Below are 72,089 nucleotides of genomic sequence, written 5' to 3'. Positions count from 1 at the left end.
GGGGGGCCTGAGTCAGTCCCATGCTGGCTTCCCAGTTATCAGTCTAGTGGCCGTTAACTCCTCCTTGTTCAGGTAAGCTGTCTGTATGTGTTTCTGCCGCATGGTCTTATCCTCTCCATCTGCATCTGGGTTCCAGTTCGACTCAGTGTTTATGTATGGGTGTTTGCTCCTGTTTCCAACAGGCATTAGTTGAGAGCTCCATGGATAAGTTAGTTGTTGATCTCACTCTCTGGAAAGGGCATTTATGGTAGAGAACTACAAGACTGCTCCCAACTAACAATCTGAGCTTCAGTGGAGGAGCTGACTGAACTGTGATAGACGATCTAACTATCTGATTATTTCATTATTCAAATATGTCTTTTTCTAATCCAGGTATAGTGGATTCTGGATCCACCTTGTTGGTGTTAAATTGACTCTTATGATTTTGTTCTTTCTTCCTTCCTTCATTACTTTCTTTCTCATTTTCTTTCTTTAAATCAAAGTTGATATCAATTTGTAATCTCTCTAGGGGTGAATTATCAGAAATTATCTCTTTATTCATTCATTTTTTTGTTCATCTCTATGATTAAGAACTCAATGACCCATCAGTATGGAGCAATCATTTAGGCTTCACAGATAAAACACCACCCAATGTTTAATGTTTATTCATTTAATTATGAATATCTGTCATTATGTATTCAGTGATCCCTGGAGTTTGGGCCTCCTTACACTTCCTTAGCTGTTAAACTAGGAAATTGAATGATAACTCATCATTTAATTAACGAATTTAAAATACAGGTGATGTTATGAACCATAAGTCCCTTTGGGAGTCAGATTTTGGGAGTTGATGTAACATCATTTCATTACTTCATCATTTAGCTATGTAAATAGATCTTTACATCAGTGATAGGTTTAGGAATTTGGTGCCACTTCGTCAGTGTTAAAATAAAATGCATACTAAGTAATTGTCAATTTAATTTTTTAAACACATCATTATTCCAGGAAGAGATCAGTCTGACTACTCCATGTGGGATTTACGTATGCCCCACCATGTCATTATTCAAAAATTATTCATTGTACATTAATTATTTAAATCAATGAAGAAGTTGTTATTCTTGACAGGGGTCTGGCCATTCTTCCACAGAGTTAATCGTGTAGCATTATTTAATTATCTAAGTACTGCTTCCTTGACAATCACTGGAGTTTGGTTCCATCTTATGAACATTAATTAAGCAGGACTATCAAGTTATTATCTTATTGTGTTTGCATAAGTATTGATGGTGTCATCCGTCATTTGGCTGATGTGGGACTGACACAGCAGGAGATCGGTCCCAGAAGCAGTGCCCAGAGAATGGGGGACACTGCCTTATACAGTGATTACTGATTACATACTAGTAGATTTGTAACAATCAAATGATTACACGATTTAAAAAAAAAAAAACTGTACGGTTTCGCATCATCAGTTTCTGAGAGTTTGCAACAGAACTGACCCATGAAGGACACAGTGAACACCGATTTCAAAAATGGAATAACTGTATAATCTCCTGATCAGGGAATCTCATCTAATGAACTCTGTCGGGCTGATAACATGACACACCAACAACAATAAATAACTCTAAACAACCATCGTAGAAAGCAGGGTAAAGGACTTAATAGAGAACAGGCAATTGAGGAATCCAAAATGACTGAAAGAACCAGAAGACACTGCTCAAAATCCTTAATCATCAGCCTAATGCAAATCTACACAACTCTGAGAAACCATGGGATCAAGCTCCTCTAATGGTACTCTTACCATTAGAGTTTATTTTATTTTCAATAAAGAGAAAAGGATTATGATAGAGGCGATTAACTGTATTGTTTCCATTCTAGAAATTAGCAAATTGAAGCATAGAAAACAGGTTAAAAATACTAATCATTGTACTTGAATGGCACAATGATGCTTTCGTTTTCATGTTTATGTCACTATAGGCATGTTGTAGCTTGAGAGACGGGTAAATATGTAGAACTCAAAAGAAAGAGCCCTGATTTTTTTTTTGTGAGAAAATCAGTGAGGCTGTAGGGTTAGTTCATCGGTGGGTATACTCCTTTAAGCCTGTGCGAGGGGCACTAGAATGTGACAGAATATTGGTTCATAAATGTTGCCTGGCAACTCTCCTTGCATTCTGTATCCTGGTATCATGGGCCAAGGACGAGAGAGCAGCTTCGAGATAGTGTTATCATGGGACAATACAGTCTGCCAAGATAACTATCTCCTAAAACTTTTCATGACAGCATTTGATTTGCCTAACCAAGTCATAGCCACACCTCTGGAAGTGTGCCTACAGCATTTACTGGTTCCCAAATGCAAGACTACCTAATGATCAGAGGACATAGGCTGTGGAGAAATAGTTTAGAGTCTTCTGTTTATGAATACTCTCTCTCCTCAGAAGTAAAACTATGGAGCAAAAGATAATAAGACATATGATTATTCATCAAAAAGGTGAGTTTGACATTGTTGATTTCCTTCAGGAAGGTGACCATCCGTTTGTTAGAGTAGACCTAGCGATTATTAGATTTCAGTCCATCTCTTTTGAGGCAGCCGCCCAACATTAAATGTGTGTGTGATATCTTCTAAAAACCCTGCATACACAATGAGAGTTCAGCATTTAAACATGTTACTACTCTGCTCTTCGATTAAATAAGGGATGAACCTGTGAATTTCCCACAATCATGTGGGAGTCAACTGAGACTTAATTGTGTGGAGAATGGCAAACCTTTTCATCCTCTGATTATATTGTTATTTGATTATTAAATTAGGACATTAGATAATCCATGATCAGTGGATTGTGGTTACACGATGTGGGAGGCAAGTATCATAGACCATCTTAATAACAATTATATAGTTAAAATATTTAAATTAATCACGACAGCATCGTTCATGAGCCTGGTTTGGAGCCACCTTAGGGAAGTGGATGGTGTTACATGAACTCATTATTTGATTATTTAGTTATATAAAACAATGATTATATCGTCCATGACACATGGTATCTTGTGCCACAGATCACCTAATTACATAATTAATGTATTTAAATTGACAATCTGTGTTAATCCCCAAGATAATGTAAATATGTGTGTAATTATGTAAACCAAAAATTGTCCATTCCATGAAGAGACCCGTAAAGCTCCTTCTTGTGGCATTAATGTGCAATATCATTACAGTTTATGATTCATGGTTTCAGTGGATGATGATGACATTCTTCATGACTGGAGTCTGGCCATACCTCCCTGCCATTTAAATGCTACATCACCTCTTTATTGGGACAGTTAGCTATCACTGACATATTTAGTTCTTTAAATTACTTAAACGACAGAAAATGCCAACACCGATTATTTTTACGTTGCAAATATCTAGCAGTGACAAATTAGGAAACATGTAGACATGGGCAGAGCATGGTGTGAATGTCTATGCATCTTCCAGACCACTAGGAATGCTGGACAATAGAGTCCAGAAGATTGCATGGTGCCCTCCGAGAAGTAAAAGAACTTTACCAAGGTCTGCATGGTGGTCTGGGTGTTGACTACTTGCTCTTCCTCCACATCTTCACATCGGTTGTGGTCTAAGTCTAGAAGATGTAGTGGCACTAGGAGTTCGGCACCATCACAGAGACCTGGCAAAAGGATGACGACTCAGAACACGGAAGAACATCTCTCTCTCAGCTATGCTGTTGATGCCCCTGCTGCAGCCACCTTTTCAGATGATATCAATATTTTGGCTACTACTGGTATGCCAGGAATGGGCCAATTACCTCAGGTCCTGCTGCAACACAACAGAGATTCAGGCACCGGTTAGGTTGTCAGGCCAACAGAATTCACCAGGCAAGAAAGTATGATTGTCTCACGATTAACTGATGGAATATTAAAAATCCGTGATGACAGCATCCGTTTTCATATCTTGCAAGTCTGGCCAGGAATTGATGATACGAAAAAGTTCAACGACTTAGCTATGTAAAGATGAAATTATTAAATTGTTTCATTATATAATCTGTGAACCCTGAAGTGTGGTGCCACCTTGTGTGACTCAAGTGTGACAGACGATCTAACAATCTGATGCTTCCATTATTTAAATCTGTCTTTTTCTACTCCAGGAAGAGTGGAGTCTGGAGCCCCCTTGTTGGTGTTAAAATGTCTCTTGTGGTTTCATTATTTATTTATTTAAATCAATGTTGATATCATTTTGTTATCTCTCTAGGGGTGAATTATGAGAAACTATCTCTCCATTCATTCATTTTATTGTTCAAATCTATGATTAAGATCTCAATGACTCCTCAGTATTGGTCAATCTTTAGGTTTCATGCATATAACACCATCCACTAGTTTAATATTTATTCACTGAATTATGAAAATCGGTCATTATGTATTCAGTGACCACTAAAGTTATTAGCCTCCTTAGGGGAGTCCATCGTGCCAGAACATCGCATCATCTAATAGTACACTTACTTATTTACCGGTTAAACTAGGAAATTAAATAATAATTCATCACTTAATTAACATGTTTGAAATACAGGTAATGTTATGGACCCTAAGTCCCTTTTGGAGTCAGATTTTGTGAGTAGACGATGTAACATCATCTCATTACTTCATCATTTAGCTCTGTAAATAGGTCATCACATCAGCGATAGTTTAAGACTTTGGTGCCATCTCGTCAGTGTTAGTATAAAACGCCAGCTAATTAGTTATCAATTTAATTTTATAAATAAATCATTATTCCAGGTAGAGACCAGTCTGACTACTCCATGTGGGATTTAAGTATGCACCACCATGACATTACTCAATCATTTTTCATTATATATTCATTATTTGAGTCGATGAAGATGTTGTTCTTCTTGACTGGACTAGGGCCAATCCTCCATGGGAGTTAATGACTTGGCAGTATTTAATCATCTAAGTACTCCTTCCTTGACAATCACTGGAGTTTGGTTCCATCTTATGAAAGTTAAGTATGGAGGACCATCCGATTATTAACTTACTTGATTGCGTAAGTAATGATGGTGTCATCTGTCATGTGGCTGCTGTGGCACTGACACAGCAGCAGATCGGTACCAGAAGCAGTGCCCAGAGAATGGGGGACACTGCCTCATACAGTGATTACTGATTACGTAGTAGTACATTTTTAACAATCGAATGATTACACGATTTTAAATAAAAATTGTACTGTTTCGCATCATCAGTTACTGCGAGGTTGCAACGGAACTGACCCATGAAGGAAACAGTGACAACCGATTTTAAAAACGGAATAACTGTATAATCTCCTGATCAGGGAATCTCTTCTAATGAACTCTGTAGGGCTGATAACATGACACACCACCAACAATAAATAACTCTAAATAACCATCTTAGAAAGAGGGGTACAGGACTTTATATAGAACAGTGAATTGAGGAATCCAAGATGACTGAAAGAAACATAAGACACTGCTAAAATCCTTAATCATCAGCCTAATGCAAATCTACACAACTCTGAGAAACCATGGGATCAAGCTCTTCTTGAGGAGGTAAGAGGATGAAGAGGAGTTTATTTTATTTTCAATAAAGAGAAAAGGATTATGGTAGAGGCGATTAACTGTATTATTTCCATTCTAGAAATTAGCAAATTGAAGCATAGATAACAGGTTTAAAATATTCATCATTGTACTTGAATGGCACAATGATGCTTTCGTTTTCATGCTTATGTCACTATAGGCATGTTGTAGCTTGAGAGACTGGTAAATATGTACAACTCAAAAGAAAGTGCCCTGCTTTGTTATTGTGAGAAACTCAGTGAGGCTGTAAGGTTATTTCATTGGTGGGTATTCTCCTATAAGCCTGTGGGAGGGGCACTAGAATGTGACAGAATGTTGGTTCATAAATGTAGCCTGGCAACCCTGCTTGCATTCTGTATCCTGGTAGCATGGGCCAAGGACGAGAGAGCAGCTTCGAGAAAGATTTATCATGGGACATTACAGTCTCCCAAGATAACTATCTCCTAAAACTTTTCATGACAGCATTTGATTCGCCTAAAAAAGTCATATCCACACTTCTGGAAGTGTGCCTACAGATTTACTGGTCACCAAATCCAAGAATACCTAATCATCAGAGAACGTAGTCTGTGGAGAAACAGTTCAAAGTCTTCTGTTTATGAATACTCTCTCTCCTAAGAAGTGAATCTATGGAACAAAAGACTCACAATTATTCATCAGAAGGTGAGTTTGCCATTGTTGACTTCCTTCAGGAAGGTGATAATCCATTTGTTAGAGTAGACTTAGGGATTGTTGGATTTCAGTCCATCTCTTTTGAGGCAGCCGTCCAACATTAAATATGTGTTATCTTTAAAAATGCTGCATATACAATGACAGTCCAGCATTTAAATATGTTACTACCCAACTCTGCGATTAAATAAGGAATGAACCTGGGAGTTTCCCACAATCATGTGGGAGTCAATTGAGAGTCAATTGTGTGGGGTATGGCAGACCATTTCATCCTCTGATTATATTGTTATTTGATTATTAAAATAGGACATTGGATAATCCATGATCAGTGGATTGTGGTGATGTGATGTGGGAGGCAATTATTATAGACCATCTTATTGTCAATTATGTAGTTAAAATATTTAAATTAATCACGACAGCATCGTTCATGAGCCTGGTTTGGAGCCACCTTAGGGAAGTGGATGGTATTACATGAACTCATTATTTGAATATTTAATTATATAAAACAATGATTATATTGTCCATGCCACCTGGAATTTGGTGCCACAGATCATCTAATTACATAAATAACGTATTTAATTGACAATCTGTGTTAATCACCAAGATAATGTAAATATTTTTATAGTAATGTAAACAACAATCCACCATTCCATGAAGAGACCTGTAAAGCTCCCTCTTGTGGAGTTAATGTGCAATATCATCACATCTTAAGATTCATTTTTTCAATTAATGATGATGACGTCCTTCATGCCTGGATTCTGACCATGCTTCCCTGCCAGTAAAATGCTACATCACCTATTTATTGTGACAGTTAGCTATTACTGACTTATTAAAATCTTTAAATTATGTAAACGACCGACAATGACATCACAGTTTATGGTTAGCGTGCAAATATCTGTCACGGACAAGGTTAGGAATGATGTAGACATGGACAGAGCATTTTCTGAATGATCTATGCATCTCCCAGAGTACGAGGGATGCTGGATGATTGAGTCCAGAAGGTTGCACGGTGCCAACCGAGAAGTACAAGGACTTCACCAAGGCCGGCAAGGTAGTCTGGGTGTTGTCTACCTGTTCTTCCTCCACATCTTCACATCGGTTGTGATCTACCATGAGAAGAAGGAGTGGCACTAGGAGGTCGGCACCATTAAGGAGACCTGGCAAAAGGATGACGACTCAGAACACGGAAGAACATCTCTCTCTCAGCTATGCTGGTGATGCCCCTGCTGCAGCCATCTTTTCAGCTGATATTAACACTGGGGCTACTACTGCTACACCAGGATTGGGCCCATTATCTCACTTCCTGCCACACCACAACAGAGATTCAGGTGCTTGTGATGATGTCAGGACAACAGAATTCATCAGGCAAGACAGTATGATTATCTGGCAATTAACTGATGGCATTTTAAAAATGCGTGATGACAGCATGCAATTTCATACCTGGCAAGTCTGCCCGGGAATAGATGTTACCTTGGGAGACTGTAATGTCCCATGATAACACTTTCTCGAAACTGCTCTCTGGTCCTTGGCCCATGATAACAGAATACAGAATGCAAGCAGGGTTACGAGGCAACATTTATGAACCAATATTCTGTCATATTCTAGTGCCCCTCCCAAATGCTAAAAGGAGCATACATAAAGATGAAGTAACCTTACAGCCTCACTGAGTTTCTCACAAAAACAAAGCATGGGTCTTTCTTTTGGGTTCTACATATTTATCCGTCTCTCAAGCTACAACATGTCTATAGTGCCATAAGCATGAAAACGAAAGCATCATAATGCCATTCAAGTACAATGATGAGTATTTTAAACAGTTTTTCTATGCGTCAATTTTCTAATTCCTAGAATGGATACAATACAATTAATCACCTCTACCATAAACCTTTTCTCTTTTTTGAAAATAAAATAATCACTCTTCATTCTCTCCCCTTTAGAGGAGCTTGATCCCATGGTTTCTCGGCATTGTTTAGATTTTCATTCGTAAAGAACAGCCAGGACCAGGGCCCAGGGCCAGGGCCAGGGCCCAGGGCCAGGGCCAGGGCCCAGGGCCAGGGCCAGGGCCAGGGCCAGGGCCAGAGCCCAGGGCTAGAGCCAGGGCCAGGGCCAGGGCCAAGGAAAAAATAATGACAACAAGAATTTCTGCCAATAGATAAATCCCTGACTACAGAGTACAGAACCCACATCATGTTCTCAGGAGAAGAATTAAAAAGAAAGAAAACACCAACCTGTCAGGTGTGCTCATCAATCTTGCCTAAACAAATGATAGATAATATTAACTTAGTTCCATGTTGACCTTGTAAATTAATTTGTACTCTATCAACTGCCTGTATCTTGGAAACCTTGTGAACTGAGAGTAGTGGTCTCAAATTTCCCTTTCTCTTTACCATGTTATAAAACCCTCACAATTTTAAGGCACTACCTTACTTTTCTGACAGAGTGAGGTCCCAGCTGGATTGATTTTTCCAGTAAAAACCATTTGCTTTTGCAGCCAGGAGTCACTTCCTTAGAAGTTGATTAAACCAGTAGGCATAATAGTAACAAGCTGCTCAAGGAGGCTTTATAGGCTATAGAACTCCAGGTGACAGCTATTTGAAAATCAAAACACTGTTGTGCCAGCGACATGCCAGTACTACTTCCTACTTACTTTTGCAGTGTTTTCTTAGCTGCAAGTAGGCTAAAATGCTAGACAAATCCAACAAAAGGAAGTGGGATTCAGGAAATTGACCATTTATCAGAGGCATCAGTTTGTAGACACTGTTGAAGAATCACTTTGGCTGGGCTGGTTCACAGTAAGTAGGGAGAGCACTATAGAGGAGCAGGCTGTAGTCAGCAACTGATACTCATCTGCCAGAAGCACAAATCGTCTGAGACATGTTTAAACTGGGAACAAAGGTTAAAATGTATATATTTAATTGGAACTCTTTCTTCCTTACCTTTGGTGATCAAGAAAGACAGAAAAACCAGGGAGAAATTTCCATCCTCAGGATAGCTGTATTAATCTGCAGTCCTTTTGACCTGTAAGAAGTGGATAAAAGCTTTATGACATTTGACCCTCTGAAGCCTATATGAACTATGTTATATAAAAGGACATAAAAGTTTTAGATATATCATCATCACCAATCTGTGCTGAAATCCAAATTGTACAAAAAGCAGGTTTTGGGTATCTATAAAACAGCAGGAATGTACTTATGCCTTTGAGTCCTAGCAAAATTTACAGATTTGGGGTAGAATCTTTTTCTTCTGTCAAGAGCGATCCATGTATAGATTAGTCAGTAGTGCCTTAGGCCTATTGAAACATCCTTCATATTTACACTTCGATAACACCCAATAAAAATCATAAAACTTTGAGTTTGTGACTAAACAGCTGGGAGTCCCTGCTCTATTAGCTTATCAGAACTTGATTAAAAGTTAAGCTCTGAATTTTTATATTGTAAATTAATTTTTATATTTTAAGAAGTATATGTCTTGGGCTAGAGAGATGTGGCAGAGGTTTAGATTACTGGCTGCTCTTCTAGAAGTCCTGAGTTCAATCTCCAGCAACTACATTGTGGCTCACAAACATTTATAATGTGATATGGTACCCTGTTTGGATATGCAGACATGTGTGCAGGCAGAACACTGTATGCATAATTAATAAATAAATGTTCAAAAAAGACATATATCTTTATATTTTTAAATTCTTATTTAGGAGCCATATCAAGGCTGCCTTTATTGCCAAGCTCACAAAGATTTGGTTAGCCAAGCCATCAATAGAATTAGAGATCTGAGAAGGATAAACTATGTGTTACTTTTGAATCTATTAAAAAAAATCACAGGGACCATTTTTATATTCTTAGCCATATCCAATTTTCTATGGCATTGACGGGAGAAATTTTTCACCAAGTATATAATGTGAGAGGTGTTTTTTTTCCCCTATGGAACCTGGAATTGGAAAAGTCTGAACTTATTTTGTCTAGGCAAATGTGCAGACAATTTTCCAGTACCCTGCAGCCTCTACACAGTCCGAGCTGGGTCCTATCATGCTGTAGGCATTGTGTTTCAGCATCTTGCTCCCTGGTCAGTGTCATCACAATCCATGCTGCCCCACAATGTTCTTTAGAGACCTTTCTTTGGTCATTGTTAGGTTCTGTGATTCTTTGTCTTACATTATTACACTTTTTTAGTTAATATTTAAATGTCTTATTATACAGATCTCTGTAGTATTAGAAGTCTTTCTAGGTAGATCTTAATAGACAACTTGGTTTTCAGTTACTCGATTTAAGCTTAAACTTTTAGAATATGTATAGGAGACAGAGTGAGGTTTATTCCTGTTATTAATCATTAATATTAGTTTGACTATAACCAAAAGTTAATCTATAAGGATGGTTGGTAACTTCTGTTTATTAACATTTTATAATAGTTACCAGATTTTATAAAACTAGAACTATGCATTGTCAGTTTAGCTTTAAAAATACTGATTTTAATTTGAAACTTCTTTTTTGGAAAACATAAAACAGCTATGTGATTCAGTTTATCTAAATAACTTATGCTTACCAAATTTAGCAAAAACAAGGATGGATTGCCATCTGTATAATTAAAAAATGAGCTTCTCAACTTTTGGTTAGTATATACAGTTTATGGCTATGATCTTAAATTTTAGCCCTTTAATTTAAGTACAAATATTAATAATATAATAAAGCACAAATATAATGTAACCTTCTGAATTTAAACATATAAAAAAACTGTTTGATAAAACAATTACACATCCTGTACTGACTTCTTATAATATCAAATAATTTTAGCATCCTTTATGTCTTTAAACCCATTGTCACCTTGGTGCCTGTTAAGTTTATGTTAATTTCCAGTGTTAATAATTGTAACTTTTTTACTAGTTTCAATTTTTAACAGCTTTCGACATAAATCAGAATTAATGTCATCTACATTAAAAGGCCATCTGATTTTCTGATAATCTGAATTTAATGACCAGTGCTCAGAGGTAAATTTTGAGCTGGGGGCTGTTATCATTAGACAGCAAAAATGTTTAAACCATTTTTGTTTTAGCTCTATTCTTGCAACAAACCAGTTTCTAACAAGAAACACTGATAGAACTTTTTAGCAAGTACATATATTTTTCTTGAGAGAAATAAACAGAACTTTTAAACCATTAACCTGGTATAATCAAAAATTTTAACTCATACTACTAATCTTAAATTTATATTTGTAGATATGAGAGCCCACAGTAAACAGTTTACATCTTTCTCGACATTTGACGACTTTTCTTTGAACCTCCATAACTTTTTACATTACCTTTAGTCTCTCTCGATTTTCTCAGACATTCCTAGCGTAGAAATGTCTCTTCTTTTCTCTTTTTCTTTTTTCTTATCAGTGACTCTTACCCAGATATGCATGCCTGAAGTGAAATCTTATTTATTTATTTAATTCCTGACTCTACCTTCTTACATTGGTGCTTTCCCCTTAGCCTCTCTGCACCCTCTGCTCTCTTAACTGTTGGCCCCTTTTATGGATTTTGTGGGTTACACCAGATCTTCTTTTATGTTATCTTTCAGTATTATAATTTTATTTTTATCTCTTTTCCACTCTTCTGGATCTTGCCAATCCTTTTTCCTGTTCTACTTTTATTGCCCAGAGAAATTGAATCATACTCATAACACCTGAAGTTCCTTCTGATGTTTTCTGTTCTGCTTTGATGAGTTGCGTTGACCTATAAATCTGCAGGCCACTTGACTTGTCTACTAGACCACTGTTATCTTATTCTGTCTTCTTTGCTTCAGACTGATTGTAACAAGTCTGCACATAGCCATCACTTCTAATTACCATATATTTTGTTATTTTTATTTTTTTTAGTTGACACAAAAATCTTTATCAAAGTTTTCTCCCCAACACCCCTAATCCTCCTCCTCCCCACTCTCACCCTCACCCCTTTCCCTGTGGTCACAGTCACTGCCACCTGAGGAGAGGAGGTCTGGGCGAGTGGCTGGTTCTGTCATTAGCCCCCAGGGATTCAGAACCCCTCTCCTCTCTGACTACCCACCAGGTGGCCCAATGCACCTAGGCCTTCAGAAACCCAGAATGGATCCTGGATGAGCATGGCTTAGGACTTCTGTACCAGGAGGAGCCTTGTGCTGTTTACACTGGTGTTCTGTATTACCAGCAGCTTGTAAGATTCTGGCCTGGGAGTATTTATTTTATTTTATTTTTTAATTTACTTATTTATTTTTTATTTCACATGTCGATCCCATTTCCCTCTCCCTCCCTCCCACCCACCCATTTACACGCTATTCCCCCTCACATGCGCAGTTACCACCCTCTGCTCCCAACTCCCAGCCCAATTCCACATGTATGAAAATGCCATCCAGGTGTAGTCATGTAGATCTGTCAAGTCATTTGAAGTAGGGAGTAGGGCTTCTCTCCTGTTTCTAGGTTAAGTGAGTACCCTCCATGGGGGATGTGTGTGCAATGACCTTTTGTGCATGAGGAACACATCCTGGTTCCACTGTCTGCAGTCCCTAAGACTGCTCAGTCATTTTGGCTGAGACCCATATTTAGAGAAGACTGAGTCAGTACCATGCTGGATTCCAAGCTATCAGTCTGGTTGCCTGTTATTTGCTCCTTGTTCAGGTCAGCTGTCTCTGTGTGTTTCTACAACCTGGTCTTGTTCTGTCCATCTGCATCTGGATTCTCGTTAAACTCAGTGTTTAGGTTTGGGTGTTTGCTTCTGTTTCCAACAGCACTATAAATGGGCTCTATGATGGTAAATAAGTTAGTTGTTGATCTCACTATCCAGGAAGGGTATTTATGGTAGCCTTTTTACAGTTGCTCAAATTGTTAGTTGGCAACAGTCTTGTAGGTCTCTAGACCTTTCTGTAGATTCACTTTTCTCCTAAAACCTATACTGGCTCCCTCTTTTATTCTCTCTCTCTCTCTCTCTCTCTCTCTCTCTCTCTCTCTCTCTTGCTCTCTCTCTCTCTTTCTGTCTCCCTCTCTCTCTTTCACTCACTCTCAATCTCTCTCTCTCTCTTCTGTCTTATATTCCAACCCTGACTCAATCTTCCTAGTCGCAATTATTTTCCTCTCCTTCCCTTCTCTTTCTCCTAGTTCTCTCTACATTCATTGACCCCCCCACCTCCCATGTGCTCTGGGGGACTTGTCCAGTCAACCTTCTTTGAACGACTTTATATGAATCTCTTAGAATACACCTTGTATCCTAATTCCTCTAGTGGTGTGAATTATAGGCTGGTGATCCTTTGCTCTAGGTCTAAAACCCATATATGAGCGAGTACATCCTATGTTCATGTTTTTGTGACTGGCCTACCTCATTCAGGATGCTTGTTTCAAGAGCCATTCACTTGCCTGCGAATTTCAAGTTTCCATTATTTATTTTTTTTCTGCAGAGTAGCATTCCATTGTGTAGATGTGCCATATCAATTGAGGATCATCTAGGTTGTTTCCAGTTTCTTTCTATTACAAATAATGCTGCTATCAACATAGTTGTGCAGATGTGTTTGTTGCCGGGATATGGATCATTTGGGTATATGTCTAAGGGGGGATTGCTGGGTCGCGTGATAAACTAATTTCCATTATCCTGAGGAAACAACATACTTATCTCCAAAATGGGTGTACGAGTTTGCACTCCCACCAGCAGTGGAGGAATGTTCCCTTTCTCCACATCTTCTTTGTTATAAATTGTCATTTGGTGGTTTTAATTTTAGCCATCCTGGCAGGAGTAAGATAGTATCTCAAAGTTGTTTTGATTTGCATTTCCCTGATAGCTAAAGAAGTTGAACATTTTCTTAAGTGTTTTTCAGCTTATTTTGTTTCCTCTATTGAGAATTATTTCTTCTGTTCTGTACCCCATTTTTATTTTTGATTTTATAAAGTTTTGTTTTCAATGAACGCTTCTATTCTTTTTTTTTCATTTTGTATAACCAAGTCCATTTAAATAATAACAAGCATTTATAGACAATATTTGGGGATTTGGGTGTCGTTCTTTCCAAACTACTTCCTGCTGGTAAGAGGCGCTGTCATAGGGGATTCTATGAAGGTGCAGAAATCCTGCCTGTAGTCTGTGAGGCTGCTTTGTTCTCCTGTTTTGAATGTAGGATCACCTGGTATTCTCTATCAGGTGGTCTGGCTTGATCAAATCACATTAGTCTGGAAGGAATCCACATCTTTTCATTTTCTGTGGAAACAATAATAGAAATCTTTTTCTCCAGTAACATGTCCTTGAACTTCGTTTTGGAGTCAAAGCATTTTTTTAAATTTAATTTATTATTTTACATGTTGATCCCAGTTCCCTCTTCCTCCCTCCCTCCATCCCTTCCTTTCCCCTCCCCCTTCCCTACCTTTTACTCACTCTGCCCTCTCACATGCACTCTAACCACCCTCCCCTCCCATCCCCCCACCCCAATTCCATGTGTAGGGGAATGCCATCCAGTTGGGGTCCTGTAGATCTGACAGGTCATGTGAAGCAGGGACTAGGGCGTCTCTCCTGTCTCTAGATTAAGGCAGTTATTCCTCCATGGGGAATGTGTTCGCAAAGTCCTTTTGTGTACCAGGGATATATCCTGGCTCCACTGTCTGAGGTTCCTTAGACTGCTCAGTCCTTCTGGCTGAGACCCATATTCAGGGGGGCCGGATTCAGTCCCATGCTGGCTTCCCAGCTATCAGTCTGGTGGTCTGTTAGCTACTCCTTGTTCAAGTAAGCTGTCTCTATGTGTTTCTGTCACCTGGTCTTGTCCTCTCAACATGCATCTGTGTTCTACTTTGACTTAGTGTTTATGTATAGGTATTTGCTCCTGTTTCCAACAGGCATTAATTGAGGTCTCCATGGATAAGTTAGTGGTTGATCTCACTCTCCGGGAAGGGCATTTATGGTAGAATTTCCACGGAAGCTCAAATTGTTAGTTGGGAGAAGTCTTGTAGTTCTCTAGACCTTTCTTTGTGTTCAATTTTATCTTCAAACCAATATTGGCTCCCTCTTTTATGTTCTCTCTCTCTCTTTGTGTCTCTCTTTCCTGTCTTCTATTCCTAATCAGTCTCAATCTTCCTGGTTGCACATGTTTTCCTTTCCTCCCCCTCGTTTTCTCCTACTACTCTCTCCATTCGCTTCCCCCCCCAAACTTCCCCTGAGCTCTGGGGGGCTTGTCCCTTCCTGGTTCTGTGAGGGAGTTTATATGAATCTCTTATTATACACCTTGTATCCTAGTTCCTCTGCTGGTCTGTACCCCATTTTTTATTGGGGTTGTTTGGTGTTTTGTTGATTAGTTTTTTGAGTTGTTTGAATATTTTGGAGATCAGCCTATTATCTTATGTAGTATTGGTGAAAATTGATGTGAGTTGCCCTTCTGTAAATGTTGGGCAATAGGAAAGGAAGATAGGAGGGACTAAGAGACAAGGAGGAAAGAGGAAGTTGGAAGGAGGAGTGAGCATGGAGAGTCTGGAGAAAGCAGAATACCGGTATGCTCCTCAGTAAGAAGACCACATGAACATACATAGATCAGCAGAAATGGGTTAATACTTAAGACAGAACTAGCAGATAAGAAACTAGTACCAGGCCAATAGCATTATGTCAAATATAGAGTCTCTGTGTTAATTGGGGCTGGCGTGATGGCAGGACCAGACCTGTGGCAGGCGGAAAAACCTTATTCCTTACATAAAATCTTTTCCCAGTCTGTGGGCTGCCATTTTGTCTTTCCACTGTGTCCTTTGCCTTACAGAACCTTCTAAGTTTGAAGAGGTCCCATTTATTGTTTCTCTCAGTTTCTGTGCCCCTGGAGTTACGTTCAGGAAGTGGTCTCCTATACCAATTTGTTCAAGGGCACCTCCTAAGTTCTCCTCTAAGATGTTCAGTGTGGTTGGATTGATGTTGAGGTCTTTGATCCATTTGGACCATAATTTTGTGTATGGCTACAGACTTGGGTCTATCTGCACTCTTCTAAACACCATCATCCAAATGGGCCAGCACCATTTGTTGAAGATGATTTCCTCATCCCATTGTATTGTTTTATATGTTTTGTAGAAAATCAGGTGTTCATACCTATGTGGGTTTGTATCAGGTTTTTGAAATCCATTCCATGTTCTACCTGTTTTATTTTTTTGTTGTTGTTGTTTTGTTTTGTTTTTTTGTTTTGTTTTGTTTTTGTTGCAATTTCAGGCTGTTTTCAGGAGTATAGCTCTGTAGTAGATCTTAAAGTCACAGATGGTGATGCCTTTCAAGTTCTTTTATTTTACAGGGTTGTTTTGGCTATGCTGGGTCTTTTGTTTTTCCATAAAAAGTTGATTATTATCCTTTCAATGTCAGTGATGAATTGTGGTGGGTTTTTAATGGAGATTGCATTGCATCTCTAGATTGCTTTTTGGCAAGATTGCCATTTTTACTATATTTATCCTACCTATTCAAGAACATGAGAGATCTTTCCATATTCTGGTATCTTCTTTAATTTCTTTCTTTAGAGCCACAGATTTTTATTATATAGGACTTTCATTTGTTTGGGAAGTGTTCCTCCAAGATACTTTATGTTCTTTCTGGCTATTGTAAATTGTTATGTTTCTCTGATTTCTTTCTCAATCTCATTGTTGTCTGAAAAAAGTAGGGCTACAGATTATTTTGAGTTTATCTTGTACCCTGCTAGTTTGCTGAAGGTGTTTATCAGCTATTGGAGTTCCTTGGTAGAGTTTATTGGGATGCCTATTAAGCTATCATATCATCTTCAAATAGTGATAGTTTGACTTCTTCCTTTCAAATATGGATCCCTTTTATCTTCTTTTCTCGTCTTATAGCTTTAGCTAGAACTTCATGTACACTATTGAAGAGATATTGAGAGAGAGGGCAGCCTTGTCTTGTTCGTGATTTTAGAAGAATCACCTTAAGGTTCTCTCCTTTCAGTCTGATGTTGGCAGTTGGTTTACTCTGGGTTCCTTTGTATTGCGGGCATAAATTTTCAGAATTGAGACTTTGTGTTGAAGGAATTCTCCTGCAATGAATACTGAATGAGCATCTTCATCTCTTTCGATTAATTTTGGTTTGAAGTCTAACTTGTTAGATATTAGGATAGCCATGCCTGCTTGCTTCTTGTGGACATTGGATTGGAAGATATTCCCCAACCTTTTACCCTGAAGTAATGTCTACCTTTGAAACTTAGATGTGTTTCTTGTATGTAGCAGAAGAATGCATTCTTTCTTCGTATCCGTTCTGTTAGCCTGTGTCTTTTTATAGGTTAGTTAAGACCATTAATATTGGGGGTGAGTAAAGGCCATTGATTTTTGATGCTTGTTTGTTTTAGATTTGTGGTTGGCAGTGGTATTGTGAATATATTTGACCTCCATTACCCTTGGTTTCTTGTATAGGGAGATTATCTGTTGCCTACATTTTGTATGCATAGTTAACTTCCGAGGGTGGGAATTTTCCTTCCAAATCTTTCTGGAGTGCTGGATTTGTAGGTAAGTATTAGGAAAAAAAATCTGTCTTTGTCATTAAATATCTTGTTTTCTCCATCTATAATGTTTGAGTGTTTTGCTGGGTATAGTAGCCTGGGCTAGCATCTGTGGACTCTTAGTATTTGTAGAACATCTATCCAGGACCTTTTGGCCTTGAGGGATTCCTTGGAAATGTCAGTTGTAATTTTGATCGGTTTGCCTTTATATGTTACCTGTCCTTTCTCCTTTGTTGCACTTAGTATATTTATTCTGTGTTTTTGTGTTTTAGATGTTTTCCTTATTATATTTCTAGTTTTTTTTTTTTTTTTTTTTTTTTTTTTTTTTTAATTTGGTCCAGCATAATTGGTGTTCAGTATACTTCTTCTACTTTCATGTGCATGTCCTTCTTCAGATTGGGAAAGTTGTCCTCGATGATTTTGTTTAGTATGTTTTTGACACCTTTGAGCTGGTCTTCCTCACTTTCCTTGCTGCCTATTATTCCTATGTTTGGCCTTTTCATGGTGTCCCAGATTTCTTGGATGTTTTGTGTTAAGGATTTGAAGGATTTATGATTTTCTTTAGTAAATGAATCTATATCCTCTAGTTTATCTTCCATGCCTGAGATTCTCTCTTCCATCTCTTTTTTTTCTGTTGGTCATTTTGTGTCTGTAGTTCACAATTTTTGCGCAGTTTTTCTATTTCCATCATTCCTCTGGTTTTTGTTTTCTTTATTTTCTCTATTTCAATCTTTCAGTGTTAAAGGTCCTGGGTGGTTGGAGGAAAACTGGGATGAGCCCACAAACTTTGTACCTCCGGGGTTTCCTCAAGTCCAATGAAATTATTCCCAAACGTGAATGCAAAAGGTTTTAATTGGGAAGAACAAAACAGTCTGGGAGTTCACTCTATTGGAAGGCTAAGTTACCTAGCAACAAAAGTGAAATGGAGGCTTGACACCCCTAGTCTCAGCTCATAGGGTTTTCAAGGTTACAGCATTTCATATAGTACAAAGTTTGATTACAAGGGCATCAAGATTGATTAGCACATCTTCAAGGTTTTCTTTTTCTTTTTTCTTTTTTCCTGTATCTTATGAAAATAACATGTCGGGGCTGTACTCTGAAATCAGGAAGTTATCCACTACAAGAGATTCTTGTTCTTTGTAGTTTTTGCTTCTTAACCATTAACCCTAATTTTTAATTTTTCCATCACATCACATAAAGTAAAATATAAATTGTTAAATGTCTCCAAGAACTGTAGTCTTTCCAAGGATGCACAAAAAGCTCATTGAAGTTGACTAAAAAGATGTTTTTACACAGGGCTCACTGCTCCCAATACTCTGAAGAGATTCAACCCACAAAGTTTTACTCAGAGTCATATAATTGATTCCAGCGAGATTCACGTATCTCATGAAAACCCACAGGAAGGAAAATCTGTCTTCATGTTCCCACTCAGATGTTGGGAGGACCCAACACATGATTCATATTCTACACAATGTACTCCTCCATCCTGGGGACAGTGGCCCCTCACTCACCATGTGATTACTGAGCTCTCCCAAGCTCTCCATTGAACTTACTGCAGCAATAATCGAAGAAGAGCACACACAAAAAAAGTGCCAGCTCTCCTTTAGAGAAAAGCCTGAATCTGGCATTAAGAAGGTCCCTGTACCTTTTATTATTAACAGATCTTGAGGAGGGTCTGGTTGGCAAGTGATGACTGAGTAACAAGATCACCTTCTTAAAGACACAGCGCAATGATTCCTGACCTGGCCTTCCAACTCAGACAAAAACCTTTTCTAGGTCAGCAGAGATAAACATTTCTACTGCACTGGCTTTGACTCCAATAGTAAATACTGCTGTCTTCCTGCACCCACTCCTTTCTCCAGAAAACAAGGTGGCTCTCTAGCTTTCACAGGCCACTACACAATCATATGATGTGATTATTCCCTGTCCTAACTACTATGAGAGATTTTGGCACAGAAAACGAGATGTTCTGTAGTTTCCCACTGATGTCAGATGAACTGAAACCACTTATTTCATGGTTGTCACTGGGACTTCAGAAAAGCAGGGGGGAAAAAAAGTAAAGAAAACAGGAACCAGATCTCAAACAAGAAAATAAGTCTTTCTGCAATCTCAAGGCTGGATGATGGATCCACTGATTTAGAAACCTGACAATCGTCCTGTTCAAGAAGAGAACATTGAATAATGCAGCTATTTTCTCACTGTACCCTGAGGAAGCTCTGCTCGGTCATCACAGTGCTTGTAGAAGCAAGCTTCCCAGCCCAATTCTCTCAGAGTATTCAAATTAACCTGAAGACAACAGTTTTTATTATTATACATTTTTCAAGAATTTCAGGAATAAAATTCCCAATGCATTGGAGCTATCACCAAAGCATCTGACAGGAGAAAGATATATCATGTTCTTTCTGATATTGCTCCTTCCCTTCTCTCATGGTTTCTAAATTGTCTGTGACCACTAGATGAAATATACACCCAGTTCCCCTGACCTCAGCAAAATACACAGAACAAACATCTTCTTTTTTTGCCATATGAACTAAAATCTCTCTTAAGTTTTTAATATTCTAGGCGCCCTTCCCTGTGTTGAATAAAAAATTCATTCCAATCTGCATTTTGTAATTTTATGTGCAACATCTGCACATCGATTCGAGGAAGGAGGGGATGACCTTTCGCACAGCTGGAAGAGAGTGGGTTGTCTATTTTAGACAGGGTAAGTGACATTGAGATTTGTGTCTCTACAGTTGTCTATAAGGTCTGGGTCTTGAGTAGAAGCCAGACCCAAGGTACCCTGTGGTGTGTCTTTAAGCACACTTTAACCCTTAAGGAAGTGCTCTTGTTGATCAAGCCTTACTAGCCAATCAGCAACACCAGCGAGTCACAGGCATTGCAGAACACTTTCTGTAGCCATACTGTTTGCTTTTGTTCTTGATGCAGGTTTGGTTTTAGGCAGAACAAGCGCCAGTGAATTGATTGATAATCTGGGAGTGATACTGTAGTAAATTGTGAGTGGAGCATGGTTGAGTACAGAAGCCACAACATGGTGAGTGATGGGATAATATCATAATATGTTTCATAATTACATTGAGCATTCTGAGTATTTCCAAAAATAATTGTTAATGTGCCTTTGTAATCAGCATGTTGTTATAAATTGTTCATTTTCATAGGATTGCATTCATTTCATGTTGCAAACTTATCATGTGTATGATTGTAATTCTGATGCTTCATGCTTCAAAAGACCATTATTTAGTTCTTTATTTTGGTTATATTGGTAATCTGTGGAAGTGTATGGCTCATCATACATGTTGTGTATCTTGGCATGAGACTCAGTACATCTTCTTTTGGGAGATGACCAGAGGTCAGATAATGATGCACAACTTCACATAATTATCTACATCCCATAACATGTATACTCATACAAACCATTTTCTCTCATGTTCAATCATACAGTAGATAGTAATAGACTTGTAAAATTGATAAATATTTATTCCATCAATTCTATTACCATGAATTCTAGTCTTGTACACCACAATTTAGATTTGACACACTACACTGGAAATTGTAAGGCTAATTCTACTTGGTCTTAATAGTTAAAACCTGGATTCAGATATGTGGAAAAATCAGAGAAGCAGAGCAGCCCACCCCTAGGTCTTACTTCTACTGAATCCTCAGACGAAAGTGGTGGGAAATTCTTATCCTATGGTCTTCCATTACAATGCAATAAACTTTTGTCTTCTTCCACTTTATATTTCTCTCTCCTCCCAGCCATATCTACCTCCCAAGTACAGGGATAAAGGAATGGACCACTACCTGTCTCTGTTTCTCTTTTAGAATGGGTCAATAGGGTGTAGTCTGGGGTGACCACGAAATTACAGAGATCCACCTCATTATGTCTCCCAAATGCTTAGATTAAAGGTGTGCTCCACCATGACCTGTCCTATATGCCTAACTACTGCCTAGCTCCACACTCTCTTCTTAAAGCAAGTTTGTTGTTGTTGTTGTTTGTTTAATTGTTTAGATTTGTGTATTGTTTGTTTGGTGTTGTTTTCAGAAAGGGTTTCCCTGTGTACATTTCTAACTCAATCAAACACATGGAGATTTTCCAGCCTCTGACTCTCAAGCACTGGAATTAAAGGCATGTGCCACCACCACCTGGCAAAATAAAATACCACAACACCACCATAAAGGAGAAAACCTTTATGGACCCCACAAATTTAATGGCATGTGAATCCTGCTGAGTTTATGGATTTATAGCTTTAAAGCCCATTTCTTTGAAATACTCATGTGTACTGAAGACCAGCTGAGACACCCACACCCATAAACCAAACAAATACCGAATTCTTCAAATTTCTATTTGTCATCACCATTGATGTACTAGGTGGCCCAGAGCCTGGGAGACATTCAAATAAACCTACTTTAAAATGCCATCAGTTTATCGTAAGATAATCATACAGTCTTGTCTGATGAATTCTGTTGGCCTGACATCATGACAAGCACCTGAATCTCTGTTGTGGTGCGGCAGGACGTGAGATAATGGGCCAAATAATGGCGTAGCAGTAGTAGCCAAAATGTTGATAACAGCTGAAAAGATGCCCGCAGCAGGGGTATCACCAGCATAGCTGAGAGATATTCTTCCGTGTTCTGAGTCGTCTTCCTTTTGCCAGGTATTGGTGATGGTGTCGACCTACCAGTGACACTCCTTCTTCTCATGGTAGATCACAACCGATGTGTAGATGTGGAGGAAGAACAGGTAGTGAACACCCAGAGCACCTTGCTGGCCTTGGTGAAGTCCTTGTACTTCTCGGTTGGCACCGTGCAACCTTCTAGACTCAATTATCCAGCATCCCTCGGACTCTGGGAGATGCATAGATCATTCAGAAAATGCTCTGCCCATGTCTACAACTTTCCTAACCTTGTCCGTGACAGATATTTGCACCCTAACCGTAAACGGTGATGTCATTGTTGGTCATTTACATAATTTAATGAATTTAATAAGTCAGTATTACCTACCTGTCACAATAAATAGTTGATGTAGCATTTTACTGGCAGGGAAGCATGGTCAGAATGCAGGCATGAAGGATGTCATCATCATCAATTGAAAAAAATGAATAATAAAATGTGATGATATTGCACATTAACTCCACAGAGGGAGCTTTACAGGTCTCTTCATGGAATGGTGGATTGTTGTTTACATTACTACACAAATATTTACATTATCTTGGGGATTAACACAGTTTGTCAATTTAAATACATTAATTATGTAATTAGATGACCTGTGGCACCAGATTCCAGGTGTCATGGACATATAATCATTGTTTTATATAATTAAATAATCAAATAATGAGTTCATGTAACATCATCCTCTTCCCTAAGGTGGCTCCAAACCAGGCTCATGAACGATGCTGCCGTGATTAATTTAAATATTTTCACTACATAATTGACATTAAGATGGTTTATAATAATTGCCTCCCACATCACGTTACCACAATCCACTAATTATGGATTATCTAATGTCCTATTTAAATAATCAAATAACAATATAATCAGAGGATGAAATGGTCTGCCATACTCCACACAATTTTGTCTCAGTTGATTCCCACATGATTGTTGGAAACTCCCAGGTTCATCCCTTAGTTAATCGCAGAGTTGGGTAGTAACATGTTTAAATGCTGAACTGTCATTGTGTATGCAGCGTTTTTAGAAGAAATCACATATTTAATGTTGGGCGGCTGCCTCAAAAGAGGTGGACTGAAATCCAACAATACCTAAGTCTACTCTAACAAATAGATTATCACCTTACTGAAGGAAATCAACAATGGCAAAATCACATTTGATGAATAATTGTGAGTCTTATTTTCTTTTATTCCATAGTTTCACTTCTTAGGAGAGAGAGTAGGGCCAGAGCCTGTGCCAGGGCCAGGGCCAGGGCCAAAATTAAATTGATAATAAATTAAATTGATAATAAATTAGGAGGTATATTATATTAACACTGACGAAATTGCTCCAAAGTCCTAAACATATTGCTGATGTAAAGATCGCTTTATATAGCTAAATGATGAAGTAATGAGATGATGTTACATCAACTCCCAAATTCTGACTCCAATAGGGACTTATGGTTCATTACATTACTTGTATTTTAAATTCATGAATTAAATGATGAATTATCATTTAATTTCTTAGCTTAACAGTTAAAGAAGTAGGTTAATATTTGATGATGTGATGGTCTGGCATGACGGACTCCCGTATGGAGGCTGAAAACTCCAGTGATCACTGAATATATAATGACAGATTTTCATAATTAAATCAATAAACTTTAAACCAGTGAATGGTGTTTTATGCTTGGAGCCTAAATGATTGCTCAATACTGAAGGGTCATTGAGTTCTTAATCATAGATATGAACAAAATAATGAATGAATATAGAGATAATTTCTAATATAATAATATAATGAATATATAATAATATAATAAATGAATAAAGAGATAATTTCTAATAATTAACCCCTAGAGAGATAACAAATCGATATCAACATTGATTTAAAGAATGAAAGAAAGAAAGAAATAACAAGAGACAATTTAAAACCAATATGGTGGATCCAGGCCAGGGCCAGTGCCAGGGCCAGGTGCAGGGCCACGGCCAGGTGCAGGGCCAGGGCCAGGTGCAGGGCCAGGGCCAGGTGCAGGGCCAAGGCCAGGTGCAGGGCCAGGGCCAGGTGAGGGCCAGGTCCAGGTGCAGGGCCAGGGCCATGTTCAGGGCCAGGGCCAGGGCCATGGCCAGGTGCAGGGCCAGGTGCAAGGCCAGGGCCTGCTGCAGGGCCAGGTGCAGGGCCAGGGACAGGTGCAGGGCCAGGGCCAGGGCCAGGTGCAGGGCCAGGGCCAGGGCCAGGTGGAGGGCAAGGTCCAGGTGCAGGGCCAGGCCTAGGTGCAGGGCCAGGGCCAGGTGCAAGGCCAGGGCCACCTGCAGGGCCAGGGCCAGGTGCAGGGCCAGGGCCAGGTGCAGGGCAAGGTGCAGGGCCAGGTCCAGGTGCATGGCCAGGTCCAGGTTCAGGGCCAAGGCCAGGTGCATGGCAAGTGCCAGGTGAAGGGCCAGGGCCAAGTGCAGGGCCAGACCCGGAGCCAAGGCCAGGGCCAGGGCCAGGGCCAGGGCCAGGGCCAAAATTAAATTGATTATAAATTAAATTGATAATAAATTAGGAGGTATTTTATGTGAACACTGACGAAATTGCACCAAAGTCCTAAACAGATCGCTGGTGTAAAGATATCTTTATATAGCTAAATGATGAAGTAATGAGATGGTGTTGCATCAACTCTCAAATTCTAACTCCAAAAGGGACTTATGGTTCATAACATTATTTGTATTTTAAATTCATTAATTAAATGATGAGTTATCATTTAATTTCTTAGCTTAACAGTTAAGGAAGTAAGTGTAGTTCTCGATGATGTGATGGTCTGGCACGACGGACTCCCCTAAGGATGCTGAAAACTCCAATGATCACTGAATACATAATGACAGATTTTCATAATTAAATGAATAAACTTTAAACCAATGAATGGTGTTTTATACTTGGAGCCTAAATGATTGCTCAATACTGAAGGGTCATTGAATACTTAATCATAGATATGAACAAAATAATGAATGAATAAGGAGATAATTTCTCTTAATTAACCCATAGAGAGATAACAAATCGATATCAACATTGATTTAAAGAAAGAAAGAAAGGAAGGAAGAAAGAAAGAAATCAAAAGAGACAATTTAAAACTAACATTGAGGATCCCGGCCAGGGCCAGGTGCAGGGCCAGGGCCATGTGCAAGGCCAGGTGCAGGGCCAGGTGCAGGGTCAGGGCCAGGTACAGGGCCAGGGCCAGGTGCAGGGCTAGGTGCAGGGCCAGGGCCAGGTGCAGGGCCAGGGCCAGGTGCAAGGCCAGGGCCAGGTGTAGGGCAAGGGCCAGTTACAGGGCAATGTGCATGGCCAGGTCCAGGTGCAGGGCCAGGGCCAGGTGCAGAGCAAGGGCCAGTTACAGGGCAATGTGCATGGCCAGGTCCAGGTGCAGGGCCAGGGCCAGGTCCAGGGCCAGAGCCAGGTGCCGGGTTGGGCCAGGTGCATGGACATGTGCCTGTCCAGGGCCAGGAGCAGGGCCAGGTGCAGGGCCAGGTGCAGGGCCAGGTGCAGGTCCAGGTCCAGGTCCATGGCCAGGTCCGGGTTCTGGGCCAGGGCCAGGTGCATGGCAAGGGACAGGTGAAGGGCCAGGGCCAGAGCTAGAGCCAAGGCCAGGGCCAGGTCCAGGGCCAAAATTAAATTGATTATAAATTAAATTGATAATAAATTAGGAGGTATTTTATGTGAACACTGACAAAATTGCACCAAAGTCCTAAACAGATCGCTGGTGTAAAGATATCTTTATATAGCTAAATGATGAAGTAATGAGATGGTGTTACATCAACTCTCAAATTCTAACTCCAAAAGGGACTTATGGTTCATAACATTATTTGTATTTTAAATTCATTAATTAAATGATGAGTTATCATTTAATTTCCTAGCTTAACAGTTAAGGAAGAAAGTGTAGTATTCGATGATGTGATGGTCTGGCATGAAGGACTCCCCTAAGGATGCTGAAAACTCCAGTGATCACTGAATACATAATGGCAGATTTTTATAATTAAATCAATAAACTTTAAACCAGTGAATGGTGTTTTATGCTTGGAGCCTAAATGATTGCTCAATACTGAAGGGTCATTGAGTTCTTAATCATAGATATGAACAAAATAATGAATGAATAAGGAGATAATTTCTCACAATTAACCCATAGAGAGATAACAAATCGATATCAACATTGATTTAGAGAAATAAAGGAAGAAAGAAAGAAAGGAAGTAAGAAAGAAAGAAATCACAAGAGACAAATTAAAACCAACATTGTGGATCCCGGCCAGGGCCAGGTACATGGCCAGGGCCAGGTGCGGGGCCATGGCCAGGTGCAGGGCCAGGGCCAGGTACAGGGCCAGGGCCAGGTTCAGGGCCAGGCAGGTGCAGGGCCAGGGCCAGGTGCAGGGCAAGGTGCAGGGCAAGGAGCAGGGCCAGGGCCAGGTGCCAGGTTGGGCCAGGTGCATGGCCAGGTGCCGAGCAAGGGCCAGGTGCAAGGCCAGGTGCAGGTTCAGGTGCAGGGCCAGGGCCAGGTGCAGGGCAAGGTGCAGGGCAAGGTGCAGGGCCAGGGCCAGGGCAAGGTTCAGGGCCAGGACCAGGTGCAGGGAGAGGTGCAGGGAGAGGTGCAGAGACATGTACAGGTCCAGGCCCAGAGCCAGTGCCAGTTGCATGGCCACGGCCAGGGCCAGGTGCAGGGCCAGGGCCAGGGCCAGGTGCAGGGCCAGGGCCAGGTGCAGGGCCAGGGCCAGGTGCAGGGCCAGGGCCAGGGCCAGGTGCATGGCCATGGCCAGGTGCAGGGCCAGGGGCAGGGCCAGGGCCAGGGGCAGGAGCAGGGCCAGGGCCAGAGGCAGGGCCAGGGCCAGGGCCAAAATTAAATCGATAATAAATTAAATTGATAATAATTTAAATTATAATAAATTAGTAGACCTTTTATATTAACACTGACCAAATGGCACCAAAGTCCTAAACATATCGCTGATGTAAAGATCTCTTTATATAGCTAAATGATGAAGTAATGAGATGATGTTACATCAACTCCCAAAATCTGACTCCAAAAGGGACTTATGGTCCATAACATTACGTGTATTTTAAATTCATTAATTAATGGATGAATTATCATTTAATTTCCCAGCTTAACAGTTAAGGAAGTAAGTGTAGTATTCGATGATATGATGGTCTGGCACGATGGACTGCCCTAAGGAGGCTCAAAACTCCAGTGATCACTGAATACATAATGACAGATTTTCATAATTAAACCAAGAAAGTTTAAACCAGTGAGTGGTGTTATATGCGTGAATCCTAAATGATTGCTCAATACTGAAGGGTCATTAAGTTCTTAATCATAGATATAAACAAAAAAATGAATGAATAAAGAGATAATTTCTCATAATTAAGCCCTAGAGAGATAACAAATCGATATCAACATTGATTTAAAGAATAAAAGAAAGAAAGAAATCACAAGAGACAAATTAAAACCAACATGTTGGATCCAGGCCAGGGCCAGGGCCAGGGCCATGTCAGGGCCAGGGCCAGGTGCAGGGCCAGGGTCAGGTGCAGGGCCAGGGCCAGGTGCAGGGCCAGGGCCAGGTGCAGGGCCAGGGCCAGGTGAAGGGCCAAGGCTAGGTGCAGGGCCAGGGACAGGTGCATGGACAGGTCCAGGGCCAGGGCAACATGCAGGGCAAGGTTCAGGGCCAGGGCCAGGTGCAGGGCCAAGTCCAGGTGCATGGCCAAGTCCAGGTTCAGGGCTAGGGCCAGGTGCAGGGCCAGGTCCAGGTGCAGGGCAGGGCCAGGTGAAGGGCCAGAGCCAGGGTCAAGACCAGGGCCACGGCCAGGGCCAGGTGCAGGGCCAGGGCCAGGTGGAGGGCAAGTTCAGATGCAGGGCCAGGGCCAGGTGCAGGGCCAGGGCCAGGTGCAAGGCCAGGGCCTGCTGCAGGGCCAGGGCCAGCTGCAGGGCCATGGCCAGGTGCAGGGCCAGGTTCAGGGCCAGGTCCATGTGCATGGCCAGGTCCAGGTTCAGGGCCAGGGCCAGGTACATGGCAAGGACTAGGTGAAGGGCCAGGTCCAGGTGCAGGGCCAAAGACAGGGCCAAGGCCAGGGTCAGGACCAGGGCCAGGGCCAGGGCCAAAATTAAATTGATAATAAATTAAATTGATAATAATTTAGGATTTATTTTATATTAACACTGACGAAATTGCACCAAAGTCTTAAACATATAGCTGATGTAAAGATCTCTTTATATAGCTAAATGATGAAGTAATGAGATGATGTTACATCAACTCCCATATTCTGACTCCAAAAGGGACTTACGGTTAATAACATTACTTGTGTTTTAAATTCATTAATTAAATGATGAATTATCATTTAATTTCCTAGCTTAACAGTTAAGGAAGTAAGTGTAGTATTCGATGATGTGATGGTCTGGCACGAAGGACTCCCCTAAGGATGCTGAAAACTCCAGTGATCACTGAATACATAATGACAGATTTTCTTAATTAAATCAACAATCTTTAAACCAGTGAATGGTGTTTTATGCTTGAAGCCTAAATGATTGCTCAATACTGAAGGGTCATTGAGTACTTATTCATAGATATGAACAAAATAATGAATGAATAAGGAGATAATTTCTCATAATTAACCCCTAGCTAGATAACAAATCAATATCAACATTGCGTTAAAGAAAGAAAGAAAGAAAGAATGAATGAAACAAAGAAAGAAAGAAAGAAACCACAAGAGACAATTTAAAACCAACATTGAGGATCCCGGCCAGGGCCAGGTGCAGGGCCAGGGCCAAGTGCAGGGCCAGGGCCAGGTGCAGGGTCAGGGCCAGGTACAGGGCCAGGGCCAGGTGCAGGGCCAGGGCCAAGTGCAGGGCCAGGGCCAGGTGCAGGGTCAGGGCCAGGTACAGGGCCAGGGCCAGTTGCAGGGCCAGGGCCTGCTGCAGGGCCAGGGCCAGGTGCAGGGCCAGGGCCAGTTGCAGGGCCAGGTGCATGGCCATGTCCAGGTGCATGGCCAGGCCCAGGTGCAGAGCCAGGGCCAGGTACAGGTTCAGGGCCAGGGCCAGGTGCCGGGATGGGCCAGGTGTATGGCCAGGTGTCGGGCCAGGGCCAGGTGCAGAGCCAGGTGCAGGGCCAGGTGCAGGGACAGGTGCAGGGCCAGGTCCAGGTGCATGGCCAGGTCCAGGTACAGGGCCAGGGCCAGGAGCATGGCAAGGGACAAGTGAAGGGCCAGGGCCAGGTGCAGGGCCAGAGCCAGGGCCAAGGCCAGAGCCAGGGCCAGGGCCAGGGCCAAAATTAAATTGATAATAAATTAAATTGATAATAAATTAGGAGGTATTTTATATTAACACTGACGAAATTGCTACAAAGTCCTAAACATATCACTGATGTAAAGATCTCTTTATATAGCTAAATGATGAAGTAATGAGATGATGTTACATCAACTCCCAAAATCTGAATCCAAATGGGACTTATGATTCATAACATTACTTGTATTTTAAATTCATTAATAAATGATGAATTATAATTTAATTTCCTAGCTTAGCAGTTAAGGAAGTAAGTGTAGTATTCGAAGATGTGATTGTCTGGCACGATGGACTGCCCTAAGGAGGCTCAAAACTCTAGTGATCACTGAATACATAATGACAGATTTTCATAATTAAATCAAAAAACTTTAAACCAGTGAATGGTGTTTTATGCGTGAAGCCTAAATGATTGTTCAATACTGAAGTGTCATTGAGTTCTTAATCATAGATATGAACAAAATAATGAATGAATAAGGAGATAATTTCTCATAATTAACCCATAGAGAGATAACAAATCGATATCAACATTGATTTAAAGAAAGAAAGAAAGAAACCACAAGAGACAATTTAAAACCAACATTGAGGATCCCAGCCAGGGCCAGGTGCAGGGCCAGGGCCAGTTACAGGGCCAGGGCCAGGTGAAGGGCCAGGTGTAGGGCCAGGGCCAGGTGCAGGGCCAGGGCCAGGTGCATGGCCAGGTGCAGGGCCAGCGTCAGGTGCAGGGCCAGGTCCAGGTGCATGGCCAAGCCAGGTGCAGGGCCAGGGCCAGGTGCAGGGCCAGGGCCAAGTGCATGGCCAATCCAGGTGCAGGGCCAGGGCCAGGTGCAGGGCCAGGTGCAGGGCCAGGGCCAGGTGCATGGCCAGGTGCAGGGCCAGCGCCAGGTGCAGGGCCAGGTGCAGGGCCAGGTGTAGGGACAGGGCCAGTGCCAGGGCCATGTGCAGGGCAAGGTGCATGGACAGGGCCAGGTTCAGGGCCAGGGCCAGGTGCAGGGAGAGGTGCAGGGACAGATGCAGGTCCAGGGCCATGGCCAGGGCCAGTGCCAGGTGCAGGGCCAGGGCCAGGGCCAGTTGCAGGGCCATGGCCAGGTGCAGGACCAGGGGCAGGGCCAGGGGCAGGGCCAGGGGCAGGGGCAGGGCCCGGGGCAGGGCCAGTGCCTGGGCCAGGTCCAGGGGCAGGGCCAGGGCCAGGGGCAGGAGCAGGGCTAGGGCCAGTGGCAGGGCCAGGTCCAGGGCCAAAATTAAATTGATAATAAATTAAATTGATAATAATTTAAATTGATAATAATTTAGTAGACCTTTTATATTATATTATATTAACCAAATGGCACCAAACTCCTAAACATATCTCTGATGTAAAGATCTCTTTATATAGCTAAATGATGAAGTAATGAGATGATGTTACATCAACTCCCAAAATCTGACTCCAAAAGGGACTTATGGTCCATAACATTACCTGTATTTTAAATTCATTAATTAAGTGATGAATTATCATTTAATTTCATAGCTTAACATTTAAGGGAGTAAGTGTGGTATTCGATGATGTGATGGTCTGGCACGAGGGACTCCCCTAAGGAGGCTCAAAACTCCTGTGATCACTGAATACATAATGACAGATTTTCATAATTAAATCCAAAAACTTTAAACCAGTGAATGGTGTTTTATGCGTGAAGCCTAAATGATTGCTCAATACTGAAGGGTCATTGAGTTCTTAATCATAGATATGACCAAAAAAATGAATGAATAAAGACATAATTTCTCATAATTAACCCCTAGAGAGATAACAAATCGATATCAACATAGATTTAAAGAAAGAAAAAAAGAAAGAAAGAAAGAAAGAAAGAAATCACAAGAGACAATTTAAAACAAACATGGTGGATCCAGGCCGGGAATAGGGCCGGGGCCGGGGCCGGGGCCAGGGCCAGGAGGAATGGTCCCTGTCATTTTTTTAAATAGATTGAACAGGTAATTAACTATATCCTTCTCACATATGATAGTTTTGATGGCTGGGCTAACCATAACTTTGCAGTTTGGCAATATTAGGCAGCAATAATATGGCTCCTAAATAAGGATCTAAAATAATAAAAGTCATTTTTGAACATTTATTTATTAATTATGCATACAGTGCTCTGACTTCATATATCTGCAGGCAAGAAGAGGGAGTCACATCTCATTACTGATGTTTGTGAGCCACAATGTAGTTGCTGGGGATTGAACTCAGACTTCTAGAAGAGCAGCCAGTACTCTTAACCTCTGCCACATCTCTCTAGCCCAAGACATATATGTCTTAAAATATATAAAAATTAATTTACCATATAAAAATTCAGAGCTTAACTTTTAATCAAGTTCTGATAAGCTAATCTAGCAGGGTTTCCCAGCTGTTTTGTCACAAACTCAATGTTTTATGATTTATGTTGGGTGTCATCGAAGTGTAAATATGAAGGATATTTCATCAGGTCTAAGGCACCACTGACCTATCTATACATGGATCTCTCTTGACATAAAAAAAAATGTACAAGTTTGTAACCCAAATCTGTAGTTTTTTCTAGACTCAAAGGCATAAGTACATTCCTGCTGTTTTACAGATACCCAATATCTAATTTTTCTAATATATATATTTAAGTACAGAGTGGTGATTATAATATATCTCAAACTTATGTTCCCAAATTAAGCATGTCTCAGCAGATTTGTGCTTCTGGCAGATGAGCATCAGTTACTGATTACATTCTGCTCCTAAATACTGCTCTTACTGTGAACCAGCACAGCCAATGTGAATCTTCAACAGGGTCTATAAACTAATGTCTCTGATAAATGTGCAATTTGCTCAAGTCCCCCTCCTTTTTCTCCTTTTTTTTTTTTTTTTTGTTTGGTTTTATATAGCATTTTAGCCATCTCATGCCCAAAAAAACACAGCACAGTTAAGCAGAAAGTAGTACAGGAAAAGAATATATTTTACCTTTTCCCTGGTTGAGATGCTATATCAAAAGTAAACAAAATTAAACTCCTAAACATAGGAGGCAATGTGAGTAACATGTACACCAAAAAACACCAGAAGTCTTTTACGTATTGGAGGCCCAAAAATTGGGCCTCTAATGTTTGTTGCAAAGAGGTAATGTGATGGAAAAATTAATAACTAAAATTTATACAATTAGGGCTTATTGCAAGAAGGAAAAAATAATGAGAACAAGAATTTCTGCCGATAGATAAATCCCTGACTACAGAGTACAGAATCCACATCCTGTTTTCAGGAGAAGAAGTAAAACCAAAGAAAAAAACCCAACCTTTCAGGTGTGCTTATAAATCTTGCCTAAACAAATGATGGATAATATTAACTTAGTTCCATGATGATCTTGTAAATATATTTGTACTCTATGAACTGCCTGTATCTTGGAAACCTTGTGAACTGAGATTAGTGGTCTCAAGTTTCCCTTTCTGTTTACCCTGTTATAAACCCCTAACAATTTTAAGCCACTACCTTACTTTTCTGACACAGTGAGGTCCCAGCTGGTTTGATTTTTACCAGTAAAAACCATTTGCTTTTGCAGCCAGGAGTCACTTCCTCGGAAATTGAGGAAACCTGTAGGCATAATAGTAAGAAGCTGCTCAAGGAGGCTTTATAGGCTATAGAACTCCAGGTGACAACTATTTGAAAATCAAAACACTGTTGTGCCAGCGACATGCCTGTACTACTTCCTGCTTAATTTTGCAGTGTTTTCTGAGTTGCAAGTAGGCTAAAATGCTAGACAATACCAACAAAAGGAAGTGGGATTCAGGAAATGGACCATTTATCAGAGGCATCAGTTTGTAGACCCTGTTGAAGATTCACCTTGGCTGGGCTGGTTCATAGTAAGTTGGGAGAGCACTATAGAGGAGCAGGCTGTAGTCAGCAACTGATACTCATCTGCCAGAAGCACAAATCGCCTGAGACATGTTTAAACTGGGAACAAAGGTTAAAATGTATATATTTAATTGGAACTCTTAGTTCCTTACCTTTGGTGATCAAGAAAGACAGCAAGACCAGGGAGAAAATTCCATCCTCAGGAAAGCTGTATTTATCTGCAGTCATTTTTGATCTGTAAGAATTGGATAAAAGCTTTATGACATTTGATCCTCTGAAGCCTATATGAACTGTGTTATATAAAAGGACATAAAAGTTTTAGATATATTATCATCACCAATCTGTGCTGAAATCCAAATTGTAAAAAAAGTAGATTTTGGGTATCTATAAAACAACAGGAATGAACTTATGCCTTTGAGTCCTAGCAAAATTTACAGATTTGGGTTAGAAGCTTTTTCTTCTGTCAAGAGCGATCCATGTATAGATTGGTCAGTGGTGCCTTAGGCCTAATGAAACATCCTTCATATTTACACTTCAATGACACCCAATATAAATAATAAAACTTTGAGTTTGTGACTAAACAGCTGGGAGTCCCTGCTATATTAGCTTATCAGAACTTGATTAAAAGTTAAACTCTGAATTTTTATATTGTAAATTAATTTTCTATATATTTAAGAAGTATATGTCTTGGGCTAGAGAGATGTGGCAGAGGTTAAGATTACTGGCTGCTCTTCTAGAAGTCCTGAGTTCAATCCCCAGCAACTACATTGTGGCTCACAAACATTTGTAATGTGATGTGGTATCCTCTTTGGGTGTGCAGACATGTATGCAGGCTGAACACTGTATGCATAATTAATAAATAAATGTTCAAAAAAAGACTTATATATCTTTATATTTTTAAATTCTTATTTAGGATCCATATCAAGGCTGCCTTTACTGCGAAGCTCACAAAGTTTTGGTTAGACAAGCCATCAATAGAATTAGAGATCTGAGAAGGATAAACTATATGTTACTTTTGAATCTTTTAAAAAAATCACAGGGACCATTCCTTATATTATTAGCCATATCCAATTTTCTATGGCATTGAGGGGAGTAATTTTTTACATAATGTGAGAGGTTTTTTTTTCCCCTGTGGAACCTGGAATTGTAAAAGTCTGAACTTATTTTGTTCCGACAAAGGTGCAGACAATTTTCCAATTCCCTGCAGCCTCTACACAGCCCGAGCTGGGTCCTATCATGCTGCAGGCATTGTGTTTCAGCATCTTGCTCCCTGGTCAGTGTTATCACAATCCATGCTGCCCCACAATGTTCTTTAGAAACCTTTCTTTGGTCATTGTTAGGTTCTGTGATTATTTGTCTGAAATTATTACAGTTTTTTAGTTAATATTTAAATGTCTCATTCTACAGATCTCTGTAGTATTAGAAGTCTTTCTAGGTAGATCTTAATAGACCACTTGGTTTTCAGTTACTCGATTTAAGCTTAAACTTTTAGAATATGTATAGGAGACAGAGTGAGGTTTATTCCTATTATTAATCATTAATACTTAGTTTGAATATAACAAAAGTTAATCTAAGGATGGCTGATAACTTGTGTTTCTTAACATTTTATAATAGTTACCAGATTTTATAAAACTAGAACTTTGCATTGTCAGTTTTAGCTTTAAAAATACTGATTTTAATTTGAAACTCCTTTTATGGAAACATAAAACAGGTTTGTGATTCAGTTTATCTAAATACCTTATGCTTACCAAATTTAGCAAAAACAAGGATGGATTGCACACTGTATCATAAAAAAAATGAGCTTCTCAACTTTTGGTTAGTATATACAGTTTATGGCTTTGATCTTAAATTTTAGCCCTTTAATTTAAGTACAAATATTAACAATGTAATAAAGCACAAATATAATGCAACCTTCTGAATTTAAACATTTAAAAAGTGTTTTATAAAACAATTAAACATCCTGTAATGGCATCTTATAATATCAAATGATTTTAGCACCCTTTATGTCTTTAAACCCATTGTCACCTTGGTGCCTGTTAAGTTTATGTTAATTTCCAGTGTTTATAATTGTAACGTTTTAACCAGTTTCAATTTTTAACAGCTTTCGACATAAAACAGAATTAATGTCATCTACATTAAAAGGGCATCTGATTTTCTGATAATCTGAATTTAATGACCAGTGCTCAGAGGTAAATTTTTAGCTGGGGGCTGTTATCATTAGACAGCAAAAATGTTTAAACCATTTTTGTTTTAGCTCTATTCTTGCAATAAACAGGTTTCTAACAGGAAACACTGATAGAAATTTTTAGCAAGTACATATATTTTTCTTGAGAGAAATAAACAGAACTTTTAAACCATTAACCTGGTATGGTCAAACATTTTAACTCATATTACTAATCTTAAGTTTGTATTTGTAGATATGAGAGCCCACAGCAAACAGTTTACATCTTTCTCGACATTTGGCACCTTTTCTTTGAACCTCCATAACTTTTTACATTACCTTTAGTCTCTCTCGATTTTCTCAGACATCCCTAGCGTAGAAATGTCTCTCCTTTTCTCTTTTTCTTTTTTCTTATTAGTGACTCTTACCCAGATATGCATGCCTGAAGTGAAATCTTATTTATTTATTTAATTCCTGACTCTACCTTCTTACATTGGTGCTTTCCCCTGAGCCTCTTTGCACCCTCTGCTCTCTTAAGTGTTAGCTCCTTTTATGAATTTTGTGGGTTACACAAGATCTTCTTTTATGTTATCTTTCAGTATTATAATTTTATTTTTATCTCTTTTCCACTCTTCTGGATCTTGCCAATCCTTTTTCCTGTTCTACCTTTTATTGCCCAGAGAAATGGAATCATACTCGTAACACCTGAAGTTCCTTCTGATGTACTCTGTTCTGCTTTGATAAATTGCATTGACCTATAAATCTGCAGACCACTTGACCTGTCTACTAGACCACTGTTATCTTATTTTGTCTTCTTTGCTTCAGACTGATTGTAACAAGTCTGCACATAGCCGTCACTTGTAATTACCATATATTTTGTAATTTTTATTTTTTTAGTTGACACAAAAATCTTTACCAAAGCTGTTCTCCCCAACACCCCTCATCCTCCTCCTCCCCACTCTCACCCTCACCCCTTTCCCTAAGGTCACAGTCACTGCCACCTGAGGAGAGGAGGGCTGGGCGAGGGTCTGGTTCTGTCTTTATCCCCTAGGGATTCAGAACTCCTCTCCTCTCTGACTGCCCAGCAGGTGCCCAATGCACCTAGGCCTTCAGAAACCCAGCATGTATCCAGGATGAGCATGGCTTAGGACTTCTGTACCAGGAGGAGCCTGGTGTTTTTTACACTGGTGTTCTGTATTACCAGCAACCTGTAAGATTCTGGCCTGGGGGTACTTATTTTATTTTATTTTTTATTTACTTATTTATTTTTTATTTCACATGTCAATCCCATTTCCCTCTCTCTCCCTCCCTCCCATCCATTTACACGCTATTCCCCCCACATGCAACCTTACCACCCTCTGCTCCCAGCTCCCAACCCAATTCCAAATGTATGACAATGCCATCCTGGTGTAGTCATGTAGATCTGTCAAGTCATTTGAAGTAGGGACTAGGACTTCTCTCCTGTTTCTAGGTTAAGGTTGTACCCTCCATGGGGGATGTATCTGCAATGACCTTTTGTGCATGAGAAATACATCCTGGTTCCACTGTCTGCAGTCCCTAAGACTGCTCAGTCCTTCTGGCTGAGACCCATATTTAGAGAAGACTGAGTCAGTACCATTCTGGATTCCAAGTTATCAGTCTGGGTGCCTGTTATTTGCTCCTTGTTCAGGTCAGCTGTCTCTGTCTGTTTCTACAACCTGGTCTTCTTCTGTCCATCTGCATCTGGATTCTCGTCAAACTCAGTGTTTAGGTTTGGGTGTTTGCTTCTGTTTCCAACAGCACTATAGGAGGGCTCCATGATGGTGAATAAGTTAGTTGTTGATCTCACTATCCAGGAAGGGCATTTTATGGTAGCCTTTTCACAGTTGCTCAAATTGTTAGTTGGCAACAGTCTTGTAGGTCTCTAGACCTTTCTTTAGATTCACTTTTCTCTTCAAACCAATACTGGCTCCTTATTTTATTCTCTCTCTCTTTCTGTCTCCCTCTCTCTCTTTCATTCACTCTCAGTCTCTCTCTCTCCCTTTTCTGTCTTGTATTCCTACCCTGTCTCAATCTTCCTAGTCACAATTTCTTTCGTATCCTTATCCTATCTTCTTATCCATTCGTCAATTGAGGATCATCTAGGTTGCTGCTATCAACATCGTTGAGCAGATGTCTTTGTTGCTGGGATATGGATAATTTGGGTATATGTCTAAGGGGGGGGGATTGCTGGGTCACGTGGTAAACTAATTCCCATTTTCCTGAGGAACCACCATACTTATCTCCAACATGGCTGTATGAATTTGAACTCCCACCAGCAATGGAGGAATGTTCCCTTTCTCCACATCTTCTTTGTTATAAGTTTTCATTTGGTGTTTTTAATTTTAGCCATCCTGGCAGTAGTAAGATAGTATCTCAAAGTTGTTTTGATTGGCATTTCCCTGATAGCTAAAGATGTTGAACATTTTCTTAAGTATTTTTCAGCTTTTTTGGTTTCCTCTATTGAGAATTATTTCTTTTGTTCTGTACCCCATTTTTATTTTTGATTTTATAAAGTTTTTTTTTTTCAATCAACGCTTCTATTCTTTTTTTTTTCATTTTATATAACCAAGTCCATTTAAATAATAACAAATATTTATAGACAATATTTGGGGATTTGGGTGTCGTTCTTTCCAAACTACTTCCTGCTGGTAAGAGGTACTGTCATGGGGGATTCTATGAAGAGGCAGAAATCCTGCATGTAGTCTGTAAGGCTGCTTTGTCCACCTGTTTTGAATGTAGGATCACCTGGTATTCTCTTTCAGGTGGTCTGGCTTGATCAAACCACATTAGTATGGAAGGAACCCACATCTTTTCATTTTCTGTAGAAACACAAATAGAAATCCTTTTCCCCAATAACTTGTCCTTCAACTTAAATTTTGGAGTCAAAGCATTTTTTTTTTAAATTTAATTTATTATTTTACATGTCAATCCCAGTTCCCTCTCCCTCCCCCCTCCCTTTCTTCCGCCACCCTCCTTCCCTCATTTTAACCCTCGCTGCCTTCTCACATGCATTCTAACTACCCTACCCTCCCATCCCCCCACCCCAATTCCATATGTAGGGGAATGCCATCCAGTTGGCATCATGTAGAGCTGACAGGTCATGTGAAGTAGGGACCAGTGCTTCTCTCCTGTCTCTAGATTAAGGCAGTTATCACTCCATTGGGGAATGTGTTCACAAAGTCCTTTTGTGTCCCAGGGATACATCCTGGCTCCGCTGTCTGAGGTTCCTTAGACTGCTCAGTCCTTCTGGCTGAGACCCATATTCAGGGCGGCCATGCTGGCTTCCCAGCTATCAGTCTGGTGGCCCGTTAGCTGCTCCTTGTTCATGTAAGCTGTCTCTATGTGTTTCTACCACCTGGTCTTGTCCTCTAGACATGCATCTGGGTTCTACGTTGACTTAGTTTTTATGTATGGGTATTTGCTCCTGTTTCCAACAGGCATTAATTGAGGGCTCCATGGATAAGTTAGTTGTTGCTCTCACACTCCCTCACCCTCTGGGAAGGGCATTTATGGTAGCCTTTCCAAGGAAGCTCAAATTGTTAGTTGGGAGCAGTCTTGTAGTTCTCTAGACTTTTCTTTGTGTTCAATTTTATCTTCAAACCAATATTGGCTCCCTCTTTTATGTTCTCTCTCTCTCTTTGTGTCTCTCTTTCCTGTCTTCTATTCCAAACCAGGCTCAATCTTCCTGGTCGCACATGTTTTCCTTTCCTCCCCCTCGTTTGCTCCTACTACTCTCTCCATTTGTTGCCCCTCCACTTCCCCTGAGCTCTGGGGGACTTGTCCCTTCCTGGTTCTGTGAGGGACTTTATATGAATCTCTTAGAATACACCTTGTATCCTAGTTCCTCTGCTGGTCTATACCCCATTTTTAATAGGGCTGTTTGGTGTTTTGTTGATTAGTTTTTTGAGTTGTTTGTATATTTTGGAGATCAGCCCATTGTCTGATGTAGTATTGGTGAAAATTGATGGGAGATGCCATTCTGTAAATGTTGGGCAATAGGAAAGGAAGATAGGAGGGACTAAGAGACAAGGAGGAAAGAGGAAGTTGGAAGGAGGAGTCAGCATGGAGAGTCTGGAGAAAACAGAATGCCGGTATGCTCCTCAGTAAGAAGACCACATGAACATACATAGATCAGCAGAAATGGGTTAATGCTTAAGACAGAGCTAGCAGATAAGAAACTAGTACCAGGCCAATAGCATTATGTCAAATACAGAGTCTCTGTGTGTTAATTGGTGCTGGCGTGATGGCAGGACCAGACCCGTGGCGGGCAGAAAAACCTTACTCCTTACATAAAATATTTTCCCAGTCTGTGGCCTGTCATTTTGTCTTTCCACTGTGTCCTTTGCCTTACAGAACCTTCTAAGTTTGAAGAGGTCCCATTTATTAATTGTTGCTCTCAGTGTCTGTGCCCCTGGAGTTATGTTCAGGAAGTGGTCTCCTATAACAATTTGTTCAAGGGTACCTCCTACTTTCTCTTCTAAGAGGTTCAGTGTGGTTGGATTGATGTTGAGGACTTTGATCCATTTGGACCATAGTTTTGTGTATGACTACAGACTTGGGTCTATCTACAGTCTTCTAAACATCATCATCCAAATGTGCCAGCACCATTTGTTGAAGATGATTTCCTCATCCCATTGTATTATTTTATATGTTTTGTAGAAAATCAGGTTTTCATACGTATGTGGGTTTGTATCAGGATTTGAAATCCATTCCATGTTCTACCTGTTTTTTTTTTTTTTTTTTTTTTTTGTGGCAATTCCAGGCTGTTTTCAGGAGTATAGCTCTGTAGTAGGGCTTAAAGTCAGGGATGGTGATGCCTTTGAAATTCTTTTATTGCACAGGGCTCTTTTGGCTATGCTGGGTCTTTTGTTTTTCCATAAAAAGTTGAATATTATCCTTTCAAGGTCAGTGATGAATTGTGGTGGGTTATTAATGGAGATTGCATTGAATCTCTAGATTGCTTTTGGCAAGATTGCCATTTTTACTATATTTATCCTACCTATTCAAGAGCATGGGAGATCTTTCCATATTCTGGTTTCTTCTTTAATTTCTTTCTTTAAAGCCACAAATCTTTATTATATGAGTCTTTTATTTGTTTGGGAAGTGTTCCTCCAAGATACTTTATGTTGTTTCTGGCTATTGTAACGTGATATGTTTCTCTGATTTCCTTCTCAATTTATTGTTGTCTGAAAAAAGTAGGGCTACTGATTTTTTTGAGTTTATCTTGTACCCTGCTAGTTTGCTGAAGATGTTTATCAGCTATAGGAGTTCCTTGGTAGAGTTTATTGGGTTGCTTATTAAGCTATATTAAGCTATCATATCATCTTCAAATAGTGATAGTTTGACTTCTTCCTTTCCAATATGGATCCCTTTTATCTCCTTTTCTTGTCTTATAGCTTTAGCTAGAATTTCACGTACAATATTGAAGAGATATTGAGAGACAGCGCAGCCTTGTCTTGCTTGTGATTTTAGAATAATCACCTTAAGCTTCTCTCCTTTCATTTTGATGTTGGCGGTTGGTTTGCTCTGGGTTCCTTTGTATTTCGGGCATAAATTTTCAGAATTGAGACTTGTGATGAAGGATTTCTCCTGCAATGAATACTGAATGAGCATCTTCATCTCTTTTTAATTTTGGTTTGAAGTCTAGCTTGTTAGATATTAGGATAGCCATGCCTGCTTCCTTCTTGTGTGCATTTGATTGGAAGATATTCCCCAACATTTTACCCTGAAGTAATGTCTATCTTTGAAACTTAGATGTGTTTCTTGTATGTAGCAGAAGGATGCATTCTTTCTTCATATCCATTCTGTTAGCCTGTGTCTTTTTATAGGTGAGTTAAGACCATTAATATTGGGGGTGAGTAAAGGCCATTGATTAGTGATGCTTGTTTGTTTTAGATTTGATTTTGGCAGTGGTATTGTGAATATATTTGACCTCCATTACCCTTGGTTTCTTGTATAGGGAGATTATCTTTTGCCTACATTTTGTGTGCATAGTTAACTTCAGTGGGTTGGAGTTTTCCTTCCATATCTTTCTGTAGTGCTGTATTTGTAGGTAAGTATTGGAAAAAAGTCTGTCTTTGTCATTAAATATATTGTTTTCTCCAACTATAATGATTGAGTGTTTTGCTGGGTATAATAGCCTGGGCTAGCATCTGTGGACTCTTAGTATTTGTAGAACATCTATCCAGGACCTTTTTGGCCTTGAGGGATTCCATGGAAAAATCAGTTGTAATTTTGATTGGTTTGCATTTATATGTTACCTGTCCTTTCTCCTTTGCTGCACTTAGTATTCTTTATTCTGTGCTTTAGATGTTTTCCTTATTATATTTCTAGGGTTTTTTTTTTTTTTTTTTTTACTTTGGTCCAGCCTAATTGGTGTTCAGTATACTTCTTGTACTTTCATGTGCGTGTGCGTGTCCTTCTTCAGATTGGGAAAGTTGTCCTCGATGATTTTTTTTAGTATGTTTTTGACACCTTTGAGCTGGTCTTCCTCACCTTCCTCGCTGCATATTATTCCTAGGTTTGGACTTTTCATGGTGTCCCAGATTTCTTGGATGTTTTGTGTTAAGGATTTGTTGGATTTATGATTTTCTTTGGTAGATGAATCTATTTCCTATACTTTATCTTCCATGCCTGAGATTCTCTCTTTTTTTCTGTTGGTCATGTTGTGTCTGTAGTTCACAATCATTTGCGCAGTTTTTCTATTTCCAGCATTCCTTCGGTTTTTTTTTTTTTCTTTACTTTCTCTATTTTAGTCTTTCAGGGTTAAAAGTCCTGGGTGGTTGGAGGAAATCTGGGATGAGCCCACAAACTTTGTACCTCCTGGGTTTCCTCAAGACCAATGAAGTTATTCCCAAATGTGAAAGCAAAAGGTTTTAATTGGGAAGAGCAAAACAGTCTGGGAGTTTACTCTATTGGAAGGCTAAGTTACCTAGCAACAAAAGTGAAATGGAGGCTTGACACCACTAGTCTCAGCTCATAGGGTTTTCAAGGTTACAGCATTTCATAGAGTACAAAGTTTGCTTGCCAGGGCATCAAGATTGATTAGCACACCTGCAAGGTTTTCTTTTTCTTTTTCCTGTATCTCATGAAAATAACATGTTAGGTCTGTACTCTGAAATCAGGAAGTTATCCACTAGAAGAGATTCTTGTTCTTTGTAGTTTTTCCTTCTTGCCATTAACCCTAATTTTTAAATTTTTCTTCACATCACATAAAGTAAAATATAAATTGTTAAATGTCTCCAAGAACTGTAGTCTTTCCAAGGATGCACAAAAAGCTCATTGAAGTTGACTAAAAAGATGTTTTTACACAGGGCTCCCTGCTCCCAATACTCTGAAGAGATTCAACCCACAAAGTTTTAGTCAGAATCATATAATTGATTCCAGGGAGATTCACGTATCTCATGAAAACCCACAGGAAGTAAAATCTGTCTTCATGTTCCCACTCAGATTTTGGGAGGACCCAACACATGATTCATATACTACACAATGCACTCCTCCATCCTGGGGACAGCGACCCCTCACTCACAATGTGATTACTGAGCTCTCCCAAGCTCTCCATTGACCTTACTGCAGCAATAATCGAAGAACAGCACACACAAAAAAAGGTGCCAGCTCTCCTTTAGAGAAAAGCCTGAATCTGGCATTAAGAAGGTCCCTGTACCTTTTATTATTAACAGATCTTGAGGAGGGTCTGGTTGGCTAGTGATGACTGAGTAACAAGATCACCTTCTTAAAGACACAGCACAATGATTCCTGACCTGGACTTTCAACCCAGACAAAAACCAGTTCTAGGTGAGCAGAGATACACATTTCTACTGCACTGGCTTTGACTCCAATAGCAAATACTGCTCTCTTCCTGCACCCACTCCTTTCTCCTGAAAACAAGGTGGCTCTCTAGCTTTCACAGGCCACTACACAAACACGTGATGTGATTATTCCCTGTCCTAACTACTAATGAGAGACATTTTGGCACAGAAAATGAGATGTCCTGTAGTTTCCCACTGATGTCAGAGGTACTGAAACCACTTATTTCATGGTTGTCACTGGGAATTCAGAAAACCAGGGGGAAAAAAAGTAAAGAAAATAGGAACCAGATCTCAAACAAGAAAGAAGAAGTCTTTCTGCATTCTCAAGGCTGGATGATGGATCCACTGATTTAAAAACCTGACAACAGTCCTATTCAAGAAGAGAACATTGAATAATGCTGCTATTTTCTCACTGTACCCCGAGGAAGCTCTGCTCGGTCACCACAGTGCTTGTAGAAGCAAGCTTCCCAGCCCAATTCTCTCAGAGTATTCAAATTACCCTGAAGACAACAGTTTTTTTATTATTATTCATTTTTCAAGAATTTCCGGAATAAAACTCCCAATGCATTGGAGCTATCACCCCACGCATCTGACAGGAGAAAGTTATATTATCTTCTTTCTGATATTGTGCCTTCCCTTCTCTCATGGTTTCTAAATTGTCTGTGACCACTAGATAAAATGTACACTCACTTTCCTTGACCTCAGCAAAAAGCCCAGAACAAACATCTTCTTTTTTTGCCATATGCCCTAAAATCTCTCTCAAGTTTTTAATATTCTAGGCACCCTTCCCTCTGTTGACTAAAATATTCATTCCCATCTGCATTTTGTAATTTTATCTGCAACATCTGCACATTTTTTTGAGGAAGGAGGGGATGATCTTTCACACTGCTTGAAGAGAGTGAGTTGTCTATTTTAGACAGGGTAAGTGACATTGAGATTTGTGTCTCTACAGTTGGCTATTAGGTCTGGATCTTGAGTAGAAGCCAGACCCAAGGTACCCATGGTGTGTCTTTAAGCACACTTTAACCCTTAAGGAAGTGATCTTGTTGATCAAGCCTTACTAGCCAATCAGCAACATCAGGCCAACCTGCGAGTCACAGGCATTTCAGGACACTTCCTATAGCCATACTGTAGGCTTTTGTTCTTGATGCAGTTTTGGTTTTAAGCAGAACTAGTGCCCGTGGACTGATTGCTTTTGTGGGAGTGCTACTGTAGTAAATTGTGATTGGAACATGGTTGAGTACAGAAGCCACAACATGGTGAGTGATGGGATGCTATCATTGATGTTTTCATAATTATATTGAACTTTCCGAGTATTTCCAAAAATAATTGTTAATGTGCCTTTGTAATCAGCATGTTGTTATAAATTGTTGTTCATTGTCATAGGGTTGTATTCATTTCATGTTGCAAACTTACCATGTATAGGGTCTTAATTCTGATGCTTCATGCTCCAAAAGACCATTATTTAGTTCTTTATTTTTGTTTTATTGCTAATCTGTGGAAGTGTTTGGCTCATCAGATAAAACATGTTGTGTATCTTGGCAAGAGACTCAGTACATCTTTTGGGGGATGAACAGAGGTCAGATACTGACACATGACTTCACATAATTAATTACATCCCATAACATGTATACTCATACAATTTTCTCTCATGCTCAATAATATAATAGATAGTAATAAACTTGGAAAATTGATAAATATTTATTACACCAATTCTATTACCATCAATTCTAGTATTGACACCACAATTTAGCTTTGACACACTACACTGGAAATTGTAAAGCTAATTGTACTTGGTCTTAATAGTTAAAACCTGAATTCAGATATGTGATTAATGATGAAAAATCAGAGAAGCAGTGCAGCCCACCCCTAGGTCTTACTTCTACTGAATCCTCAGACCCAATGGGTGGGCAATTCTGATCCTACGAGTCTTCCATTAGAATGGAACAAACTTCTGTCTTCTTCCACTTAATATTTCTCCTCACAGCCATATCTACCTCCCAAGTACAGGGATAAAGGAATGAGCCACCACCTGTCTCTCTTTCTCTTTTAGACTGGGTCAATCTGTTGTAGCTTGGGGCGACCATGAAATTACAGATACCACCTCATTATGTCTCCCAAATTCTGGGATTAAAGGTGTGCTCCACCATGGCCTGTCCTTTATGGATAACTACAGCCTAGCTCCACACTCTCTTCTTAAAGCAATTTTTTTGTGGTTGTTGTTTGTTTATTTGTTTAGATTTGTGTATTCTTTTTGTTTGGTGTTATTTTCAGACAGGGTTTCCCTGTGCACATTTCTAACTCAATCAAACACACGAAGATTTACCAGCTTCTCCCTCTCAAGCACTGGAGTTAAAGGCATATGCCACCACCACCTGGCAGGCTTTATTTGCTAAAGCAAAACAAAATCCACAATGCCACCATAAAGGAGAAAACCTTTATGGACCCCACAAATTTAATGGCGTGTGGATCCTGCTGAGTTTATCACTTTATAGATTTAAAGCCTATTTCTTTGACATACTCATGAGTACTGAAGACCAGCTGAGACACCCACACCCATGAACCAAACACATACCAAATTCTTCAAATTTCCATTGGTCATCATGACTGATATACTAGCTAGCCCACACCCTGTGAGACATTCCAATAAACCCACTTTCTACAGACACAGAGAGATATGTTCTACCAATCCTGTTCAAACAGAGAACATTGAATAATGCAGCTGTTTCCTCATCTTCCTACTGAGGAACCTGTGCTGGTTCAGCCTAATACTCATAGATAAAGGTGTTCTTCCCAGCACCATTGTCTTTGAGTATTCAGCTTACCTTGCAGATGACACTTTTTATTATTATTCATATGTCAAGAATTTGACTCAAATATCAGGAATAAAACTCCAATAAAATAGACCTATATCAATGGCTTCTGTGAGGAAAAGATATATCATCTTGTTTGTAATATGGCTCCTGCTTTTCTCTCATGGTTATCTGAGAGGCCTGAGACAACCAGGTAAAAAGTCCCCTCAGGTCTCCAGACCTCAATAAGACAGCACAGAACAAACATCGCTTGTGTCCTAAAAAATTTCTCAATACCTTTAATATTCTGGGAAGCCTTCCATCCATTTAATAAGAGAATCATTTCAGTCTGTATTGTGTAATGGTCTGAGCAAGCTCTGCACGAAAGAGAGATAGAACCTGTGCACTGCAGGAAGTGAGCTGGACTGTTTATTGGTGACATGGTTAAGCGACATTGAAATTTGTGTCTGGCTATGTTGTGTTGGGTGTTGTCTTTGATTCCAGCACTCAGGAAGTAGAGGCAAGTAGATTTCTGTGAGTAGACTCTGGTCTACAGAGTAAGTTCCAGGACAGTAGGGCCACACAGGGAAACTCTGTTTCAAACACCAAAAGAAATGAATGAATTAATCAAATAATCAAATAATTAATTAATATTAAACAAGTAATGAGAAAAATCTACTAGAATGCAACAACAACAAGATTAATAATAATAATTAGGAAGGAATTGACCAGCTCAGTTTAATGAGCAAGTTCTAGGAGAACAGGCGCCACACAGGGAAATTCTCTCTCAAAACAAAACAAAAAAAAAAAAAAAAATAAGTTCCTGTTTGTGCAGATCTCTAAAATTTCTAGGTCTGGAGTAGAAACCAGGGCCAAAGGAGGTACTGGGCTTGCTGTGTCTTTAAGAACAGTCTAACCCTTGGGGAACTGCTCTTGTCACTCAAGCCTCACTAGCCAATCAGGGACACTGAGCCAACCCTCTAGTCTGAGGTCTGGAAGAGACTTCCTGGAGCCATGCTGCAGGCTTGGTTTTGTATCAGAACAGGAGCCAGAGGATTGATTGCTGCTCTATGAGTGGTGCTGTGGGGAATTCTGGGAGGACCATTGATCAACAGAGAAGCTGAAGCATGGTGAGTGAGGGGATGTGGGAGGGTGGGATGGGGAGTAATGAAATTCTTTTTGGCAGGCCCTCCAGCAGGAGGCTGGACTGGAATGTGCTGCCATATTCAGTATTCAGTTAGGCCCCTGGTGGTCCAGCAGCTTCCCTGACCACGTTGTGGCCTATGAATACTTCTCCATGTGTGCTGTTTCTGAGGAAAGGATTTTGATCTGGTAGCATTATGAATAAAATTCTGTGTAGTCAGCTCCATTATGGTTTTGGTGTGCAGGGATGGCTATTTACCAAAGAAGGAGAGGTTTGGTTACTTCAGTGCCTTCCAGCAGTCCTGCTTTTAACATCTAAAGTTTAGGGGTCACATCCATTCAGAGTTATTATTATTTTGTTTTTGCCATCAAAATAACATTTCTTTTGTGAAAAAATAAACAAATAAAAAGACCTTACTTTACATTTTATCAAACTGCAAGTGTGTGTCACTGTGCCTGTCATGTATTTGGTTTTGGTTTTTGATTTTAGTTGTTTTTTTTTTCTTTTTGAGACAGAGTCTTTCTATGTTGCTTAGACTGGCCTCAAACTATGGCTGTCTCCCCACATTAGCTTTCTGAGTCCTGGAGTTACAGGAACTTCAAGCTGGATCTATGAGACCCCACAGATGGCCAAGTTTTTAAACTAGGCATCCCAGAGGAAGTGTGGCAATGACCTCCAGTCTAGACAAAGATACTTACCACTTTCCCGCTGAAACTTTATTGAAGTTACTTAATTGGCAAATTCCTTTTCAATCATCAGAAAAGCAAATGAATTGAAAAAAAAAAGAAAGACTTTAACATCTAGGCATTGATGCCACTCACCTTGAATCCCAGTACTTGGGAAGTAGAGACAGTTGGATTTCTGTCAGTTTGAAGCCAGTCTGGTCTTCACAGTAATTTCTGGACACGTTCCAAAGCCACAGCAAAACCCTATATCAAAAACCTAAAACAACACAAAATAAAACAAAAACAAAGAATCGAACAAAAAAAAAAATAAAACAACAGAGAGAGAGAAAGATAGAGAGGGAGAGAGAGACAGAGAGAGAGAGAGAATTTAGCCAAGCAATGATGTTTCAAGACTGTAAACTCAGCACTCTGGATATAGAAGCGGGTAGATCTCTGAGTTGAAGAACATCAAGGATACAAAGAGAAACCCTGTGTGTGTGTGTGTGTGTGTGTGTGTGTGTGTGTGTGTGTGTGTGTGTGTGCTCCCCTGAATTATGTACATACACATCCAAGTGTCCATGGAGATAAAGAGAAATCATCATCACCAGGAGCTTTCTTTACTGGTGGTTTTGAGACACCAGGTTTGGGTGTTAGAAATAGAAGTCCAGTCCTCTGGAAGAGGAAGAAATGCTCCTAACCTGGACAATGTTGCTAGCCAAAGAGATTCACTACTAACAGTTAGTTCTTCTACAGATTATTATTATTATTGTTATTATTATTAATTGTTAATATCATTCTTTGCTGCAGCATTGAGTGATGATACTGGATCCAACAAACTCAACAAACCTACAGGAGGTTATTGGGAATGGGAGTGAAGGCAGTGGTAGATGTCAACCAATTGGGAGCAGAAACAGAAAGAAAGAGAAATTTGTCAGTTGCTTGCTAATAAAGAGAAGGGAAGAAGTTTAGAACCAGGCTCTGCAGTTGCGGCCCTTTCAACTGGGGACATGGGGGTTCCATTGGCCCAGCTCCTCATGGCCTTTGCATGCACTGTCTTATGGAGTCACTTAATGAATGCAAGGCTTAGCCTTCCAACTTTGACAGCTTTTGAGATGTCAGTGTAGAGTGATAATCTCTGAAAAACAAATCCAGGAGGGAAGTGAAGGTTATCTGTGGAAAGCAGAGAAGATCTACTCCAGGGCTTGGAAAGAACTTGAGCATTAGAGAGGCCTGTGATCTGGAAAGGTTCCCTAAGAAGAAACAGGCCCTGGAGAGGACATGTGTGGAGTGACAGTCACGTGCTGAGGAGAAACCACCAAGGCAGGAAGAGGAGTCTTTGGGAGTAGGAACAGGGCCAGGTTGCCTAGGATGAGGGTGAATCCAATAAATCAATTATTACTATTAGGTAGCACATGGTTTACTGGGTGCTATTATTTCCCTTGTTAATTACAGAACATTAATGTTATAAAAATGTTATAAAGGACACTAGCTGTAAGTCTGTGACAAAGGCCTTTTAATCTCAACATTCAGGAGGCAGAGGGAATTCTTTCTGTTTGAATGTAGTTGGGTCTACAAAATCATCTCCAGGACAGCCTGGGATTCGCAGTGAAACAAATTCTGGAAAAGCACACAAAAGACCACTCCAGCAAATATGTTTTTATTTATCCCTTGAAATGATAAATAAAATATGTCATGTGTCTTAATTTTCTTTCTACTCTTTAAGCCTTACCCTAAGAAATTCTTTTGCATTTTTTTACTAGTGAAAAACATGTTTGCATTGTGTCTGTCATGCACAATAATATTGGGATTTTTTTTTCTCTTTCCTGACAACAATTTACAGATCCACCACAATACCCATAAAAGTTACAACACACTTCTTCAAAGACTGAGAAAGTACGGTTTGTAACTTCATATGAATAAAAAAAAAAAGTTAGGTAAAACAACTCAACAGTAAAAGAATAGCATGGCACTGCCAGGAAAACAGACAAGTGCAACAGTGGAATGAATGAAAAGCCCCGACATCAAACAAAACACAGGTGGACACTTTATTTCTGATAAGGAAATTCATAAATACAAAATGGGAAAAAAACACAGCAACTTAAACAAATGGTACCAGTGAAACGAAATTTTTGCATGAAAAATTGAAATAGCTTCATATAGATCCCCTGTACAACACTCAAGCCCAGTGTGTCAAAGTCCCCAACAGAAATCAGACACACTGAAGCAGAAACAAGACCAAGTGTGTAAAAGCCTTGCATACACTGGCACAGGGGACAACTTTCTGAATAGAAAATCAATTAATAAATGGGACCCCATGAAACTGCAATGATACACTAAGTCCAAGGACATTGTCAATCAGGCAAAGTGTCAGCTTAAGAAATGGGGTTAGATATTTAACAACTCCACATACCATAGAGGCTAAATTAAATGTATATGAAAAATTAAAAAAATATCTAGATGTTGTATGCCGTGGAAAACCTCTCCTGTATAATATGAATTTGTTTTACTCCTAGCCATTATCATCAATCTCAAAATACTATAGCAGGGCATGCGGAGTTGGGTGGCTGGATCAAACTAGGATAATTCAGGGAAAAGGGTGGAGTCAGTGAAGTCATGAACCAGACAGAAAGGAAGGAAGAGAAGATGAATAGGCTAACGTCACGAACCTTGGGCAACACAGCAACTAATAGAAATGGGTTAATTTAATTTGTAAGAGCTAGTTAGTAATAAGGCAGAGCTATTGGTTGATATAAGCCTCAGTGTGTTTATTGGAGAGCTGCAGGTAGAACAAAATACCTGCCTACATTTGAAAATCTAAATAATCTAAATAAAAAGTGGGGTATGTATATAAGTCACAATTTCTCAGCAGATATATGTCAAGTAGTTGTGAAACACTTAAAGGAATGTTTGATACCATTAGCCACCAGAGAACTCCAAATCAAAGCTACTTTTTGATTCATTCTTAGAACGTTGAGAATGACAAATATTAAACATGTAAAGGACAGCTCATGCTGGTAAGGTAGGGATGCACTTGTAAAAGTGCAATTTAACACAGCCTTTATGGACATAAGTATCATCATTCTTCAGAAAACTGAGAGTCTATGTCAATGACCAGCTATACCACCCTTATTCATAAACCCAAAGGTTGTTCCATTCTACCACAATGATCATTAAGGCTTTATTCATTATAACCATGACTGGAAAGAGCCAAGAATTCCATGAACTGGAGAACTGATTGTAAAAGAAATGAGGTGCATTTACACAATTTGATATTTAGTCAACTGTAAAATATCTGGCATGAAAAAAAAAGGGGGATTTTCTCAGGTCTCAGTGCTAATGTCAGATACCATAAAAGCAGGGAATCAAAACTCCTTCTTGCCCCTTCCTTTTACTTCTGTGTCCACCACTGTTTATAGTTAGTCAGTGAATTCTCTTCATACACAGGCCCCTCTTCATGGATAAGTCCACCATAAATGCTGCAGGAATTGGAAGAAACAGATTCACTGTGGTATTTCTTCTTTTCACAGACTAATCAATGTCCTGCCTGGATGCAAAACTGCCTTCCCAGGAATAAGCAGCTACATAACATTACAAACAACTCCTTATTTAACAAGCCTGGGCCCTAGGACTCATTAATCTAAACTTCTGGTTCCCAAGTTTCCTAATGATGTGTCATTGTAATATTAGTTCTTCCAGTTCTGGCAACATCACAACTATTATATTGCTTTCACTACTACCTCATAACTATAATTTTTACTGTTATGAGTCATAAATATCTGTGTTTTCTGATTCTAAACATCTATACAGGAGGCCACCCTAATTGGAAACTGAACATTGAGTATTTCAAGCTTCCCTCCTTACACTGTGCACACACCAATTCTGTATTTTCATTCACATGGAAGTAATGAATACATGTGGAAAAATAACACAGAAATCCTCTTAAACTGCACCATCATGCCCTTCTTTTGATTGAAACCCATGCATCTGACTGCCTTAAACTACAAGTTGTAATCTCACCATTGCCTAGAGTGTTTTTCCCTGAAGTGTATGCAGTGCACTATTACTCCTATTATGGTCTAAAGGGAGAAGCCAGGCTCCACATGCAAGTCATTTTTTATTTTATTTTATTTTTTTTAGAGCTTGGACATAGCCTGAAGTGGCATAGACTGGTAATTTTAGAACTCTGGGGTACTATGGACTTGCAATCCAAGAATTGTGGTTGTTTTGTCAAGAAGATAATGAGGGCAATGTCGTGTTCTGCTACAGATAGAGTTCAAGGAACGTCAATCAACATATCTTATCTTTCCTCAAATCCATTTTTCAAAAAGCTGGAGATAAACTCTTCTAGAATAAATAAAACTTTAATTTACACCAGGATTTATTGTTTGGTTCGACCCAGTTTTGAACCTTGAACAGAAATTTAGAGGACTGTTCTTTTATGTTCTGTTTACATTTCACTGGTTTTAAAATCAGGATTTTCTCTTTCATTATGGACATGCAGCTTAAATGCTGCTAATCCTGATGAACAAACATTCACATCTTGCCAAATCAATTTCTAACAGGTGTGGTTAGCATATATGTCAAATAATTCTGGGCTATTTTGGAAGGAGACATAAATTATCTAAACTCTGCTTTGTGTGACTTAATGTCTCCTAAGATATGGTAAGGTTTTATGACATCAGTTATACTCTCTACAAAACACTTTGGTAATGGATTACTACTGTACACATGAGATACCAGTTACAAGCTCGATACAATTAACTCCAGATAAATCCTGAACGTAAATGTTCAATATTAAAAGTGCAGAACTTCCGGAACATACTAGATAGATGAGGGCTCTTTGAATTTGGCACATATGTCTTCCATGATGACAACCCAAGAACAACAGGTATCAGCAATTCAAAGGAATGTCAATATCAGGGATATTCTCAGCACAATCTGGCTCCAGATGCTCTGCTATGACATTATGAACCGGCAAATTTCACAATGTGATGAGATCAAAGGCTGCTGCCATGCCAAATGGAATTTCAAGGAATACAAAGGACAATCAGTTATAGGACACATAGCGCCAGGCAAGAAGCAAGCTCAACCAGTTTCTGGCTGCTGGTTCCCACCCAGTTGGGGGAGGAATACCTCCCTGGTCTCAGCAACAGCTGCTGCAACTCTCAATCTGGGAACATGGGAATCTCACACACCTTCCCAAGCCACTCTTTCCCTTCTAGGAACAAATAGTATAATACCATAGGAGGCTGTGGGGATTTCAAGCACACAACCCACATCAGAGCCCAAAGAAAGTGCACAATACAACTTTAGAATTCTTCACCAGTGGAATCAAGGCAGAACCCTGGCTCCTAGAATAATCCTTCCTTCAGTTAACAGATCTTCCTGAGACATGAGGGACAGGACATGGTGAGCATAAAGTACATGATAGCATGTTTCAAAACCTGTCTTACATGTGAAGAAGAGATTTATCCCAGATATATCCCAGATTGGTTGCAGCATTGTGTCACATTCAACAGCAAGTCCCTTGTTAACAATAACCAATGGATTTGGTTATTAAAGGATGTATACAAATGTTGAAGGAGGCTAATCAGACAATAATGCACAAGAGGAATACAGGGTAACTCAAGAACATTGTGAACGAAATCCACAGGGCCTTCACGACTGACATCCACAATCCCAAACTTGGGCTATCATGAAGTTACTAACCCTGCCACATTCTGGACCTTTTCCATCATGGTAAATCCAGTTGCTGATTGCCTACCATTTCCCCCTGTAGTGTACACAAGAAAGTAGTCTTCCTATTTGGATTTGAATGCAGGAGACATTCTCCACCAGAATTCCTTATGTGGTAACTGCAATGGATAGTTGACTACAGGACTCTAAATTGTAATTTGAAAATGCAGAGGTGGTACAACCCATTAATGTATGGGTTTAATTTTCAATTAAGTGGTAAGTAATTTCATTGCCCTGGGAAACATACAGCTAGGAACCAAAGACACCTGAGTCAATAAAACAGTGCTGTCTCAGAACCATGTCCTGTAATTGTAGAGATACAACTGCTATAGCCTTAATATGTCTTCCCAGGAAGAATTCACTCCACATATTTAATGATTAATAAACCAAGTACCTTTAAGGACTGTGTGCATTAAACTCTGGCTAATCACTAAGAGGTGATGTTGTGGAAATTTATTTTAAGATATATTAGTTCATTTATGCCATGGAACATATATTAAATGATGTTGGGAAACACGCCTTGAATTCTTTACTGTGGAGTTGGTTTAGCTCTATTAAGCTGTGGTAATTTGCCTGTCTGGAGCACCGGAAGGTCTAATAAAATCCTGACTGACCAATATCAAGGCAGAAGAAATGATAGGCAAGGTTGGAAGGCAGAGAGAATAAATATGAGAAATCCAGCAGTGGAGATAAAGGAGCAAGAAAATCAGGGCACATCCAGATATTCTAAAATAGAGCAAGAGTGAAAGTAAGATGCACAGAATTAAGGAATGGAAAAATCCCAGAGGCTAAAGATAGACGGGATCATTTAAAGATAAGAAAAGCTAGCAGGAAAGAAGCCAAGTTAAGGAAGGGCGGGAATTCCCAAATAAGAATAAGCCGCTGTGTGTGATTTATTTGGGAGCAGGGTGGGGAACATGCCCTAAAGACCAAATTGTAAATATGTACAATAAAAGGCAATCTAGAAGAGATTTTCCAACCTATGTATGATATCACCCTTAAGTCTCTTACAGGCCCCAGCACCTACATCAAACAATTTAAACAGGGACAACAGAATGCAAGTGCAGCCACTGAGACAGATGAAGATTTAAAGAGGAAAATCTATCTTTTAGACCAGAAGTTACAACCTGCATTATAATGTTGTCTCAATATATTTTAAGGATGTATCAGAGTCTATGAATCTCACACATACAAAGGGCAGAAGACACAAATACAGAAAACATCAAGGAAAATTCACATATCTCTCCCTGAATGCTGTTCTTAGATAAGCAGTCCTTTTGAGCACTTTTAACCTCAGAATATGGCTTATATTAATCTCTGAGCATGATACCTCACAGGAACAGCATGGATGCTTCCATGCAGGACCAGAAGGTCATCTTAACTAGGTCTACCTGATGTCTATGACAGGGCTGTGACACCACTGTAGAGAATTCCATTTTTACTTTTGGTTTATTTAATGTATATGGCTGTTTTCCTCCAGCCACCTGGGCACAGTACATGCAAAGGCTGGTATAGGGTACCATCTCCCTTGGAAGTCAAGTTACAGAAAATGGTTATCTGCTATGGTTTCTGGGAATGGTACATGTGTCCTTTGTAATAACACCTAGTTCTCTTGAGTGCTAAGCTATATTTCTAGTCATCTTCATTATTTAAAATATATTCTCATAACTTTTATTTAAAATGTATGTCACCAATTTACTCCTTCCTGCCTTTTCTCTATCCCTTCACATGTTCTTCCCTTTAAATTTCTTTCTTGTTAAGCACTTGTGAATATATATGCACAAACATACAAATAAAATCAATAGAGTTCACTTCTCTTGGTTATGTATATATGGTTTGAGGACTGAACATGTGGATTTGCATTTGAAATTAGGGTGCTCATCCTTACCTGTGGCTAATTCTTCCAAATACAGGATAATTCCTCTCTATGAGCACTAGGCATCTGAACACAAAATGATCTGGGCTACCGTATTCAGGAAACATTAACAAGAATAAGTAGAAGCGTGTTAAATAGCTTAGCTAACAATTGCTAGTGACAAGGCCCTGAAATCCTAGATCTTTGGGGAAGATTATGTACAGTGTCCTGAACCAAGCATAGTCAATCTTTGTTCTTTGGTCCTCCCACTATACCCCATGAACCATTTTTATCTTGGATGACTTCGAAATCCTGAAACACCCACCTCTACTTTCTAAGAATCATGATTACAGGCCTCTGCCACCATGCCTGGTTAAGGTGGCTTCAGATTCCCATAGAGAGACATTAGAATGATGGGATGAGGAATTACAGTTAACAATACTCAAAATCCATTTATTTCTGTCAGCCTTGGTTTCAATATTTGCAGGACGATGCAGTATTTTTCCCAGGATCTTTGATGAGTTAAAACAGACTCAACGGTGAGCAAGATAATATTTCTCATATATGGCAATCACTGAACTTTGAGGCAAAAATGATGTATTTGATAAGAAATTTTTTCTGTTGCTGGAGTGACCACCAGAGCCTGTGTCCTAGTTACCCTAACTGGTGAGGGTCAGGCACTCATCCTCAGTAAGCCAATTAATTAAATCAACTTATGTAGTGACATGCACTCTGTAGTCAATATCGGCAGATCTCTCTGATGTCCTAGGAAAACTTCCATCTATATTGGTGTGTTCTGGGCCATGTAGGGAGTCACAGTAACACTATTCTTAAAAAGAAGAGAATAATTAATACAAAAAGGAAAATGAAAGAATTATAAAATTTTAAATCATATTTATTTTGTTTGACTAATTTGGAACAATAAAGAAAATATATGTTTAATAATGCATCCAAAGGGTCCAAACAGACTTTGAAAGAAGACAAATATATGCAAAACTAAATAATCTAAGTAAGCCAAATAGTGAATATTCCCCATATTTAAAACCCTCCCACATTCTCAGTTCCTGTTTTTCCTATAATGTGGTCAGATAAGAAGTCAATGTTTCTTTATTACAGACGTTCTCATTAGGAAGACATGAGTCTTTTTCCACAATGAGTTTCCTGAGAAAATTAGAATTTCATGATTCCCGTGTTTCACTATTTGCAGACCAAAATAGATCGCACAAAGTTGACGTCCAGTCTACAGACAAATGCATTGTCTGAAAACCTGCAGTTACATTACAGAAACACACATATAACAGATATTTTTGCTTTGATTTCAGTAAAGTTCTTTTTCTTTTTTTATTTTTGAAGGTGTTATTTCCTTTATTTATAGAGTTTAGCGAAGAAATTAAAACATACTTGGTGTCTGAGGAAAGACATTTGCAGTATGATTTCTGTTTTAGGCATGTTATGGCTCCACCTGCTGGCTAACTAAAAGTAAATGTTAATTCATGATAAGCAAAGTACATAGTATGTTCTCTGTAAATGCAGGGTGTGAGGCATTAGAAAAGACATGTTTAGAGTGCAAGAGACTTCCTTATTTAATTTGAAATGCCTTTTTAATAGGGTTTGAGACAAGTCAACTCACTGCACAATGCTGTTTTAAATTTGAAATTCCTTTAAAGTTTCAATTGAAAAATTAATTACACTATGGTTAAGACAATCCAGTAACCCCAAAAATTCCTATTAAAATTGAATAAGTGATTTGTACTAGATAATTTAAGAGAAATTGTTGGACATATTTGTAATAGTGATCATTTTTTATTTAATTTATTATTTTACATGTCGATCACAGTTTCCTCTCCTTCCCTCCCTGTGTCTCTTCCTCCCTCCCTCCTTCCCTCAATTTAACACTCTCTGCCCTCTCACATGCACTCTAACCACCATAACCTCCCATTCCCCACCCCAATTCCATATGTAGGGGAATGCCATCCAGTTGGGGTCATGTAGATCTGACAGGTCATGTGAAGTAGGGACTAGGGCTTCTCTCCTGTCTCAAGGTTAAGGCAGTTATTCCTCAATGGGGATGTGCTCTCAAGGTCCTTTTGTGCACCAGGGATATATCCTGTCTCCACTGTCTGAGGTCCTTTAGACTGCTCAGTCCTTCTGGCTGAGACCCATATTCAGGAGTGCTTGAGTCAGTCCCATGCTGGCTTCCCAGCTGTAAGTCAGTTGGCCCATGAGCTCCTCCCTGTTAAGGTAAGCTGTCTCTATGTGTTTGTGCAGTCTGGTCTCCTCTCCATCTGCATCTGGGTTCTAGTTCGACTCAGTGTTTATGTATAAGTGTTTGCTCCTGTTTCCAACAGGAATTAGATGAGGGCTCCATGCATAAGTTAGTTGTTAATCTATATATCCAGGAAGGGCATTTATGGGAGCCTTTCAAAGGAATTTCAAACTGTTAGAGGGTGGCAAACTTGTAGTTCTCTAGGCCTTTCTTTGTGTGCAATTTTATCCTCAAACCAATACTGGCTTCCTATTATATGTCCTCTGTCTGTCTGTCTGTCTGTCTGTCTGTCTGTCTGTCTCTCTCTCTCTCTCTCTCTCTCTCTCTCTCTCTCTCTCTCTCTCTCTCTCTCTCTCTCTCTCTCTCTCTCCTGTCTTCTATTCCTAACAGGGCTAAATCTTCCTAGTCGCACATATTTTCCTCTCCTCCCACTCGCATTCTCCTACTTTTCTCTCCATTCGCGCCCCCCCCACTTCCCCTGTGCTCTCAGGGACTTGTCCCTTTCCGCTTCTGTGAGTGACTTTATATTGATCTCTGAGAATACACCATGTATCCTAGTTCCTCTGCTGGTGTGAATTAAGAGCTTGTGATCCTTTGCTCTAGGTCTAAAATCCATATATGAGTGAGTACATACTATTTTCCTCTTTTTGTGTCTGGGTTTCCTCATTCTTGATGGTTTCTTCAAGTGTCATTCACTTGCCTGTGACTTTCAAGATACCATTGCTTTTTTCTGCAGAATAGTATTCCATTGTGTAGACGTGCCACATCTTCATTAACCATTCTTCAATTGAGGGGCGTCTACAAATAGTGCTGCTAAGAACATAATTGAACAGATGTCTTTGTGGCATGGATGTGGATCACTTGGGTATATGCCTAAGAGGTGGATGGCCGGGTCCTGTGGTAAACTAATTCCCATTTTCCTGAGGAACCACCATACTGATCTCCAAAATGGCTGTATGAGTTTGCACTCCCACCAGCAGTGGAGGAGTGTTCCCCTTTCTCCATATCCTGTCTAGTATGAGTAGTCATTGGTGTTTCTAATTTTAACCATTCTGGCAGGATTAAAATATTATCTCAAAGTTGTTTTGATTTGCATTTCCCTGATAGCTAAAGATTTTGAGCACTTCCTTAAGTGTCTTTCAGCCATTTTGATTTCCTCTATTGAGAATTCTATCTTAAGTTCTGTATCCCATTTTTTAAATAGGGTTATTTGGTGTTTTGTTGACTAGTTTCTTGAGTTCTTTGTATTTTTGGAGATCAAACCTTTGTCTGATATAAGATTGGTGAAATTCTTTTCCCAGTCTGTGGGTGGCAGTTTGGTCTTGTCCACTGTCTGCTTTGCCTTACAGAAGCTTCTAAGTTTGAAGAGCTCGCATTTATTAATGGTTGCTGTCAGTGTCTGTGCCCCTGGAGTTATGTTCAAGAAGAGGTCTCCTATACCTATTTGTTCAATGGCATCTCCTACTTACTCTTCCAAGAGGTTCAATGTGTCTGGATTGATGTTGAAGTCTTTGATCCATTTGTATTTGAGTTTTGTGCATGGCGACAGACATGGGTCTATCTGCAGTCTTCTACACACCCTCATCCAATTGTGCCAGCACCATTTGTTGAAGATGCTGTCCTTGCGCCATTGTATAACATTAGCTGCTTTTCGAAAATCAGGCATTCCTAGTTGTGTGGGTTAATATCAGGATTTTCAATTCGATTCCATTGGTCCACCTGTGTATTTATGTGCCAATACCAGGATGTTTTCAGAACTATAGCTCAGTAGTAGAACTTAAAGTCAGGAATGCTGATGCCTTCTGAAGTTCTTTTATTGTATAGGGTTGTTTTGAATATCCTGGGTCTTTTGTTTTTTCATATTTCCATTATTATCCTTTCAAGGTCAGTGAAGAATTGTGGTGGGATTTTAATGGGGATTGCATTGAATCTGTAGTTAGGTTTTGGCAAGATTGCCATTTTTACTATGTTTATCCTACCTATCCAAGAGCATGGGAGATCTTTTGATTTTCTGGTGTCTTCTTTAATTTGGAGCCACAAAGTTGGTATTATATAGGTCTTTTACTTCTTTGGTACGTGTTACACAAAGGTACTTTATGTTGCTTGGTAGCTATTATAAAGGGTGATGTTTCTCTGATTTCTTTCTCTGTCTCATTGTCTTCATAAAAAAGTAGGACTACTGATTTTTTTTTTTTACATTTATCTTGCATCCTGCTAGTTTTCTGAAGGTGTTTATCATCTGTAGGAGTTCCCTCGTAGACTTTATTGGGTTGCTTATGTAAACTATCATATCATCTGCAAATAGAGACAGTTTGACTTCTTCCTTTCCAATTTGGATCCCCTTGATCTCCTTTTGTTGTATTGTAGCTTTATCTAGAACTTCCAGTTTGATATTGAAGAGATATGAAGAGAGAGGGCAGCATTGTCTTGTTCCTGATTTTAGAGGAATTGGCTAAAGTTTCTCTTCATTCAGTTTGATGGTGGCAGTTGGTTTGATCTATATTGCTCTTATTATGTTTATGTATGTTCCTGTTATCCCTGATCTCCCCAAGACCTTTATCATGAAAGGGTGTTGAATTTTGTGGAGGGCTTTTTCAGCATCTAGAGAGATAATCATATGGTTTTTCTTTTTCAGGTTTTTATATGGTAGGTCATGTTGATAGATTTTTGTACGTTAAACCATCCCTGTAATTGAAGGATGACACCTATTTGGTGATGGTGGATGATTTCTCTGATGTATTCTTGAATTCGGTTTGTCATTATTTTATTGAGTATTTTTGCATAGATGTTCATCAGGGATATTGGTCTGTAGTTTTCTTTCTTAGTTATGTCTTTGTGAGGTTTGGGTACCAAGGTTATTGTGGCATCATAAAAGAGTTTTGCAGTGAAACTTCTGTTTTTAATTTGTGGAACAATTTGAGGAGAAGTGGTATTATTTCTTCCTTGTATATCTGGTAGAATTCTGCACTGACGCCATCTGGCCATCAACATCTATCCAGTACTTTCTGGCATTGAGGGTTTCCACGGAGAAATCAGGTGTAATTTTGATAGTTCTGCCTTTATATTTTACCTGTACTTTTTCGTTCACTGCTCTTAATATTCTTTCTTTATTCAGAATGCTAGATGTATTGATTATTATATGTCGAGGGGTCTTTTTTCTTTGGTCGAGCCTATTGGGGTTCTGTATCCTTCGTGTACTTTCATGGGCATGTGCTTCTTCAGATTGGGAAAATTTTTCCTCAATGATTTTGTTGAATATGTTTTCAACACTTTTGACCTGGTCTTCCTCACCTTCCTCTATGCCTATTATTCTTAGGTTTGGCCTTTTCACTGTGTCCCACACTTCCTGGATATTTTGTGTTAAGGATTTGTTGGGTTTATGATTTTCTTTGGTTGATGAATCTATTTCTCCTAGTTTATCTTCTGCACCTGAGATTCTCTTTTCCATCTCTTGAATTCTGTTGGTTATGCTTGCATCTGCAGTTCCCAATCTTTTGCCCAGTTTTTCTATTTCCAGCATTCCTTGGGTTTGTGTTGCCTTTATTTTCTCTATTTGAGTTTTATAGTCTTGAACTGTTTCCTTCACCTACTTGATTCTCTTGTTTCTTAGTTTTTGTACTTTCTTTTCTTTCCTTAAGGAATTTGTTCATTTCTTCCACTTTTTTGTTTATTTTTTCTCCCATTTCTTTAAGGGATTTTCTCACATCTTCTTTGAAGGCCTCTATCATTTTTTTGACAGTAATTTTTAAGTCGTTCCCTTCTGCTTCCTCTGCTTTGTTGTGTTCCATTCTAGTTGGTGTAGATTCCTTAGATTCTGGTGGTTTAATGATTGCCTTCTGTTGTTAGTTATTTTCTTGTATTGTTGTCTTTCCATAGCTTCTTTCAATAGGTGTTTGTGTTGTCTCTCCCTCTCTCTATGGTGCTTCCCGGGTGGGCTTATGTGGGTCAGAGTTTCAATATCTGTAGCTCTTGGTAGTCCAAGCTCTATAGGTTGCCTCTCCACAAATAGGGACCCAGGGATGGGGTCAGGGATGAGGATCCAGTAGAAGATGCCTGCAGAAACTCAGAGTGGTCCCGCAGAGATAGGCAGGTCTCTGGGAGGGGCCTGAGTCTTCAGCAGAGGACTGTAGATGGCGGTCAGAGGCGAAGCAGTTGAGAATTACAATTGGTCCTGTGTGGATAGGCCGGTCTCCTGTGTTCATATTTGCTCCAAGATTTCCCACAAAGTAGTGTAGTCTCTAGCCAATGGTTGGCAGAAGAGGACTAAGGCTGGGCTGATACTCGGGATGTTTCTGCACCAATAGTCCAATCTCTCATGGAACTGGCACTCTCCACCTGAGGCTTCTTTCTATAGCAGAAGCTCTGCTTTGGGGGTCAAGGATTTGCTGGAGGGAACTCAGAGTGGACCCGTAGAGATAGGCAGATATCCCGGACTTCAGCAGAGGACTGGAGGTGGGGGTCAGAGACCAACCAGGTGGAAATGGGTGGACCCACGTGGATAGGCAGGTCTCCTTTGTTCAGAGTTGCTCCGATAAGTCCCCAAAGTAGTGTGGACTGTTTGCTCCACCCTCTTTCCCAGTGCTCAACCAGAGCAGCAGGACAAGGTACAGGTTAGGGCACAGGGTAGTGGGGGCTGGCTGGCGGTGGGGATGTGTGGGGTTGTATCAGAGCTCCAAGTGTGCTCTCTATAGGGAAAGGACACAGGAGCAGCAGGATGAGGGGGGCCAACACAGGAAGTTGGGGGGAGAGGTTGCAGGGGAGAGGCTGCCCCAATTTGGCCCATACTCACCACCTCTAGGCAATGGCTGGCAGAAGAGCAAGTTCTAATAGATCTTATTAATACAAACTCACAGAGAGTGGGAGGGTGAAAATGGAAGGATCACAGACTCAGAGCATCTGGCTACTAGAGTTCTTATCTCTACCTATTATCAGACAAACGATGTGATCCTGTCCTCATACTGCTTCCTCAGATTGACTGCTATCTCTTTGATCCCTCAGACTAACTACTCAAACAAAATCATCACACTTAATGCTCTTCTGTCTCCTCTACCTTTTTCTTCCTCTTTCTGTCCAGCCATGTCACTTTATCTCCAAGTCCCTACTGCTGGGATTAATGGCCTGAAATCCTATGTCCTGGGATCAAATTAGTGTGAGCTGTTTTTCTTTTAGACAGACTTTTTTTCTCCCTCTCTCCCCCCTCTCTCTCACTCTGTCTCTCTCCATCTCTCTAATAGCCAGGACTGGCCTTGAACTCACACACTTCCATCTTCCTCTTTCCCATGGGCTGGTATGAAAGCTATGCCCATACCCTGCTCTGTTAGGGAAGATATTGGCCTCTATGACAAAATAGTGGCTTGGGTGTGTAGCTAGCTAGTGACTTACATGCATGGCTAACAAATGAGTTAGGTATGTGTCTGACTAGTGACTTAGTGTGTATGACTAACTAGTGACTTAGTGTATGTGGCTAACCTGTGAGTTAGTGTATCTAACTAGTAACCTAATTGTGTGGCCAACTATTGACTTATGGTGTGGTCTACTAGTAACTAGAGTGTTGGCCTAATTACTGACTTAAATGTTACTGACTAGTGACTTAGCTTATGTGGCAAACTAGAAACTTAGGTGTGTGCCCAACTAGTGACATAGTGTGTGTGGTTAACTAGTGACTTAGGAGTGGCTGACAAGTGACATATTGACTGTGACTAACTAGTGACGTAGTGCATGTGTCTGAAAAGTGCCTCAAGTGTGTGGCTAACTAGAGGTGAGTAGTTACTGTGTTAGTGACTGTAGCTAACTAGTGACTTAGTGTATGTGGAACCTAGTGACATAGCTCTGTAGCTGACTAGTAACTTAGTTTGTGTGGCAAACTAGTAACTTAGCAAGAGTGGCTAAATTGTAACTTATGTTTCTGGCTAACTAGTGACTTAGGTACCTGGCTGACTAGTGACTTAATGTGTGGTTATCTGCCACAGCAGCCCCAGTGGAGACAGTGTAGCAATGGCTGAGAGAAATCTCAATGGCTACCTGTCCAGAGGTTCGTACCACATGTAGTTATGCTTCCTGGGGAAAAGTGGTCCACGTTCCTGCAGGTGCTTGTCTGACTGGCAGATTGGAACAGGTGCTTGGAGTATTTTGTGCTATGATATCTATAATGCTTTTGATCATGGGTGTTTTGGCCTGTAGCTCCACTGTTAATTCAGAGAAGCCCAGAAAACACTTAGATATATTTTCAGAAACTGAAAGAGATACAGACCAGCAAACAGCAGATGGATGCTATCCTCTGTGCCCTGAACTACAAATCCCACTTAGCCAGTTGAGACTTCAGGTGTCAGCACAAGGCCTAATAAATTAACATACCTAAAGCTGTAGGAATTTGCCCACAAGATGACCCTTCCTGTAATTAGCCTGCCCTTAGCAAAGCTGTTGTGGGATTTAAAACAATACTCTAACTTGCAGTCTTAGGGCCCCTGAATCAATACAACAGTACAAGAGTTCTTACCAATATTAAAAGTTTACGGACCAGAGACAATGATTATTCTCTAAACTGGGTAAATCAAATCACTGGTATGCTGACCACAAGCAGGCCAAAAAAAAAAAAAAAAAAAAGAAAGAAAGAGTTTCCCAGCTACACACTTGCTTAGATGTGTTTACAATCTCATGCTTTAAAGTAATTGCTGACATTTTTATAGTATGTCTGTGAATTTTAAACTGTGGCCAAAGATCTGTTCTTTGAACTTTCTGCATAAAAACCCAATGGTCTGAAGTAAAACTTGCTGCTGTTGCAAAGATCCTTGAGTGTGTTTGTGTCTGTCTGTCAAGCCAAAGCAACTCCTGACCTGTTAATCAGAGTCTTGGTCTCCTCACAGACCATTGCCCACACAGAGGTGTGCAGTAGATAACAAGTGATTTAGTTTTTCTGGGTACTAGTGATTTAATGTGTGTAGGTATCTAGTGACTTAGTGTGTGTGGCTAACTAGTGGCATAGTGTCTGTGGCTAAGTAGTAATTTACTGTGTTTGGCTAATTATTGACTTTGTGTACGTGTCTAACTAGTATCCTAGATGAGTATGACTAACTACTGTCTTTGTTGTGTGGCTTACTAGTGACTTAGTATGTGTCTAACTAGTAACATAGTATGTGTACCTAACTACTGATTTAGTGTGTGTGGATAACTAGTGACTTAGTGTATGTAGCTAACAAGTGACTTAGGTGTGTAGCTGACTAAATACATAGGTGAATGGTTAACTACTCTCTTATTTTGTATAAGTAATATAGTGTGTGTGGCTGACTACTTTCTTGGTGTCTGTGGCTAGCTAGTGAATTAGATATGTGGCTGACTAGTGACTTAGTATGTGTGGGTAAGCAGTGGTATAGTGTGTGTGGTTAACTAGTGACATAGTGCCTGTGGCTAACTAGTAACTTATAATTTTGTCTACCTAGTGACTTAGTCAATGTGGTTAACTACTGCTTAGGCATGTAGCTGACTAGTGACTTAGTTGTATGACTAACTACTATCTTAGTGTGTGTGGCTAAGTACGACCTTATTTATCTGGTAGCATATGACTTAGTTTTTGTGACTAACTAGTGACATAGGCATGTGGCTGACTATTGATTTAGGTGTTTGCCTAACTAGTGACTTCATGTGTGTTACAAACAAGTGACTTATGTATGTGGCTAACAGGTGACATAGTGTATGTGGTTAACTAGTGTGTTAGTATGTGTGGCTAGCTAGTGGGTTAGTTTGTGGCTAACTAGTGACTTACACTTAACCAAGTGTGTAGCTAAATAGTGACTCAGCTTAGTAATCTGATCTTCAAAAACTTGATAGATCACAATCAAAATAGTGCAGTAATTAAGAAGAGACTGCTGCTGCCCATATGCTGTTATTTTGTATTGAGCGTGGTATCCTGACACATAGTCAATGATCTCCTTCTCAAACCTCTGAGCTGATATTACTGTGTAATGCAGGATTGAACATTTCTGTACACAGAGTGTTACCTATTGTCAAATTCAACATTCATTGGCTCAGAACTAGTTTCCCAAACTGTTTACCCACATACACTGGTCTGTGTATGTGGGTATGGATTCATACACATGGCATGGATTCAAACATGATGGGAAATTACAAAATCACTCCCCCTACCACAGTCAGGTCCTTTTTTCATAGTGGTGACTCTAGCACCTGGTTGCTTAACCTGAATCTTCCTTCAGTGTAAAGAATTTTGCTTATTCTGATCTAAAGGCAGAGGCAATTCTCCACATGTGAATCCATTTCCTGTGACTGCACTGGATAGTTCAATACCTGACCCTAATGGAAATTTTACATCTCTGAGGTGTTACAGTAATTTAAGAAATTTAAAAGTATAGTACAGAACACAGCAAGGCCATTATTTGGAGAGCAACAGACTGCAACTAATGCCACCTGCATCAACATAACAGCTTGCCTCATAAACATTCTTCTAACAGGATGAAAATGCATCTGTTCTAGCCTTGATATGCCTTCCCAGGGAAAAATCACTTCACCCAGAGAGGAGATCTATAAAAACAAATACATCTAACATAACATGTATCCATCTTAGAAAATACTCAAACAGGAGGCAGCCTAGACATATTTTTGCATTTCATATATTCTATCCTTCTTAAATAGCTTTTTAAGTTCAAGCTCCATTTTAGACATTGAACAATTGCAATGTCTAGCTTCTAAGGAAGATGAGAGGATTATACAGCAAATGTGTTCCAAATACTGTTTCTTAAGGACATCAGATACCTGAAACTGATGGACCTGCTTCACATGTAGGATCCTGAGGTAAAGGTAATGGGGAATGTAGAAGGTAGAAAATATTAAAAACAAAACAAAACAAAACAAAAACATGCTGGGATGGGGAGAATTTCCCCATGCCAAGTAAGCTTCTTAACGAGAATAGACTGTTGTACACTACTTCCAGGAAGGAAAGGGAAGGAAACAGGAGAATTCCTTGAAGTCATTCAATGGGACAAACTCAGGAGAAGACCACTAAAACAATGCCACACAAGGGGAACACAGGGTATCTCCTGATTATTACTGACTAAGCCCACAGTGGCCTTGGGACTGAGAAACATATTTCTATGTAGTTTAGATCTACAGACCTGAAATAACCTGTCCACTAAGGCTTTGTTCCAAACAAATACCAGCTCTCCCCATCAAATACCTGATTTTGGACAAGGTACTCTGTTTTATGGTTAATACACCAGGGCCTTAGGGAAAGCTCCCAAGGCCTAGACAAAAGAATGTTCGTCATGCCCGCATGAGAGCCTAAATGAAAGCTGTGCTTTATCTGGCCACTCATACATCATTGGTTTACTTTTTAAAATCTGGTGTCCTATTGCCAATCTGGTAGAACTATGCTTTTCTGGAGAAGAAAACTGCAACTATATGGCATACTGGGCCTAAAGGTTGCTTGTGGACATTTAATATCTCTGTGAGCAGCTGGTTATGGGCCAGTTTGTGCGTGTATGTGTGTGTGTGTGTGTGTTTTGTTTTGTTTTTGTTTTGTTTTGTTTTGTTTTGTTTTTTTGATATCAGTAAGGGACTACATTCTGTTATAAAACAGGAGTGGCTTCTTTGTTATGGTTTGGAGTCAAATGTCTGGAAAATCATGGTGAACAAATGTGTATTTGGGATTCAAAATTCTATCAGGTCTGGTCAACAAACACTTAGCTTTGTGTGTTTTAGAGGCAGTCCTACCTCAGTTAAATTCTACATTGTGAGACATACTATCTCCAAAGCATTTGTAAATCCTTTGTGTTACAAATTTACTCCTGTAGATCACTGCTAAATAGTGAAGTGCTACCCTTACATGAGATGTCTTTTACAACGTGCAGAAAATTAACAATAAATGGATCTTACACATAAAAGTAAAATGCAAAGTGCTGACCTTCTAAAAGATACTTACCTAAAAGGCCTCTGGAAGTTTGTTGCCATGCTTTCAGTGGGTGTACCAAAAGTATGTAGAAGTTGACTAAATAGATGTTTCTATACCCACTTCCCTGCTCCCAGTGATCAGAGCAGATACAGCCCACAGAACATTTATTTAGAGGCCTGCCTCTCACTTCTGGGAATTTTATGGACTGTATGACAACTCATGAAATACCCTCCACACTGGATCACATACCTCACCATCTCCCACTACCCATCTGAGGACAGCAGACCCTCACTCACCATGCTGTGGTTTTCCAATTTGCCCTTCCTAACAGCACAGTACACAAAACCACTGCCGCCAGTTTCTCTTCAAATCCAGGCCAGAATGGCTCTGTACTTCTTCTGACAGGCAGGTCACCTTGGGGTCCGATTGGCTAGTAAGGCCTTATTGATAAGAGTACCTCACAGCTGGATGCAGAGTGCTTAAGGACACATTACAATGGGTCCTGATTGCCTTCTATCACAGACAAAGACTTTTCTATGTCAGCAGAGATGTGCATTTCTATAACACTTGTTCTATAGCTGACCCCTGCTATCTTCCTGCAGTTCACAGGAATTTTCCTTTCTTCCTCCTAGACACAGTGTGGCTAGCTAACTATACTTACTTAAGTGGGTTAAGTTATTCTTGGTGAACAAGTTGGATGGGAGCTCAGAATATTTATTTACTACACAGAGATTTAGGGATACAAAAATTGATATTTGTTATTTGGTTTAACACTGAATTTATGTGAACTAAAGTAACTTTTTTACCCGGTTGTCTTGGGAACTTCAGACAATCAGGAAAGAAAAGAAGGAACCAGATTTAAAAAAAAAAAAAAGATAATATGTCTTTCTCCTGTCAGATAGCTGGATGATGGCTCCATAGATGTAGAGTTTTATCCCTGAAACTGAGAGCAAACACTTGGCAAATGCATAATAATGAGAAGAGTAGTCTTCATGGAAAATTGAATATTTGGAGAGGAATTGAACTAGGAAGTATGTATTTGTGAGCACTATTGTAAGCCAATACATCTTCACTGATAAGATAAAAAAGAAAACAAAACAAAAACCTACCCCACCAGATGAACCATGTTATTCGTGGGTCGAGGTGGGCTAGAACCTGAAAATAAATGGGTGAGAAAGAAGGAATGAGACCAAGCAATGGTTTGTCATGGTCTCAATTTTATTAGGCCAAAGAGAGGCTTTTAAAGCAAAGCAGGGAGGAAGTGGGGAGGGGTAACTGTGCCCAATCGGGGGCTCTGGTAATGTCCCAGGCCATAAACCACAGACTGTAAATGTCTGCTTATCTCAATTCCTGCTGTCTGATTCACCTCAGTTCCTGGGGTTAATGACACAGAATGCTTGTTTAAGAAGTTTTCTGTTTTACCAAGAGAAGGCTCAATTAGAGTTTTAAGGTGTAAGTAATTCTGCAAGAGGATGTGACTCAAGGCCGGCTCCCAACAAAAACCAAGTGCATTATTCAATGTTCTCTACAAGAAATGGAATGTATGATGAATCTTACCATATATGTAGAAAGTGGATTTATTATAATGTCTCACATGCTGTGATCTAGTTAGTCCAACAACGGTTGCCTACCAATGGGAATCTTAGGAGTACAGAAGTTTTTTAGTTTATCAGGATGGATGTCTCAGCTGGTCATTATATACCAAAATTACAAAGACATGGGCTCTGATGGTAGTAAATGAATATATTTGGTAGCCAGAGCAAGGGTTAGCAGCTAAAGAGGGAGAGCTTCCTCCTTCAATACCCTGTATACATGCTGGCTACCACTAGAAGGTGGATCTGATTCTTCCTTTATTAGATTTGTGTTGTTTTATTTTGTTTTGTTTTTTGTTGTCAAAACAGGTTTGACAGTGCAGCCCTGGAACTCTGAGGCTGGCCTCATCCTCAGAAAATCAGGCTGCCTCCTTTGTCCTGGGATCAAACATGTTCACTGTCACCAAGCAGTTAAAAGTAGATCTCATCATCTATATCCTTACATGGCTTCTGTGTGCTTTGGCCGTCCTGGAATTTAGTCTGCCAGTCTGACTTTTCTCAACTGGTATATTGGTATGCATTCCAAATTTTCATGAGTTCATTGAGCTCCAATAACTCCTTTTGTCCTTAAGATATTACCTTTCCTGCTACAGGATGCCTGTGTCTTGATGATGATTTTCTCCTATCTAAATAACAATAGATTTGGCCTAGACAGGTTTGCATGCACCCTGAAAGAAGGGAGTAAGTGCAGTTATGGGGAGCAGGAAGGCAGATAGTATGTGCAGTTATGAAGTGACTTTGGCATTAGAGGAAGTAATTTCTGTTTTCCATTCATACATACCCCTTCCATTGCCCCACCTTTGTTTGACTACTTATTTTAAATATCCTCTGGGGATTGACCTGGCCCATAGTGTTCCTCAAGGGGCCCCCTGTTTTAAAGCAATTTCTTGGATAAATATTCATTTATGGTTTCATGTTTTTCTATACAGTGGAAGCTACAGCCTCTGACCATGGAGTTAAATATTTTCCTCAAATTTATAGGCTTTTTAAATCTAGAGACAGAATATATTTATTTCCCCATTGATTACTCATTACAAGTATGTCCTAATTAACACTCTTTAATTTCTGCAATCTAATGAAATGTATCTACTATACCAGTGTAAAACTGAGTAGGATAGCTTCAATGGAAACTTCAACATCTTACAATGACTGTTCCAAAACATAGATGGGAGACAACAAGAGGCAACCAAAGTACAAAAAGTTCTAGAATTAACTTAGGGATGTAGAGACTGAGAAATAATTTTCCTAAAGCTTAGGACTATTTGTTATTGATGCATTCTTTTTGTCTAGATAAACTATAACTTCAGTAAAAAGATTCAAATATGCTACTATAGCTTCGCATATTCCTATACTTGCACTTTTATTATCTCTTTTATTAGTAATTGTTGTTATAAAACCTAATATTTATGTGTTCTTGTGAATATGCAATCTGCATATTCAATGCATTCCCCATAAAATCCCAGTAAGATTCTTCACTGACCTTCAAAGGATAATACTCAACATTATGTGAAAAAAGCAAAAGACCCAGGATAGCCAAAACAATCCTGTGCAATAAAGGTTCTTCAGGAGGCATCGCCATCCTCAACTTCATGCTCTACTCTAGAGCTATAGGGCTGATAACCACTTGGTATTGGCACAAAAATAGACAGGTATACCAATTTAATCAAATAAAAAATCCTGATATTAACCCTAACACCTACAAACACCTGATTTTTGACAAAACACTGAAAGTATAAAAGGGAGGGAGGAAAGCATCTTCAACAAATGTTTCTAGCACAACTGGATGATGGTTTGTATAAGAGTGCAGATAGACCCATGTCTATAGCCATGCACAAAACTCAAGTCCAACTGGATCAAAGAGCTCAACATATTTCCAACCAGATGGAACTTCTTAGAATAGAAAGGGGGGTACCATTGAACAACTGGTAGAGGAGACCACTTTCTGAACATAACTCCAAGAGTACATACAATGAGATCAACAATAAGTGGGACTCCTTCAAACTGAATAGGTTCTGTAAGGCAAAGGACACAGTGGACAAGACCAAACGGCAGCCCACAGACTGGAAATTGATCTTCACACCCCTACATCTGACAAAGGGCTGATGTCCAAAATATACAAAGAATTCAAGAAAATAGTCACCAAAATACCATGCATGGCCAAAAAACATTAGACATGAGCAGTAGACTCCAAGATTCTCCAGTAACACCTGCCCCATTTCCTCATCCCCACACAAAGACTCATCTCCCTTTGGGTTGAAATGAGAGGATGAAATGAATGGGGCTTCCCCTGGCCCTGCACAGAATTCCTGTTCCTCCATGGACACCTTGACCTCTCCATTTTATTAAATTCAAAGGAATCCAGCCCTCCAACTCCAGGAGAGGTTTCCCCTTGTATTGTGGTTTCTAGTTGATTTTCTCCCTTCTGTGTACCAGCCAGATAATCTCTGGTGTCCTAAAAAGCCAACCGCTCTGCAGGTGCCACCTGTCTCCAATTCTTTTCCAACAATACTCTCTGGAACACACTCCAAGCCACCACTCTGAAGCACTTTATCCAAGTCCTCATTGATCTCAGAGCAAGCTGCTGAGTTCAATGATGGGTTTCAGCTGTCATCTCCCTTACTATTAGCAACAGAAGACACAGCTGACTGTCTCTCAGGTACTAGAGTGTGTACACCTGGTTCCACCACAGCAACCACTGCTGTCATTTTTGGGACTAAAGTTTATACTTATTTTGCAGCACTTTAGAATTTGACTT

Source organism: Phodopus roborovskii, unplaced genomic scaffold, assembly GCF_943737965.1.
Source record: "Phodopus roborovskii unplaced genomic scaffold, PHOROB, whole genome shotgun sequence".
In the NCBI taxonomy this organism is placed as follows: Eukaryota; Metazoa; Chordata; class Mammalia; order Rodentia; family Cricetidae; genus Phodopus; species Phodopus roborovskii.
The sequence above is the reverse complement of the archived record's forward strand: the minus strand, read 5'-3'. Positions refer to the sequence as shown.